At 44.5% G+C, this 72,089-nt stretch overlaps 1 protein-coding gene and 1 long non-coding RNA gene across 6 annotated transcripts; one reads left to right on the top strand and one right to left on the bottom strand.

Annotated features, from left to right (window-relative positions):
- Positions 1-31,106: 31,106 nt before the first annotated feature.
- LOC115907917 lies at positions 31,107-46,329 on the bottom strand. 5 transcript variants are annotated; one of them, XR_004061076.1, is made up of 7 exons: positions 44,923-46,329; positions 44,027-44,082; positions 43,429-43,556; positions 39,754-39,858; positions 38,865-39,029; positions 38,527-38,659; positions 31,107-31,322 (listed from the first exon to the last, which is right to left on the bottom strand). It is a non-coding gene; the product is annotated as an uncharacterized LOC115907917 (long non-coding RNA). The 5 variants fall into 5 exon arrangements; XR_004061075.1 differs by lacking the exon at positions 44,923-46,329 and adding an exon at positions 44,325-44,613; XR_004061077.1 differs by lacking the exon at positions 44,923-46,329 and having other exon boundaries at positions 38,865-39,070; positions 44,027-44,613.
- Positions 46,330-46,691: 362 nt separating this feature from the next.
- Positions 46,692-50,371, top strand: IRX5 (iroquois homeobox 5). The gene is given in 5 exon segments (XM_030955940.1): positions 46,692-47,075; positions 48,308-48,713; positions 48,945-49,129; positions 49,132-49,369; positions 49,372-50,371. Coding segments are annotated over 5 exon segments (1,416 nt in total). The 5' UTR covers positions 46,692-46,826; the 3' UTR covers positions 49,710-50,371.
- The last annotated feature ends 21,718 nt before the right edge of the window (positions 50,372-72,089 follow it).

Below are 72,089 nucleotides of genomic sequence, written 5' to 3'. Positions count from 1 at the left end.
CTCTGATATTCCTTAATGAAAACTACCTTGTATTGCATACACAGCACATAAAACAAGGAAGCAGGTAGTTTTTACATCTTTTGCTAAACAAAGAAATCCACCGGAACCCAAGTTCTATTTGGGAAAATAAAAAGAAAAAAGAAAAGAGTCCGTGTTAATCAGTACAACATTAAACAAGTTTTAAGTATGGTCCCAACCTCAACACTTCTCACCCATCACTACATCAGTATAAACCTTGCTCATTACTGACAGCAACCTTAAAGAATGTTTATTTCTTAAATAATAACAATAAAAAGCAAATTAAAATGTAGCAGCCATTGACCAGCTGACAAAGAAAAATGCTGCAATCTATCAAAGGGGAAAAAATATATGAAAAAGGAAAGGGGATATTAGGGCTGCAGAAAACAGATACGAGGAAGTTGCCTCTGCCAACAGAGTTTAGTAGAGCTTGTGGGTTTTTTCCAGATATACTTATTTTTGATATAGCTGGGGATAAATCTGTCTTTAGGATCCAGAATTAGAGTACTGTTGGAGTTACTCTTATCTATGAAAAAGCAGCAAAGCAACTTAAAAAGTGACACTCTTCAATGCTTACTTAATATTCCACTTTTCTTTCTAATTGAGTGGGGAAAAGTACCTTCAGCTTTAATACTTCTTTCTATGGCTTTTCATCCACCACATTCCTAATATTTGAAGCACATTCTACAATCCTGTGAGAGGTTGCTGACTTTAGCCAAAAAGGATAACATCTGTTACAAACTGAGTGATGGAGAAGGAGGTGTCAACTTTCCTGCAGGTGGAACATAAAGGCAGTGTCACCAGCTGACCACAGAAGAAGAGAAGGATTTGAAAGTGACAGAGATCCACACAACCAGAGGCCTGAGAGGAAACTCTCTGGGAAAACTGCTTTGAGTTTAGTGGAATATGGAGCATCATGCTGTATGGTCATTCAGACCATGATCTCAGAAGGCTGAGTGAGGGTATTTTATGCAGAGTGCCATTGAAAGTCAATGCACAGTATGTAAAATTAAACAAGAGTAATCCTTTGCAGAACTGGGGCCATGTTTAGTTAACCTCTTGCAGAAAAAAAGAGAAATCTTAAGGTTATTTTCTAAGATTCTATTAAGTCCTGCTGTATTTTAATAGAAATGAGGATTTTGTTTCATTTTTGCTGCTCAATATTTACACAGTTGAAAAGAAAACAAAATATTAATCCAGTCTAATCTTTTTAGGATCAAAATCCCAAACAACACGTGTGAGAAATGCTGAGGAAGAGATAAGCAAGAGGGAAGGTCTCTTATATACAGCTTTGCATGGTGTCAAATCCATTTTAAGAGTCTAATGAGAGCTTTAGAGATTAAAAAAAAGACAAAAATATATTTTTTGCATGTAGAACACTTTGAAGAACAAGTTGCCTTCAAATTTCTGTCACTGACGACAAGTCAAGGACAGCATTAGGGAATCATGATCATAGAGATGCCAGAAAAATTAGTCAGAATGGATCATGCTGCCAGATCGATCTGCTTCCCCAAACCAAGAGCGTGGTCTGGACAGCAGAGAAAAGGAAAAACACAAACCACATTTTAGGACTAGGAACCAGCAAAAAAAGAGAGTTGTTTTTATTAAAAAAAAAAAAGTAAAGAAAGAAAATGCTAGCCTAAAAATAAATACCAAAGTTTTAAAAAATAAATAAGAAATGTGCATTTCACCTCAAGTGGCTGTACTGGAGCCTCAGAGCCAAGACCTCCATCTACAGCACCTCTACTTTGGCCACAAAGTACAAGTCTGATTCCCATCTTCTGAGGACATAATTGTTGCTTTTCTCTAAGAAAATAATCCTTTCAGGATGCAGAGTCCATTTTCTCTACATCACTGAACAACCTTTTGAAAACAAAGAAGTTGGTCAACAAACTGTCGGACCCTAAAGTTCCAACTATTTTATTTTTTCAACTTTTATTCAACTACAAACAATAATGAAAACTCCAAAAGAAGTCGAATGACAAAGACAGCAGCATTCCAGCCATCTATGGAAATCTTTGACAGACAGACATGAGCTGAAAGAGTCCAATGAGGTCTCTAGGGAAAAAACTAATTGTGTGTAGGTAAAGGGAGACTTTGGTAGAAAAAAAACATCCTTTTCCATTTTGACCATCCATTGTGTTATGTCAGTTCAGTAAATGATGCTCAGGGTGGAAAGATATCTAGGAAGAATACTGTGCATTAATATTTTTCAAAATGCAGAGAAAGAAATGTTACCAGGAAGCCATGAAAAGCAGTATCAAGAAGAAGGAATGTGTAAAAATTGATAAGTGAAAGGAAATATTAATTAAGCTACTTCAGACAACAGAATGGAAGTGTCCTGAAGCCCCAAGTTCACACAAAGGAACTGGAAATGATCAAGACAGCAAGGGAATCTGGGCTAGGACAGCCACAGCTGAAGCGGTTCTGTGTCTCAGCCTGTCCCTGTACCATCAGCAATTCCACTTCAAACCAAGGCTTTTGGGACAGTAGATGAGGCCAAATTCATCCCCACCCTTGCCTTTTTCTAAGGCAAAGCAGCTTCAGAAGCAGCTTAAAGCAGGTTCAGCCCAAATCTCCCTTGTCACAGGGGAAATGATGCACAATTTTAAGTCAGGCATCCCAAAGAGTGGCAGGAAAATGGATAGCTGCCTTTGTCCCTGCTACCACGCTCCTTGTCATACACTCTTCCTGAGAAAGGAGCTTTCAGCAGCTTCCTGACAACGGGTTCTGAAAAGAAATGTGTGATCTAAAGCAAACCAAATGGGTGCTGTTCTTGGCAGAAAGGGATCAAATCCCACGTCAGTCAGAGCACAGCAAACTCTCTTCCACTCTGTCAGCTACAATTTGCCCATTTCCTTCCAGCCAACTGTCCTCAAAAAGTAAACATCACTACACAGAAAGCAATTCAAGCTGCATCGCCAAGTCAGATTTAGCTTATTCCCAAGTCACCTCTCCCAGATTCACTGGACTAGATCACTGCATGCAGGGTAATGTGGTAGAAGAGAGCACACACAAACACCACACAGAAGATAATTGCACCCACACTGCAATCAACAAAATTATATATGGCAAGTTTTTAACTTAAGAAATTAGTTCTCTTTTTCTTCTGACACAATGAGTTAGACACTGTCTCTAAATTTCCTTCTAAAATAATTAACTTTGCAAATTACTTTTCTCAAGTTATCCGAACATGGCTAATTATGCGGATTTCAGAAACACATACACATAGAATGGCCTCGTAGATTGTATGGCATTGGTTTTCTACAAACTTCCCTCTTGACTGGAAGATAGAAGAGGAAAAGTCATGAGAGCTACTAAAAACTCTCAGCGAGAGGGAACCAAGACCTGACAAAGACACAAGGATGTCTTCTCTTGGACAAGAGTGGACACAGCCAATTCGTGAGACATTCCTTGAACAATTAAGTAGAATTTATACTTTAATTCCTTGATACCTCTATGACAGCACAGTGAGTGTGTACAGACATAGTTCTGGTTGCAAGTTTTGACATTTTCCCTGTTTAAGTGTTTCCTTACAGGGAGCAGGGCAGGAGCCTTGCAGATTCTGACCCTTGTGTGTCACAGAGCATCCCTACAGAGTCCAGCTAACACCAGTATGAATGGTCCAGGGCAGAGAAGTGCACACAGTCCTAGCTTGCACTCCTGGGAGCAGAGTTCTCACAGGTTCACAAGCACAGCCAAAGCAGCAGCATTCTCAACTTTAGGAGAAAATGCAGGGGATGCTCATTTATTTGTGTAGCACTCATCCCAACATCCCGTATTGCCTTTGTTTTCTCATTTTTACCTGTGACACCACAGCTCTAATCAATGCCACAGAAATATGTCTAAATCATGGCTAGCCTGTGGTAAATTGTCATGGTAAGAACCCACATCAGAGACCACCAAGCTGCTTCTGTGCATCAGCTGAAGCAGGAGGGTCCAGTTCCTGTAACATCCAAACACTCACAGAACTACAAAGCTCAGACATTGCTTTACTGGCAAACAGAAGATGCTCCATCCACTGGATATGGTCTTCCCAGAATCATGGGGTTATCCAAAGAGAGTTACTTCAGCTTATTAAATCAACATTAAAAAACCCTTTCTAGGAAAAGCCCTAAACAACTCTGGTAGTTAATGATGGGTGAAACATTATTTATTTGCCATGAGTCAGAACACGCATAATTAACACACTCACACACAAGCCTCAAATAACACACATGATTAAAATGGTCTGTCTTATGAGCAACATCATCATCCAAGTTTATCTATCACTTTACATGCAAACTGACTTATGGGCAGTAAGAACATATTGTCTGAGAGATAAACATATTGCATAGAACATGGCCCACTTCAATCCCCAATCCCTCCAAAAAATGAGCATTGTCAGTCCATTTCAAGTGGCCACATTAATGCTTATATTTATAAAATATCTAAAGCACAGTGCCAGTGCCCAAGGAGAACTCTGTTTAATCAGTCTTATTTCATGCATCACTGTTACAATTCAGCTAGAAATACATCTTTATGCAACATAAATACATGTATGGTTATTATCTGGATAAATATTAGATACTGAGATGGTTTTTGTGGGCTCTCCACTTGCTCAGGACCTTTGTCCTGTGCCAGTACTTGGTCCATTCTCAGTAGATAAATGGACATGAATCAGAGGAGACATCAGTCTCCTTCCACCTGTCCATTTCACTGGAAAAGTTCACAAAGTCTGCAATCAATTCCTATGTTCAAATTATCACCAACACGGACAAGATGCTGAAAATTTGTTTGGAGTGGCCAATCTAACTGCTCTCTTTTCCTCTGTCATTCCCAAATCCCTGCTCAAATGACTCACTATTTTTGCCATGATTCCCATTTGGCAATGGATAGTCAACAGGAGTGCTCCATTATTTTTTTGAAATTTGCACTTGTTATAGCCTGATAATGTCTCACTGGTATTTGAAAAAATGTTCTTTTCCCTGATACCAAATATACTCAGCTGTCTGTGAGCAAAGATTGTAAGGTATCTGAGTAGATCAGCTATTTTACTTCTCCCTGCTACATTAAGGGAAAAAAAAAAAGAGGCAACTACAACATATTAAACACTAAAGCAGACTGCAAGGAGTAAGTTCAAAAGTGAAATGTTCCCAAAATCCAGTAGGTATCTGTAACAGCAGGTTTCACTTAAAGTGGCTATCACTTTACTAGTTTTAACAAACTTCAAAGTAAGTGTCCTAATGCTACTCATTTTGTGTGTCTGTTTTACATCAGTCACAATTCTGTATCATGGTTTCACTTCTGCCTGATGCTTATAATGAATTTTTGTAACTGGAAAGCACATTTAGTGTATGGATTAAATTAAGAATGGTTTTACAAAGCAGCATGATAGCAGACATTTATGTTATTAACTCACTTTTTTACATATCTGCTGATATGTTGTTGGGGCATGTTAAAATATGGTATGGTAATCCATACCACATCCATCAGCAAGATAAATATACTTAACTGAAATAAAATCAGAGAATCAGAAATCAGTTTCACAAGGCTCTGTTTCATGTCACTGAAATATGGGAACATTTTTCAAATAGAACTATTAATTTTTAATTCATTATACCACTTCAATTCAATGCAAAATGGCTAATTTTAATAAACCAAAGTGTCAGTGCTGATGGTGAAATCTTATACAGATGGAAAGCTATTCTCCCAGGAATGCAGCCTGGGAGTGATACCTTGCATACCAAAAAGGTATTCCCCAAAATGGAATTTTTATGCTATTTGCCAGCACATGGAGTGTGCTGGATGATTTCACAGCCCTTGGTCTTTCCCACCCTGAGCTGTGGCAGACCCTGCAGGGCAGTTTAGGGGAGTTAAAGTCTCAATGGACCCAGGAGCACTGGGCACCACACTTTCTACATTCCTTTAGAAGAAATCAATCCCAAAAGAAATGTTGTGGCTCTACTTTCTGTAAGTAACAGCAAATGAAGAAGGAGCTCCTGACTCTCATTTATTATGCCTCAGCCTTCTTCCAAAACCAACTCTGTTGTGTGCCTCCAGTGACCCTACTGCTTTGGGATAGGGAATGGCCAGCACAACAAGTGCAGACTGGAGTTCATTAGGCTCATTGGAGATGAGTGGGTTGGCACATCTGGCCCACAAGACACTTGAAGTTCAGACACAGCCCTGAAGAAGTGATAACAGCACAGTGAGCAAGGGGAAAAGGTGGTCCATGTGCTCTGTTAAAGGAGCAAAATGTCATCTTATTTTTTCAGTCATGCTCCTTCAGGTGCTAGTGTCCCTCAGTGCATGCACACCCAGGGGCAGGGGAGAGCTGTGGAGGTACATTTTACCCCATTTCCTATGCCTTCAATTCAGCCTGGATAGGATATTCACATTGCTGTCATTAAAAATTTTCTCATTTCATCCCAAAACTGAGATGTCCCATGTTGTTTCCAAGGCTAAGGTCACTCTAAGCAGTTGTTCATAAAACTTTTAACCTGGAGAAGTTTTTTTCCCAATCACGTCCCAAAAAGCAGACTCATTAAGAGATTCTGTAATTAAGTCTATTTTTACACCTTTCATTTTACTAGAAATACTTGATTCTGTCTGGGACAGTTACCCTGTTTCTGAGTCCTCTAGGACATGCACACAGTGTACACAGAGCTGCTGGTCACCAAAGAGCAGCAGTCCTCATGTGTTGAAGGGAAGGCAAAAATCTTCTTACAGATCCCAGGAGCAAATGGCCATATCAGATGCATTTCTAAGGCAAAATTAAGCTATTCCTTAAGGCTGTAATAAAAACCAGCCATTGGAGCTTATTTTAGGAGCATTTCATTGATCCAGCAGTATGAAAAAGAAAGGCTGAACTCCATTAGCAGGAAGAACTTTATCAGGCACACATGTATTTATGCTTCGGGACTGAAACTCGTATTCCCCTCTCCTCCCTCACTACACAGGTCTTGTCCCTGGAAGCAGAGAGAAGTCTTGGAAAGGCTGAGCCCTCTGTCCAAACACACACATATTATCATATCTATTATCTGCCTTTTATCATAGCAGTCAGGTCTCTAAAGATTTGTGTGGACTTATTTTCATGAAGGACTCACAGTGCCAGGCAGAATGCACCGAGGGAGCAGAACCTGACCCCAGGCCAGTCCTTCTCCCTCCTTTGTGCCCAACTAAGTGGCGGTGGTGGGGGTGAAAATAGAAAATACACTTCATCTTTGCAGGACAAGTGGAACAAGGGGCTTTTATCTTTGATTTCAGATGCTAACAAAACCTTCCAGGCAGCTGTTGCTGCTGTTTGCCTTCATCCAGCCTTAGAGCTGAGGCTGCTGCTGATGGCCCAACACCAGAACTCAGATAGCCAGGGTGTGAACGTGCAGAATGCACAACAGCAGGAATCGTCCATGTTTTCCTGTGCCCTCCTCCAGGTACATGCAAGTGTGGTATTTAAAACTCTCAGACATCAGCAGTTTTGCATATCCAGACGTCATAGCTGCCTCCATCCAGGAGGAATTATGATTTATTGTAATTTTGAGATTATATAACAGTTTAGTCATTTTAGAGTACAAACAACTACTTTAATAAGCTCACAGATAAGTTATTAGTGTGGTGGAGAACTCCTTTGAAACAGTAATTTAATTACTCCCTCCCTTGGAGGATCTACAACATCTAGCACACATAAAAGGAGCCATCTCACGTACTAACTTGTCCAACAGTTATGAAGATGTAGGGAGACATGAAAAGAAGATGCTGAAATATGTATAACCACAGAGTTCAACAATAAGAAGAGTCAAAATGATAAGATATCAAGGATCTTTGCAGTCTTTAAATACTGCTAGAGGCCACATAAAAAAACCCACGAAAATTATTTTCAACTGTCTGTATCAGCAGTTGAGTTCTGTTTAATCTGTTTTTTGGAGCCAGAATTCTCTGTCTCAGATGCACACAGCTCCACACACCCTGATCCTAACGTGCAGCTATCAGCACACACAAAGAGCAAAAGCAGTACTAGGTGAGGATTTTGGCAACTCCCACAAGGTACAGAGGCTGGACAATAACAGCCAAGATACCCAAACATTGCAGAGAAAAGAAAGGAAGGCTCCCCCAAGGGAGGTACAGCAAATATTTTCATGGCATTTTTATATTTCAAGTTTATGGTGATGAAATGGAGAGTTTATTCAATTCATTTGGGTTCTGGGCCTTAATTGTCCCAGAGGCAAGAGCTCCATTTAGCAGTACCTTGCAACCTTAGGTACTTGCAAAATTATTTCAAAGAAATTATTGACAAATATTTTGTCAACTTTTCTGAATGCAATATTCAAATCAAACCCTCTGCAGAAACAATATATAAACAAAGAAACCTACTAAGAGGAGAAAACACCTTAACACTTAAAAAATAATTAAATGAAGCCATAAATCTTAGATCTTTTTCAAACAACGAAGCATATTGCAAATATTTTATGGTCCAGATGAATTTTACTAGAATTTTTATGAATTTACAGTTTTCAAAAGCCTGCAAAAATGAAAGACTGGTGAAAGCTGAGCATTTGATACACATTTAAGTTCCTCTTTTTTTTTTAAACACAAGTAGGATAGTTCACTGACTGTGTAATAGTTCCTCCCAAGGTAATTTGCTATGATGCTAAAAATGTTCCCATAATACTAGAGCCAAGATTTTATTTTATGATAAAACTAAAAAGCGTATAAATTATGGGTTGCAAAATAACCAAGGATAACACTAATTTATGTAAATGTGTACTGTACAATACAAAGAAATATTCATTTTTGAGCAGCATATAATAAGATTAAAAAATCCTGCTGATTAAACAAATAGCCTTTTTAATGCATTTGGGGTTAGATGGAGAACGTTTCCAACATGAAATAGAATTCTGCTAAATTCAAAACACGAATAAAAGAAAATTAAAGAATTAATTAGAAACAACAAGCTGTATTTCTGATCATGGCCAAGAATACAAACCAGGTAAGACAAAAGAGAATTTTACATGAAGTATTGTCTATCACCCACCTCATCTGCCTGTGTGATCAGAACCTCTGGCATGCTGCTGCTGCTGTCACCTTTTCATCTTCTTGCCAAGCTGCTTCTGTTCCTCCATGATGCAGGAGATGCAAAGATGCAGAGTCTAGCACTTGAGCAGCACCCTCCTCATCCTCTGGAGCATCAGTGCTGGCTGAAGGCTCAGTGCCTGCTCCAAAGGCTGACAGGGCCCCTTTGTTGGCACCCTGCACACCTGAGAGCTTACCTGAGCCTCCTCAGGGGGCTGGTGTCTCACCATGACAAACTTTGTTCCCTGCTGGACAAAGAAAAGACAAGACATGAAGGCCCTTTCAATAGGACACTGACTCCTTTAGCTTTGCCATGAACTGTATTTGATACATGAGGGATCCTAAGCATGTGTGATATAGAGAGACTGCAACATTTTGAAGCCTGTGTAGCATCTTTCTCAGGGAAGGATTCTGCAAAACAAGAATTATTACAGCAACATTCTTCTGTTTCACAGAGAAATCCCTCACGCACACAAAAAGAGACCTGCACACATTCTGCATCAAATAAACAAGCAAGTCTCAGCAAGAGGAAGAGGTTTTTTTGAATGCACTCACTGCTACCACAACACTCAGGCTACACTCCCTAGTCAGAGCACTGTGAGGTTTTCTTGCAAACACCAAACACCTGGTGCAGGCTGCTGCTCCCAGCAGCCCTCTGAGCCCTGGAACCCATCAGAGAGCTGAGTACAACCCGCCAGGAGGGATGCCAGAGTGGCATTGGCACCACAGTAAAACTCCTCTTATTAGCAATGTGTTTATATACAAAATACAACACATTACACATCCAAGTAATTTAAGCTTGGGGCAGTGTCGTTGAACCCCTTCCTTTCCCCCATATGTGATATTCCAGCTCCCACTAAATTCCAAGTTTCAGCATTGTGAGGATTCTCACCTAGAGCATGCTGCACACATCTCTTCAGCCTGCAAGCATTTATTGCTGGACATGTGAGAATACACAACCCCTCCTTTTAAAAGCTATCCGCAGACATATGCTATGCAACATAGCATTATAAAGAGAAATTATTTCATCTACAGCTTCTATTCTAATTGTTTTTACGCTTTGGTCTCTGACTAAACATAACTTGACATTACTTCCCCCCACAAAAAAAAAAAAAAATTGGCAGAGTATCACTTTCCAAATGACACATGACATAATTTACTACAAAAGGGAAATGTTCTGTGACTAAAATGACATAATGTTGATTTCCATGCAAAGCATGGTCTCAAGGATTTACAGATAAGACAAAAATGACCACATGTAAGTCTAGAGTTTCACTTAATAAATCTGTGTAGCAGATTTACAGCAGCCATTTACACCCCAGTGAAGCCATGATGATCCCTGCTCACTCAGACACCAAAATTGATATCTGCATTTGGGGACAGTCCAGGTCTTTGGAAACCACAGTATGGCCTCAAATGCACAAAACTCATCCTGGAGGAGCACCACCACAATATAAGAGGTAACCTTCCATAACAATGAATTCACAAGGTATATATGTTCAGTCCTTTATATGTGCTGCCCAGCATCAAGGTTACTGGGCAGAGAGCAGCTGTGTTGATTAAAATCTGAACATCGGATACCACTGAGTTACTACTACATATTTTCATGGTACAGCTTGCAATTACATCATATCTTGACCCACAAATGGAGCAGGAACTCAGATACTCCATTCAATATTTCCTGAGAATGCTGCAGATGCCCAAACACTTCCCACAGTTTCAGAAAACCAACAGACAAATTGCAGGACCAGCTCAACTTCTCAGAAACAGGTCCAGCTCAGTTCCTGCCCTTACATCTCCATGAACAATCCCATTTGCTGTCAGTTGTGTTAAATGGGCAACTTTCTTACTAGTCAAGCAGAAAAGATGGGGTGGGGAGGGGTAATCCTGCACACCCAGTGTGACACGGCACCGGAGGAGCGAGCATTAAATTAGAGTGAGAGGTTATAAGTCTGACAGAAATCTGATCTGTATTCCCTAATTATGGAGGCTCACTTCCACAAAACTGACACAAATGTTAAGCCAAATTAAATGTTGTCTAATTAACTATCATACACAAGCCTTCAGAGCGGGATGTCTTCATGTTATTTAGCGGAGTAACCGGAACACGAGCACTCGCGGATTATCAGCCCAGGCAGAGCTGCCACCCCAGCTAACTGTTACAAGGTGAAGCCATTCCAGTCCCACACATCCCTTCCATGAGTCCTGCTTGTAATGTTTACAGGAAAAGGCACATCAGTAAACAGGGCTGCCCTGGGAGGCGGGGGAGCTGCGATTCAGTGGCACCGGTGTCCCCAGCCAGGTGCCACAAGCTGTTATGTAGGCCTGGCTGATGGGCTGAGGGCAGATAAAGAGGAAAAAAACCACCAGTGCTGGTAATTCATGAAAAACTACACACTGCCATGACAGCTACAAGTGCCAAGCGACAGCTGTCAAGGTAAATGGAGTTTGGGAAGCCTTTCTTAAAGGATCATCTACATGTACATATTATTTTGGGGGGAGGGAAGAATTCAGCGTGAAGGTTTTCATATCTATTTCCTCCATTGGGACCCAGGTGAAAAAACTAATTTATGATGCTCTTGATTTCAGCATAATCATTCTGGTTTTTGACTGGAAAAGATAGAAAAGCATTTACTTCCTTCCCTTCAGACCTTGTATGGTGCTAAGCCCTTCCTGTGTCATCAATACCAGGAAGAGTCTTGAGCACGGTGAGGCTGGAGGAGCCTTGGGTGTGGGAAGGGAGAGAAGTGAAGGCAAACCATGCTATGACAGGGTATTGGAGAGCAGTAAGAGATGGCCTTCACAAGGGCTGCATTATCTGCAAGAGAGACATCACCCAGATTAGTCTCAGAACTAATCCATAGTCTAGAACTGGGAGGAGCTGAGCAAGACAAAGCAGCATCTCAGCATGGGTCAGGCTGCCTTGGCACAAGGGCTTTCCCAGCAGAGCAGAGCAGGGAAGGGCTGGGCTGCCCGGGCTCTGCGTGGGTAGCAGGGCTCAGCCAACATGGATCTGATTGATTTGAAGGGGTTTTGTTCCTACCACAGGAGGAAACAGCTGCAGCAGCCCGAGCAAATCAGCCACCATTTCCCATACAAATCACTTCTTATCCTGTCTTAGCTTCCTGAAAACATGATTTTGTTTGTTTAGGAGCAGCCACATTAAAATGCAATAGCCAAAGCACTGGAAAATTGATTTGTGAAAATGTTAGAAGATCTACATCCAGCCATGGTTTAATGGCTAACACTGACCATGCACAATACAAACACACAGAGCTCTACTGTTTACATGTTCTCAGAGCATGGTAGGAAAGTCTCCTCACAAAAAAAGAGGGAAAATTGGGCAAGGAAAGTGTGAACAAAGCCTGCTATTAACATAATTCTCCCTAATTGTTTTACAACTGTTAAATTGACAGCATAAAAGGCTCTACTATTATTACCAGCTGTAGTCTATCTCTCTCTATCCACCCTAAGCTTCCAAACACTCTAGTTACTCAAAACAAATGGAGCCAAACATTCAAGCTTAAATCAAACCAAAAGGAGGATCTTGGAAGTTTAACACCCACTCACACCCAAGAACAAATAAAACCTTGCAAGGACCTATCCTTTCTTGCTGTCTCCAGTAACAAATCCATCTAAGCTGATGAAATTTTGTATTGAGCATCTTCTTGAACTGCTATTCACACCATTCCCAGGGCCTCACCCATAACAGATAGCTGCCAGTGTTTCCATGTCACTGTTTCCAGGAGATGTGTGTTGGGAGCTCATTCTCATTCCTGACTAACCATCCTGTACCCTGACAAGAAACAACAGCACCTCACTTTAAAACCAAGCACCTGGCCTTGCCCTTGGCTTCTGCCCTGCACAGATCCTCGCCTGCAGCTGCTCTGCTCCCCCAGCAAGGCAGCCAGGGGGGCAGATCCTCACACTTGCCCCAGGACAGGGGGTGCTGTCCAAGTTCCACTGCTGCCACATGACTTCTTCACAGGAAAAAAATGACACCATATTAAAGGCATTAATGTTGAAGGAAAAGTGGTTGAACGAAAGGTACTAATAGAAGGGAGTCCACCAACTAAATACAGCATCACAGAATGTGCTGAGTGGGAAGGGTCCCACAAGGACCATTGAGTCCAACTCCAGCCCTGCACAGGACCATCCCCAAGAGTCACACCACGAGCCTGAGAGCTCTGTGCAAACTTCTCTTGAACTCTGTCAGGCTGGTGCTGTGACCACTTCCCTGGGGACCCTGTTCAGTGCTGACTGGCCTCTGGGAAAAGAACCTTTTTCTAAGACCCAACCTAATTACAAGAGGTGAAGCCTGGCTCCCTTTGCAATCCAAATGACTAAGGAGCCCTGTCTGAATGGGATGATGCTGACAGCTCAAGGGTGAGACTGTGGCCTGGGGAGCAGCTGAAAGGGGTTTTCATTCTCTTATACCTCCCAAAATAGTTATTTCCCAGTTGTTGGACAAACCAGGATAAAGAAGAATTGGTGCAGGTCTGGACATTTCTGTTTATGGTTTCTATTACTCAACACACCATGCTTACCAAAAATAAATAAACTATAACCCCTTTTGCTTTTAAACAGATATTCTAAACCCCAGTGCCTGACTGTGCACAGTGGAGTGAGACAGGAATAAGGAGAAGACACTTATTTGGGGAAGGGGAAAAAAACAGTGGAAAAACAGGGTAATAATGAAATCAGGATTCCATTTTTCCCATCAAGATGCAGTTTGCCTCCACTCTTACAGGTCTGACCCTTCCAAGATCAACACAAGAACGCAAGCTTCTTACACCTGAGTATCAGCATACATGACCTGACTTGTCAAACAAAAGAAACATTAAAAAAATTAAAGCATTTTCTCAAGGGAATCAAACACACCCTGTTTCCCCTTTCACCACAGCCCTGTGTTGAACTTCAGAGCCTTGCCACAGGCACCTCTCCTTCCCTCCTGTCTCACACACCTCCTCTGTCGCAGCGCAGGTGAGCTCTGCCCTCCTTTCCTGCCCCTCCCTGCAGTGTCCCACAGCTGGGAGCCCATCCCACACCCACAGCCTCCCTCCCTGACAGAAGTGGGTCTGAGCACCTTCCTCTGGTGTGGCTTTGCCAACCATGCCCATCACTTAAACCCTGTTAAAGCAGGGAGAGCACACAGACTCTCCCATTGTCCTCCTCCCCATGCTTGAGATCCTACACCTACATTGGATTGGATTTGCTCAGGACAAGGACAAATAATGCACAACTAAAGGCACAGCCCAGGGCCCAAATTGCTCTGGAGGGCAGAGCACTGGCAACTCTCAAAATCCTTCTGAAGGATAGGATTCCATCAAATACCTTTCATTTTATGACTGAAAACACCATTTGCAGCTCAGTGAGCAGCTTCCTGACATGTGGGGTTCCCTGGATGTTCTTCATTTTCCTTCTCAAGAAATTTTCTGTGCTTTCTAGTTTTCCCTAGATATCCAGAATCCTGGTCTGGACCCAATCAGATCCAGACCAGCCCTCCCACATCCCCAGAGTGCCTAGAGCATTCTGGAAACACAGTGCTCACTATGTTGCTTCCTGACAAAAAAAAATGAAATAGGTGTTTTTCTGCCTAGCAAACAAATGTGGTTGATCTTCAGGTTATAGTTGGGAATGATGAGAATAATGTTCTTTTAATGAAGGTTCCTTCCCCACTTGTAGGTAATATCTTGTGAATTGTAACCCAGTTTAAAATTATCCTTTATGTTTGGATTAGAGCATCAGTGCAAAATTAGTAACAAAGTACTCAGAAGATATTGCAAATTATTCAAATTGTGGTGTAAGAAACTCAGAGAAGAATGTATCCTGATGATTTTTTAAAAGTGCTTTTAAACAAAAAGAAATCCTTTAGAAATATAGAACTGAGTTTCTTTACCAATGAGCATCACAAAAGGCAGGTGACCAATTTCCATGTAATTGACTACAGAGACACAACAGCCTGCTGAAATGCTGAGAGAACTTCACCAACTTACAGCTTGCATGGAAACGTGCTTGTGAAAATCTAGCAAAGGTAGAATAGCACTACAACAAAAGTGTGATAAAGCCTATTGTTTTAACGGGGAAAAGGGATGTTTCAAAGCTTTTCTGCAGTGACAAACTGCTAAGATCAGCAGCCACAAGCATTCACTGTGTAGGAGATGGAGGGGAGCTCGCTGCAGCCAGGCAGCCACCAGCAGTCCTTGTGTGCCAACTGGAGGCTGAAATTGTCCCTCTTGAAGCAAGCAGCAAATAAACCATGTGTCCCTTTTATCTACTTGTTCATAGCATCATTGTCTTAGATTTTGAGTTGAAGACAGAAGCACCGCTGTGAGATTTCCATACCCATGGGATTGCATTGCAATGGAAGCCCAAGGCCAAGTTCAAGGAAGGCTGTGCATCACCTCCTGTAAGAACATCCTCCCCAGCTTCAGCAATTGTGCCAGGACAGCAAAATCTGTACCCTGAGAGTATATTTTCCTGGTAGCCATGTAATCACCTTCCTTTTGACCCCTTCCCACTCTCCCTCCTCCACCTTTTCCCTTTCCAGCCAATCTAAGGTTTCTCAGTGTTGTTCTGTGTAATTTTTCCTCGTCTGAATGCTGCAAACACAAGAGTCCCAAATTATCATATTTTTCAGGACAGTTTTTTTATTTTAAAGAATCATACCTCAGTGTTTAGAAATTAATATTTTCAAGGTATAGATAACATTTATTTTTACAGTTCTCTCTGGCTCAAGCACTGAATTTCTACACAGAATAATCTGCGTATTTCACCCTTGCACAAGTAATGTTCCTCTCCTTTTCCACCCCAAAAGAAATGCAATAGCAACCTCAACCACCCAAAGAAGTTTGTAACATTTCCATTACAAACTTATTTCAACCTACAATTACCAAATTACTTAATTATCATAATTAGATACGAAGCTTTACTGTAAATTAAGATTAAACTGAGTTGTTGAAATAAATGCTAATATATTTAATTGTGGTAATTATTTTGGCTTCATTGCTATTCCTCAACAGCAAGTCTTCCAAGTAAGTTTGACTGAGTGATGTCTTTCCATGGAGCTACCCAAGCTCACCATGCAGCAAACAGCAGCAGCTCAGTGCCTGAAGCAGAGGGCACTTTTCCCTGCATACCTTGACTTCCAGTGAACAGATATTGATTTCCACTGGAAGCTAACAGCTCTTCATTTTTACTCTCAAGGTTTCAAATTAATCTGATAATGGTTGAAACCTATTCTCTTCCAAGGCATTACTGGTAGACACGAGGAGTTCCTCCCAGAAACATGGACTGAAGCCAAGAGCTTGGAAGTGAGCAGGTCTGCCATACTTTGTGTGGCTGATGAGGAGAAGTCACAGCCCTAACAAAGCAAAAAGCAGCAAGGGACTGTTATCAAATGCACTTCTACCTCTGCCCTGTCTTGTCCAAATCTGCATCAGGCTGCCTGTTTCAGCACTTGTCTTTGAACTGAAGCACAATTCTAATTGTAGACAATAAAGGATATTGCAAGGCTCACAGGAAGAGGTAACAAACTGCCTGTCCCTCACAACCTGTGGCAACACTTGAGGCCAGATCTCTGCTGCTGCAGCCACACTGTGTACTAGCCAGATCCATGCTGTTAGCTTGTTTAGTATATACTAAAGGCAGGTACAGTAAATTTGATTTGCAACCCGTCTCGTCTCATTTACGTGATGAAGGCAGTGCAATAAAATACTTCTGACATATTACACTGGCCTATGACATGATGCCAATGGAAAATGACATGTCCCACCATGCTGAATATGATAACATTTATCTGAATATCTATGATGCTTTTTTTTTAAATCTCTGAACAATACTAAATTTAGCAAGAAAACATAAGATAAAGCATGGATTGAAAAAAATACTTTTCTCACCATCTCACTTGACTCTTCAAAATTAGCACAGGGCTCAGCAGATAGGGTCAAGCCACTTTCAGAAGGCATTGAGAAGCCTTTAGAGATATTTTTAAAGTAAACATACAAAATTCATCATAAAATAGGAACATTTCAATATTTATTTTCAATATTCTTTGGGATTTTCCCTTATGCAAGTCCTTGAATAGCACAGAGAAGATTTAGGCTCATGCTAAAAATGAACTCATCAGCCACAGTCTTTATCCCAGGGCTGGGGAGCCAAGGCCTGACCCCAGAATCTGCACATGAATCAACATTAAGCCCTCGTGGGCACGCAGCAGTTCCCTCTAAAGGCCTGAGAACACTTTATAAGCACTAATGAATTAAGTGTCCAGCACTTGTGCAAGATAGGGAAACACCATCCTTCTTGTAGGGACTGTGGGCAGAAGGAGGTTAAGTGATTTGTACAGGGTCACCAAATAAATCTGTGTAAGGCACAGCAGAACTCATGTATTCTGTCTCCAAGCCACCAGCCTTGGGGTAAGGCCATCCCTCATCTCCACCCCAGGGCTGGTGCTTGAGTCACCAGGTGTGGGAGACAGAACCTCTCACACATACATCTCCCATCTCCCCCTAATTACTGGTACTTTAGAAATATTCACATTTTTATTTCCTTCTTCCATGACAAAGTTTTACTAGGCTTGGAAAGGTCAAAGTAATTACATGTAAATGTGTCATATGTGTTATAACACCCTGCAGAAACCAGTCAGGACTCTTGAAGGCCAAAGAGATGAGGAGGCTGTAGGGGACTGGAAGAGGGTCCATCAGAGCCTTTCCAACCTGGCTGTCACCTGCAGACAATTCCCTTGGAGACACACAGGGTTTCAGGCTGCTGAGAGCATTCTGAGAAACCAGCAAACCCCTGCTCTGAAAAATATTTTGTTTTTCTCACCAGCTTCAGTAATGAGATTAAATTAAAGAAAATTTTAAATTGAATACCCAGGGCAAGAAACCAACTTCCTGGTACTCTGATGAATTAAGCAACGTAATCTCCCAGAGGAAGTGGCAGAGCCCAGATTGCTCAGAGCCAGACAGGGCCAAACAATCAGTTCCCTTGTCCTGAGACAGACAATTTCTCACCTGCAAATGGGCACTTTTCCAGCAGACAAGCTCAGCCTTTAACAAGATAGGATTTTTTCCCTTTTGTACACTCACAAAGATGAAAAGGCACAGCCAGTGGAAGGGAGACAGAGCAGCCAAGAAGGATCCTGTGAGCTTTCCCAGCACACCCACCCCAGCCCCTACCCAGAGCAGGTGGGCTCACACACAGGAGATGGGACAAATTGGTCAGTAACAGAACTGACTAAAGAAGTACAAGAAATCCACATAACCTCAAGTGAAAAAGATCATCTGTTAACTGCTTCTGTGACTGCATGCACACAGCCAAGTGAGATTATTCTACACAACTTTTATTTACTATTCTTGCCATATTTAATTAAAAATGCTTTCATTCATCCAGTTTCATTAAATTATCCATTACCTCAGAAAGGCCAGTTTAGACTTACATTTCAGTTTGAAAGCTCAGAAATCTACTTGTGATCTGCTAGAGCAAGCAAACCAGCAGGAAAAGTTTCAAAACAGAAGGAATAAAACACCAGTGCTGCTTATTCTCACTGCTGGCAAATCCAATATATTTGAAACACATGCAGAAATTCAGAACTACTCACAAAGTGGGTTTGAGCTGATGCTGGTGAATATCAAATGAATGGTTTTGCAATATGTAAAAGACATACTGGGAGCCTGGTATGATCTGCCAAGAGCAGCCTTGGTAAGCTGATCTCCAGAATGTCAGTGACCCAGCTGCAGCACTAAACCCCACCAGGCACTGTGGGTCCTGTTACACCCAGCTGAAAGGTTGGGCCTTCAGATGTTTGGTCTTGTACAGGGTTTTAGAAACCTGAAAGAATTTTTCAGATGTTTTTTCCAACAAAAGTTTTCACTGGAAAGGAAAAGAAGGCAAAGCAATTGACATGATGCTACGCAGTTGTTTGTTTGTATTTAAAAATAGTTCCTGTGCTTTATTTTCCTCCGCCTTTTAATCATCAAGTTTTGTCACACCCCTTATTCCCAAGCCACAAGGACCAAAGCAAGCCTTTTCTGGAGAAGCTTGGATTGCCTGCACTCCCATGGGCAAGCTCCTGCAGAGATAAGGCTTTTTTGGGGACTGTAAGGAGAGGAAACAGTGCAAAAAGACCAGCTGTGAGACTTAGAATGAGTTTCTGCCATGTTGCTCTTGGTCATATTCCACAGATTACCTATTCAATCATTATTTTACATTAAAAAAAAGATACAAAATCACTATTAAATGACAGATAAGTTCAGAAACTAAAGCTAAGAATTGTCGAGCATCCTGTGCTGTTGGTGTCCAGCCCAACTGACAGGTCCTCCCTTGTGCTGCCAGAAGAATATCACCTTTTCTGGCTAAATAACACCAACTACACAAAGCCAAATAAAATGTGGGACCAGAACCTGTGGCTACAAATAACTTCAGTCAGTCTGGGAAGGGCAACCATCAGGTTTGGCAACACAGGCTGTCCAAAACCAGCAGGTTGCAGCAGCACTCTTAGTAGCACTGGGGACACCTAAGTGCAGCAAATTCTCAAGGGAGGTGGTTCTTCCCTTCTACATGGTCTCATGAGAGCCCACCTGAAGCACTGTGCCCAGCCTTGGGACCCACAGCATAAGGACATGGACTTGTTGGAGTGAGTCCAGATGGGGGCCACGGGGATGACCAGAGCACACCCGTGAGAGAGCTGTGGCTGCTCAGACTGGAGCAGAGACAGATCTGGGGAAGCCTTATAGCACCTCCCAGTACCTAAAGGGGCTCCAAGAGAGGTGGAGAGGGACTTCAAGGGCATGGAGTAATGGGACAAGAAGGAATGGCTTCAAACTGACAGAGGGCAGGGTTAAATTAGATATGATTAGAGGAAAAATGTACATAGAGATGTTTAGATGAGATGTTAGGAAAAATTATCATGAGGGTGGTGAGGCCCTGGCACAGGGTGCCCAGAGAAGCTGTGGCTGCCCATCCCTGGAAGTGTTCCAGGCCAGGCTGGATGGGTCTTTGAGCAACCTGATCTAGTGGAAGGTGTCCCTGCCCATGGCAGAACAGGATGGTCTCTGAGATCTCTTCCACCCCAAACCATTCCAGGATTACTCCTGAGCTGCTCAAAGCTGAACACTTAGCTGGATGATCAGCCCAAATGGTCACATTGTCTCCTTTCCCCCATGGGCACCTAAACCACTGCCAAATCCAGCAGACAGAGCTCTGAGGTTCCTCACATTATTTCTCACCTTCCTGACAACAGGCTACACCCATGGTGTGTCTGCACAAAGGCCAGGGGCAAGGAGGTGCAGCTCCTCTTGCAGCACTGTCCTGCCTCAGCCATTCCCCCCTGGTGGCACCTGCACCATGCCCAGCATGGGGCAGATCTGCCTGACCACGGGCTGTGCCTGAGGCACAGGGTCCTGCAGCGTCAGGGTCACAAATGCAGCTCAACTGAAGGTACTTTGTCAAAATTCAGACTTTTCTCCTCCAGAGCGCTCAGTACATGCACCCAGCTGCTCCAGCTTCTCTTCACCATGGAGCTCACTGCAGGGTTTATACCTATCCAAACCACAGGTTAACAAAACCTTACACCTCCTTCCTTTGCCCCACCCCAAAAGAAACCGACCTCAGAGAGTGATTCTGCGTGGCTTCAGCAGGTAACCCGGATGCAAAAGCCCAGCCAAGCCCTCCTTGCTGTTTGCCAAATTTCATCCATTTCACTGCCTTAATCGAGGCTGGTTACACAATTTCAGCTTTTTCAAAGTTCAGCAACAAATGTGTAATGTTTCTGTCTATCAAGAATGCTAAGTTCCTTTGCTGTATTGTGTCTGATGGGTCAAACCCCCACTAAATCAAGCTCATCGTAAAGCAATACTAGCACACATAAATTTGAGCCTTTTAGTGCAGGCCTTTCATCAAGTCATAATGCTGTCCATGCAGCAAAATCTAGACACTTTGGAAAGCCTAATTGTAAGTTCAGGCTATGAAATGCTCATTTTCCTATTTAAACCTCTTTTTATCACCACTTCTTGTTGCCCTATGCTGTATATTGATTATATACATTATACAGCAAGAAGGTAATTGTGTGAAAAGAGCTGTGTGTCATTTGAGAAAAAAGGAAATAAATAAGTCTATTTGGCAAGACTGAGACACACCGGGTGAGTACATGTCACTCTTCCTACAAAAACACACAGTGATTGCAGGCTCTGCTGTAACCTAAATTGTAACAATTACAAAAGTAATTGTTAAATTACAAAAAGACATCAAACTCTCAGACCTCCCGGGGACCCTGTGCATTTGGCCATCCTCAGCAGTAAAATGAAAGGTGGGTGTCCCCTTTGTCACTATATCATGAAAACCAGACCAGGTGGCTAATCCTCCTCAGGGAACTTGAACCTTGGCAAAGCATCTACCAGAGGCTGAACAGATGCTCAGGCACTCATTAACCAATTCATTTCACCGTCACGCACACAAATGGGAGTGTAACACTGAGAGCCTCACAACTCTGCTTCCACCCCCACCAGTGAGACCCAAAACCTGCCCCTTGCTCATTTAGCATGGCCCAGGTCAGTGACAGGAGTTTAACTTTTCCAGCCATCTGGGAACACGCTGGTCAGCAGCACAACGCAGCAGGAGCCCAATTTCAGAGCTTTTGGAGCAGTTGGATGTAAGTTTTGGGATTATTTCAGGGACTCGCTGCTGTATTTATAACAAAACAGCAGCAAAGCCCTCGGATCCCAGCCTGCAAGCCCTGTTAGATGAGCTGCCACTGCCACAGCCCTGGCAGGGGCACTGCTGCAAGCAGGACAGCTGCAGCTCCCACCCCAGCAGCACTGGCAGCTCAACGGTTTTAGCAGGAGACCCACCAGCAGCCTCAGGACTGGGTCCTAAAGATTGCACAAAGCTCGAGGATGACTTGAAGCATCACATTAGGGCGGCAGGGTAGCTTTAATACCTCTAGCAACTACCTGAGGATGGGATTGTTAAAAAGAAAAGGAGCAACAGAAAAAAAACAACCAAACAAAAACACTCAAACAACAGCAACAAGAAACCTTCCCACCACCACCCCCAAAAAAAAAAACAACAAAAGACACACAATGAAAGCCTCAGGAGAGAATCAGAGATCTAAAATACTGCAGGGGTGTATTATAAAAATATAAATTTCGATAATATAAATACAACAGGGGATATGAGCAACAAGTCACAAAAAGCAAAGCAGATTTTTTTTTCCAAGAGTAGTTTTACAAGTTTAAGCCATTAAATAAGAGGCAATATCTAAAAGGGACAGAGAAAAGAAGTTAACACTGCCTCAAAATACAGTTATAAACAGAAACAGAGAAAAACTCTTATCCAGGTACTTCATGTTAGACAATAACTGAAGGAAAAGCATCAGTATCAGCAGAAGCAACAATTTAAGGAGAAACAAGGAGCAGGGCTCCTGTACACAGCTGTACTTTACTTTCAGCTCATTTGCTTTCTCCTAGCATAGCATCAACAGAGCTGCTCCATTACCTTGGTAAAACCAACAAGCCACTGGAGAGTCATTCAGTCAGGGCTGCAGGAACAATTCTGTGCCCAGATATTTTTGCAGGTAAATCTCATTTTTTACACTAGGTTCACTTGTTTAAACAACAGAAACATCCATCAGTTCAATGCTGGATGTTTGGTCAGTTAGGTGTTTTGAAAAAACTTGGCTATGACCAACACCACACTTACCACTGCCAACACCACTGCAGCTGCTTTAAAGGTGTTAGCCTGAGTTCATACTAAAAACCATTCTTTGAACACTTTTGTTTCCTGAAAAAATTATCTTAATTGGTGAAATGTAATGAAATGTGCTAAAGCTAAACCCTTCCTTAGGCATCAGGGGCTGTCAGAACAGCCAAGGCTGGACTGGAAGGAGGTCCCAAGGAAACGTTTTGTTTTGTCTCTGCCTGTCTATGATCTGCCTCCCTGCCAGAGAGCTCAGAGCACAGTCATACCCAGCAGGCAGCAGCCAAGGCTATGGAGAGGCTTAGAAGTAATTTTAATGGCCTTTGGCAGAGGAAGCCTTCTCAAAAGTTTGTATTTTTAGTCTATTTTTTAAGGTAGAAGTTGGTGATGGAGTAGCTTGTAACAGGCCTCTGAAGAGGCAATGCTGGTGGGCTTTGGAGCCAAATAGGGAATTTTATCCTCAAAGGATGAGAAACCAGCAAAAGTCTGAGACTGCCTTTGTGTGTTTTACAGCACTGGGCACAGGGGGTACAGAGACTGGAAGAAGAGATTCCAAAGAACAAAAATAAAGCAGAAGGGAGAAACGCCTTTCCAGCTGCCAATCTCCAGGCAACTGAAGCCCACAGCCCCCCTCCCTCCCCATCCTCAGGGAGAGACAGAGCAACTGCTGCAGGACTTACAGGAACTGATCCTGCCAATGACAGACACGACCCAAGCCTCAAAAACCTTAGGAAAGAGCAGCTCTGTAGACACACATTTAAAATAAATAAATAAATACCTCATCCCAGGCCAGAATAGAGACTTAGACCCCAGATCTCTGACAAGACAGGCAGCAGTGGTGCTACTGTCATGTCAGTGCAGCTGTTGGCTCATCCACAGGCGAGGCTCAGCACAGCTCTCAGATGCCAGGACAAAGCTCAGTCCAGGTGCAGCTCGTCCTGCTGCGAGTCAGGGCTGCTGGCAAGACCCAGCTCTATTCCCAGGCCTCCTAATTGCATCAAAGGCAAGGAGAGTGGGAAAATGCCACCATTTCATTTCTGAAAGTAAGAGCTGATGAGGATTATTTACACACAGCAGTAATTCACAATTACATCAAACCCTTGGGTACCTTAATTCTGTGCATCACACAAATTACTGAGCACGAAGGGTTTCTAATTGCAAGTCTCTGGGAAAAAGCTCAGGGAGCTGGATCAAAGTAGGTGGGATGGAAGCACCCAGGGAAGCTCAGAGACACTCCACAAGGTTTCAGTGTACCCAAAAAATGCTCCTTCCTACACTCTGAGCCCAAAATTCATGAACCTGCTAGACAAAAGCTGGTTTTCTCAGGATTTTTCACTTGCTCAGGAAACAAAACTGAAGCTCCTGATTCTCTACGGAGTGACTTACAGCAGAAGAAAGTGCTTGCAAAGCAGGAGAGCAGCAGCTGGGGCATTGCTGCTGCTGCTGGAAGTGGCACTGAGCAGTCCCTGCTTGCTTCTCCCAAGAAACAGGCTGTCCTGGGCCAGTGCCATCCACACAGCACGACCTTGCTGCATGTTCAGCTCCAGCACGAGCTCTATCCTGCAAGCAGGTGCCAACTGGAACAAAAACACCTTCAAAAACAAGTAGTCCTTTCCTCTGCTCAATTGTCCTATTTCTGAGAAACAAATCAGTGCTTTAAGAAGGCCAAAGCATGCTGTGCCCAAGTACAGCTTTTTTTTCTTATTTAGGAGATACACAAGCGCCTTCAAGCTTTCCTCCTTCCCCTGCCATTCCAGGGGGGAAAGGCCCAGCAAAACAGAAGAGAAACGAAGTCAAACGTGCTTTATTACTTATTAGTTGGTAACATAATACTTGTGACAAGCTGAACAGTTGTAGCAGGCGGCCGTGGAAGTCACTACAGTGTTTAGAACAAAAACAGGAATGAGAGACAGCTCTGAAAGGGCGATTTTAAGTACAGCTCAGCCATCCTACCGTGCCCAAACCAAGCCCTGTTATTCAGTCAATTTAGTGAATGAATCCCTCAGGGTCTCCAGCCATCTACCACTACAGCTCATTAGAGCCCAATATCCGACTTTTCATGTTGTATCACTGAAAGCACTTACGCTTAACATGTAATTAAACTTAAAACAAACAAGGGCTGGTTCCCCCCCTCAGCTGCCCTGGGACGTGCCCCAGCCCTGCCCCACGGCCAAAGGCACCCGCACCTTTGCTGGGTTATTTGGGAAAACACCCCCTGCTTCCCACCCCACAGGCTGACATTTGCCCCACCGCTCATCCTGTGAGCAATTAGAAATCTAAATACTGGGTGTAATGCCTGGCTGTTGGGATTTAGCCTCTTACAAACGAGTAATGCAGTAAGACTTGCTGTCCAACGAGGTGTCTTATTGAAATATCCCAGGCTGGTTTGCTTGTCACAGCTGTCGTTTCAGCCATTTGCACTTACACTGTATTGCTTTCATTACAAAAATAGAAATTTGTGTCCTAAGTGCTGTTACATTACTAATGCTAAATATTTAATTCCCCGGGGTTCTAATTATGGTTGAGCACTGGCAACACTGATTCTACTTTTTAATAACAACTGTAAAAGCAGTTTGAGCATTTTTCAATTAATTAAATACATAGTGTACGAGTAACCTCTTGTCATTTTGCCCTCCAGGACCTGAGCTAATTTGCGTGGAATAAAATGTTTTGAAAATTAACTGATATACTGGTCTGATCATTGTTGTTCTATTAAATTATAGTCTGCCAAATGAGTGGTGTATAATAGTTACATACTGTACCATTCCCTGATTTATGATGGCGTGGGGTTTTTTGGAAAAAACTTCTCCAGCACATTTCTAGAGAGCACACTGGAGAGGCCTAATTAGCAGGCAGGAGATGGTCTATGCACCACGGGCATCAGTAGACTTACAGTGCAGGGAGACTTCAGCAATGAAAAACAAAGCCTCTCTCCATTCTCCAGACCTCATTTTCACCTTCTTTCATAGCTGAAATCAAAAGTGTTAATTAAATGACTTTCTACTGCATAAACTCCCATGGATTAGTTAGTAGTTTACACTTTAACACATGGGAATTGACTCTCAGTATTAAAACACACAAGTAGCTTAGAAGTGTTTGTCTTCAACTTGCAGAACCCAATGTGAAAAGACTTGTCCATAAAGTGAGTTTTTTGGACTACAAAGATACTTAAAAACACCTAGCCTGATCATGCAAACAACCAGGCATAAAACTAACTTCTCCTGCATACCTAACACAATGCTAAAATTATAAAGTGTATTTTCCATTTACGCAGTCCTAGAAGTTTAGAACTGACACACAACAGCACCTTATGTATCCTGGTAAGGGAAACTAACCTGTCCAAGTCCCACATTAAAGATGGGGACTCAACTGGGAACAACTTAGCAAAAAACCCTGAAATTTTGAAAATGTCTTTTCCACATGTTTATTCATAGCTGATGAAGAATGCTCTTTCAGCATGGATTTTAATAGTGTATTTTATTTTACAGTGTGCAACAATGGTAAATTGAACATATTGCTTGAAAAATGCTTAAGGTTTAAACATTACAAAATATACAGGCAAAAGTTTGCTAGTTTTAGCCGAATAATTCAATAGTAATGACAACATTCTACTCTGAAATCATGTGAAATACAGATGATAGATAAACAAGTCTATTTTTTCAAACCTTACAAAAGTATCACATGTGGAACATTGCACTCATATTAGTCAAAATGAAACCCAGCCTCAGTTTATGCTGAGTAAGATTCCTTGCTTGCTACCACAGCACTCACACAGTAAGAACTGCAATCCAAACTAAGCAGGGATGTATTCCAGTTTAAAAAAGTAAATTAATTTTAAACCCCCACAATATACTGCAGATTACTTTTTGTACCAAGCAAATTGAGATTCTCAGTCAGCATTCAAACACTTTCCCCCCCCCCCCAAATAAATACTAAATAGAATATACAATCACTGTCAAAGGAAAGTGCCCAGGTCAAGCATTTGTTTGTAGGTGTACAAGCATATACATAAAACATACACACAGACAAAACACGAAGAACACAAGCAATGTATTGCAATAACAGCTTTCTTCTTAAAGACAGATTTATATAACAGCATAAAACTTGGAAGTTATCTTTACTACTATTAAAAGCTCCCCAGTATCTCTAGATGTCTGCCTCCAATAAATCCTGGAAACATTCTGCTCACATACTGAGTTTTAAGGAATGTGCAGCATATGTCAGCTTCAATAAAATCAGTACAGTTCTTTAATTACTCCAGTCACCCAGCAGCTACTTTAACAAAGTATTTCTCTAAACATGTAAAAATGTAAAATACCCAAAAAACCAGTCATCTATGTACAATAACCACTCAGCATCTAACCATAATGGATATACTGAAGGACAAAAACGCGAGCTGTGCCAAGCCCGTATTTCTCAGTGACTGACTGTAAAGCACTTTGAGTCAGCGCTAAGCTTTTAAAACTTTAACCCTATCAATTGTAAACAAAGAAATAAAGATCTTGTCACAACATACATTGCAGTTGAGACAGCCACAAGGCACAGAGCATCACCATACAATTTCAGAAGGCTTTAAGCATTCCCTCAAATAGAGAAACACCTTACCACATCAGAAGGCTTCAGGCATGTGCCCATACAGAGCAACAACCACACCACTTCAGAAGGCTGCAAACTTCTGTCCTTGTTGTTCTTTAGCCCAACCTTTTATACCCTCATGTACACCTATTTAAACACATGAGCTAATTATACCTGGCATTTTGGACTTTGGTGGTAATGTATTGATTGCCATAGAGCAAAACATATCCCTGTTGGCCAAAACCAAAGGTGCACAAGATTCAGAAATCTACATGGAGACAACCTCTCCCCTTCTCCAAACACTTCTGCCCAAAAGTCTTTTCAAGGTAGAGGACAGCAAACACCATCTCCCCAGGCTGTAGGGCACTTGGAAAAGTATGACTTGCACACATTTGGTGACAGCATGGCAACAAAAAGCCTATTAAACAGAAAAAAGGCAGATAACTGGATACAATCAACTTGCAATCATTTCCTTGTAATGTGTTAGTGAATGGATGCCAGCTAACTAATCTTAATAGAGAGCAAACCTAATTTATCCACAGCAGGATGTTGTCAGATTATTTTCAGCCTAATAATTATTTCTCGCAGAAAGGCAACATTGCACTTTGTAGTAGTAGACACTCTGTAGAAGACACTGGCCCTGGAAAAGATGTTCATGTGCTGTTTGGTTAATATGGGTGGGGCAAGGATGGATGAACCAGAAAAACCCACCTCAGCCAATGAAACACCACACAGGAGCAAGCAGTCAGGTGAAAGAGGATCTTTGAAAAAGGCATGGCACTAGGAGACAGGAACATTCCCAACGCCCCTCCCAATCCTTTTTTGAAGATAAGCTTAATTACCTTTGAGTAACTTTTCAGTGGAAGCTGCTTTTCTATGAAGGTATTTGGTACACTGAGACTTCTCACTCACTCCCAAGCCAGTAGGATGTCTAAGATGACCCAGTCTGACCCTAGGTGTTGCAAAAGCTACAGAAGCCTGTGAGGAATTCCTCTACCACCCCCAGCCATTTGTTCAAGCATATACTTCTATAAAAATATTTCATCCTCATTCAAAAGACAGAAAATCTAATATTCCCTTTCTAATAATTTCGAATGATTCATTGGTCTTATTAAAAGTTTGCTCCTTAGTTTGTCATAAACTGATTTTTATCTCTGTGTATTGTCAACACATATTGCTGTAAAAATGTTGGGTTATGTCTGAAGTATGCAAACAGTCATATAAAATCAAGTGTTCCATTACAGATGTAAAGATTATTGTCAGGAATGCACCTTTTATTCAATCAAGTTAGAACTGAAATTAAAGGAGTTAGAAAGTAACCATATAGTACCAGTTAAGAAGGTAAACTATGTTTTCTCCAACATATTTGTGGAGAACTTATATAGAAGTCATGTGTTTATAATAATAAACACACAATTATGATTGGGATTCCTGATAGATTCAGACCAAATTCAGCAATCACCAAAGAGCCAGGAAGTCTACTTGAAACCAACCTCTTATTTGGAATATTTATAAGAAAATCTGCCTTCCCTGAAGTTTAACTTTGTTGTCTTTTTAGCACTACTTAAACAGTAGGGCAGTTTAACTATAGTATTTGATGGTTTTAAGTGCTTGGATGTAAAATTTTACTCATCAGCTTAACATCCATGACAGTGCTCTATGTAAGATGTTATTTTGCAGTACTGGTTTACCTGTGTATTACCATTTAGGCAGGTAAATAGACTCCTAGGCAATCACAAGCATTTAATTAAACATTTCAATCTCAGTACTTTAATAATCCATTTTAAGATAAAAAGAGCCATATGGATTATGGGCTGTCTCAGAGAGCTGGGGAGGTAATTTGCACTTAGTCCACGGCCAGGGGAGACATGTGACATCACTCCTGAACCCAGCACTGAGAGCTCAGCCATGGCTCAACCCTGGGCTGCTGCAACAGGGCACAGCTCTCACACCTGGAGCCACACCTGCCCCTTCCTCACACACCTGGCACTTTATTTTCCTCCCTTCCATCTGTACAGTATGGCCACTGCATATTCCTCATCCTTTACCTTAAGAACAAATAAAAAACAACGGACAACACACAACCCGAGCTGAAGGCTCAGTCCTTTCTGTGACTGTGCTCTTTTCACCTGGCAGTGCCCCAGGAGGAGACACAAGCAGTGCTGCTGCTCTCAGCTTTCTCTTGTTCTTTGTATGCCCAGGCTGGCTCTAGGAAGGCACCTACACTCCACAGCCTTTGAACAAGAAGGGTCAGTGTGGAAGGAGCTGTTCAGTGCACTGCTTTCACTCACTGTGTCTTTGAGTACTAAAGACTATCCATACCATTCTAATTTTGGCACAGGGAATAGCAAGAGCTTGGATGCCTCACCAGACTCCAGCATCTACTGATTCAACGCTGTAGAGAAGCAAGAGCAGCCACTCCTGCTGGAGCTGTTTTTCCTTCTCCACTCAAGGCAGCTGATGTGTCGAAAGCAGTTCTCCTGAGGCATGTGTTGGCTGAGGCAGCCTCTTTGATGAGTAAAGTAAAAAGTGTGTTCTCTAGATAATGCAAACACTTGTACCATTCCCACACCTTGACCAGATACATTTTCCTGAAATAGGTGTCTGGCATGTACACACACACACACACACACACACACACCACTTCTCTCCCCTCATGCTGGCACACACAAGGAGTAAGTCAAAGAGCACAGGTTTATTCTCCATTATCCAGGGTGTCCCTGGAATGTGAATATTATGCATGACAGCTCTGCACAGCTTTCTAACACGTCCAATTTTTACCACATCCAAGAGATGTAACTGCACCTGCTGAAAAGGCGACACAGCAGGGCCAGCCCTCAGCAACTCTTGTCAACACAGCACCCTTCCCAGACATGACGTCTGCACAGCTGGTCTGTGCATGCCCTGTCCTTTCATCAGACTGACCCAGGGCACTGATAACTAATATTTGATAACAGGATTCACTTTGGCTGTGCTCAGGAAAACAGCTCAGTCTGCCTCCCTAGCAGGGAGAGAATGAGCAAGCAAGCGTGCATGAAGCCTCCTTCTTTAACCAGCACAGCTGCTGACAAAGGAGCCTGTATCTCTCGCCTTCTCTAAAGTTAATCCCAGCAGTTTAAAGCAGACTTGTGAAAAAAGCATGAATCTGAAGTTACTCTGAAATGCTACTCCAAGGACACATTAGTTCCACTAGAGTCAAAGTATACGCCAGACGCAATAGGTCGAGTTCTAGTCAGAGATTGCACAGAAAGTAGGAGCTAATAATTCTTAATTTGGCATAACATGACATTCCAAACAGCTTCTCTCTCTCCTTCCAGTAATTGTATCTTGGCAGTACACATATTAAAAAATCATTGCACAAAGGACATGTGCTGTTGGGAAAAAAATCCCCAAAACCAAAACACCTTTCTTTGTGTTGTGCCATTCCAAAAAAATGAAGACACTTTCACTGAAAGGGAAAATATGCTGATCAAAACAGAAAGGGGACAAAACCTCATTAATTCCTTATTTGTTTAAGAATTACTAAACAGAAACATTTTTGCAGGAGGCTAGGGCAACAATAATTTAGACATTAATAAATTGAGCATTGTAACAATAACTATTCCATGGAATAAAAGAATTCTGGCAAGAAACTTTTCACATGGCATTCAACAGATATTAAAATAAATGAATGGAGTATGAAACTTAAATTACTTCAAAAACAAAGACTTTCCAGCATTTTACCATAATGACAACATTCAGTAGTAAGATACAATAGCACTGTGTAGCCTAAAAATTGTCATTTTATTTTACAAAAAATTACTTCCAAAAGCATCTTGTCATGACAATTGAGTTTTGAGGAAAAAAACAACCTGTCATTTGATAAATAGAAGAAATTAACTGTCATTAAAGCCACTTAAGCACTCCTCCTTCCTGTTATCCTTCTCATCTTGGCAGTAACTGATAAGGTTTCAGGGAGGCTCAGTCATTGATGGCAGGATCTAGAAAAGAAACAATTTTACATACAGTTATTCTCATTCCCAGGTTCCAGTTATTGTATTTCACTAACCTGCACTCAATTGGCTTCCTTCTGCCCCTGGCATGGGCACAGTGGACCATGTACTTCATACAAATCACTGCTCCCTGTTACACCTCACACCATGAAAATACCGAGGTGGCTGCAATCCTGCGGTGTTAATATCACATACAAAGGTAACAGTAACAAAGTCCTGGTAACAGAGCCCTGTTATCCACCAACTGTGAATTGCTAATAGCAGCCAGTGCTTTAGCCAATAGGGACCAGACATTACTCATTATCATGCAGTTCATTACGTATGGGACATGGTTGAACTGGAGCCTGTAACTTCTGGAAAATGCACCACTCATCCACAGGAACATACCAACAAAATAAATGAAGGACCAGATGCAATGGTTACAGGAGAATTAGCGAAGAGGCAAACTACAACTGCACATTTCCTTCCCCTGTTCCCTCCCAAAAAAACATTTTTTCTGACCAAGCAAGCAGCTTCAAGAGGAAAGGAGGACATGGATTGGGCAAATAAAAAAGCTCTGAGCCTTGCATTTCCAGACTAAGTCCCGTGCAACCCCAGGAGGTTGTGTGAATGGCAACCCCATTTCCAACATACAGAGTAATTAATTGTATTCCCACATTAAGCTACCATGGCACACCTCCACCTTGGCAGATTTCTAGCTGGCTTTAATCCTTTCCACCCTCCACATGCCAGGTTCCTCACACCAACTGGCCCTCAGTGACAGCTGAGTTTTCAATGCCATACAGTACCTTGATGCAAATGGGTTTTGCCCTTTTTTCCACCTTTTGCTAGACTACACTGCCACTTAGTCACTGCACTGACATAACAACTCCACCTTCTCTGCTGCAGTGCAGCTGTACATCCACTGATGTGACAATGGAAGTGAGGGCTTCATCCCTACAGGAACAGAGCTGCCTTTCAGTTTGCAACTTGCATCATTTTCATGCTGAGGACAGAGCATATGGTCCTTCGAAGGGACATCAAAATAAATATGACAGGTCAGTGCAATCATCATACTGAATGAATTCAAATGATGCCGTATCTAAAATGAAATGTGTGCACACAATAAAGATTCAAATGACAAAAAAATTCCCCTACCCTTTATCCTTCTCTGAATTATTTATGAATTCTGCAACTCCAGCTGTTGCCACCAGCCCAAGGACACTACTTCATTTTGGGAATGACACTTCATATTAAAAGATAAGTTAACAAAAGAAAACAAGAAAAGAAAAAAGGGCACAACAGCCTTTTAAAGACTACAGAAAAGCACAATACATCTTTTCCCAGCTCTTGCGAAGGAAAATAATCAACAATCAATTCTGTTTATGTTTCTCAACTTGTTTCCATAATTCCAGACACAGATTTCAACACTCATGCATTAAGTCAGCCATGCCTTTTTAGCCATTGCAGTTAAGCAAGACTCTCAAATCATCTTGGATCCCTCACATATTTTTATAGGGTTATCTCAGTCTTACAGTTCACCATAAACCATATGCCAACACACCAAAGACTGTGATACTATCTGCATTACTGACAGCTTTTGATGCATAAAATGGTCATTCCAAGAGAATAAAATATTTGCATATGTGGAATTGTTTTTGGGAAAGCAATAATTTGTCCACAAATTTAAACAAAAAGAAGCAACACCTTCAAAGTGCAGTTTAGGGCACAAAGAATTGGTTTCAAGTAATCATGACATTGAGATGAGCAAATTCTACATAGTGCTGTCTGCCTACTTGCAGACTGCTCTGATTTGGATTCCATCACACATTAATTCTTAGATTTCAAATAAGTAATTTGGCAATGGGAAGGAGGTAGCATGGAGAAGGCTTAGCTAGTAAGCACAATTTCCATTACTTACATCAGCACGCTCTCATCTCCCACTTTAAACGAAACTTGTTTTAGTTGGCTCGTCTGTAGAGCAGATAGATAACACAGAGGCTGAATAGACAGGAGAAGAATTTATAAATCCACTATTGGTTTTGGTTGCTACTTTATTCATAATGGAATCAAGATCTGAATTGTTACACAAAACCACCACTACAAGAACATACTGATGCATTGTGTTCACTGTGATAACTGAAATGGTCAAAATCTGCAAGTTGCTCAGTGCTGAGGGACATACAGCCCCTAAACAGGAGCCCTTCATGACTGACCAATAGCCTCATCTCTGCCACAAATGATATTATTCTGTTCTCTACCCATGATCTTAATTTCACAGTGTTTTCTACGTTTACCTTTACCTAACTGAACAGCAATTGGGCTTATGCTCTGTTCCTGGGAGAACCCAAATGCCACAAGAACTTTAACCAATTAATTACTTAGGATTTTTTTTGTCTGAGGTTTTTATTTTCTCCTCCATAGTCCACCTGAAAGTGGACTAAAAATCGTCACAGTTATAACACAGAAAGATGTATGAATAAACTGCAGAGCTTCCAAGGCACCATCATCAGACATCACCAGTATCACCACAAATTAAAATAAAAAGCCAAAAATGCACCATTTGCCTTTAGTGCCAAGCACACGGTTCAGGCCTGAGCTGGAATGTCAGATATTCAATAAATAAACTCATCTTTGGGAAAGGCAGCAAAGCCAGAGTTGTTGCCTTCTCACAAGTGAAAAATGCCAATGGCTTGCAAGCAGAGATCTGCTGTTACTCAGTTTGGTACCATGAGCTCATGCAGTGTTATCCAGGAAAAGGAGATGTTGTTAAAACAAACATTTATTTGCCCTTCAGTCTACAGCAGAGCTGGCACCCAGCCCTGAACAGTCTCCCTCTTCCTCGCTACTGTGGGAAAGCTACTGAGCAAGAATCCTCCCCTTCCATCTCCTGCTGTTGGCCAAAGAAACAAAAAGGTACAGAAACAAAGAACAGGCAGAGAACCTGAGGTGTGTAAAATGTCACTGAGCAGGAAGTTAAGGTTCAACACTGGAACATTTGTAGATCTCTTGTGACATTTATAAGAGCCCCAAATTCTTCTGTTGTCACAGCTATGTATTTCAGTTTATTAATAATGATTAATATTCTCCAATATTTTGGAAATATGCACAAATCCTCTCAAAACTACAATTATTTAGTTGTAACCCACTCAAACGTACATCACACTTTTTTTTCTGAAAACTAGCAAATTAAAAACAGGAACATATCTCACATTCCAGGGTTGCCATTTAACTCTCAATGCCACAGGTTCTCAAGTGCCTGCTGAAATAGTTTCTAGCTGTGCTAAAGGAATGACATTTGGAAAAAAATCACCTGTGTGCTGATAGGAAAACATCCTTCTGAAGATTTTCACAAGCTAGTTGGATGCAATTGAAGTTAGTCCTCAGAAAATAAGAAAAGTCGTCTACATGCCCAAACATGCTCACTAAATGCTTCTGGCTATGACATTATTTCATAATTGACACATTACACACAAACAGCCCAAGAAAATATCTTTTTGTCTATGTCTGGATTACATGGCTATTTATACCCAGTGCTTCTGCAGAGCCTTCCCCATGTTGCACGATGCTCTTGAATACAAATGACCAATTGATCCTTTCACATGATAGGGTGGGTTTTTTTTAGTGCTCAATACTTCTAATGTTTGAAAAAATTGTACCTCAACATGGTCTTTAATCCTTACCCTGAACAATTTGAGTATATTCATATTAATCTATTGGATGCTTTTCCACACCACACCTATGGCACTGCATAAATTACTGTAATTTAAATGAATTACTGCTTGAGAATTCTCATGTGGTAAGAAACATGCAGAATTATAGGTTATGGAAAGAAAAATGTGCATTATGGTAACTAAGTTTTATACTACAGTATATCTAGGTGCTCATAAACCAGCCACTCTAAACTGTTGAAGGACAAGAATATTAGACTGATCACACAGAACACACATCAGGATGTCAAGAAGTCAATAATAGGAAATTAAATCTACAGTTTATTTAGATATATTCCCATGCCCATATTGAGATTCCACATTAAAAATGCCATTAGGCTAGCTGAAGAATATTACTGCAGAAGATATTTACACCTATAGTAATTCTATCTCTGCCCTGGGTAACTTGCATTTTCTTGTGTTTAATCTACTGAAACATATTGAAGAAAAAACAACTTGGAGAAAAAAAAAGGAAAAAATAAACAGAAAAAACCCCCTAAAGTTCTTTTGTTACATTACTCCACATACTACCAATGTTTAAGGATGACTTGTTTAAGACTGCACATTTCAACTACCTAACACTAAAGAATGAAAAGCTTCTTGCTACAAGCTAAAAAGAAAGTCTTTACCATGCTCCTTGAAGAGCTCATTTTCACATTACTCAGGCTTCATTATGCTGAATCAATATTCGTTTAGTCACTGGGTTATTGACATATTTTAAAATAAAAGTATACCCTTCAGCTACTGCACTCATTACGGGTAATTTGTCTTGTCAGGGAGCAGGGAATATTATCCCAGTCTTTCAGGGGCTGACAGCCCATGGAAATACCTCCCCTTGGTTACAACTGTAAATAATTTTAAGGTAAAATATTGAAAAATCAATGACTGTTTCCTGCAATCTGTCACAAACAAATCAATCATAATCTGCACAGCCAGAGAGTATGATTTGAAGGAGATGAGAGCAGATGTAATTCTTGGCTGGAATCTCTCATTTCAAAATCACCTCACATAATGGTGTCATCATTTAAACACTTAGCAGTCACTGCAACTGCCACTCATAACATCTAGTTGGACAAAACCACAAGGAAGAGGAGGAGAAATGCTCCTGCTGTTATGTAAACAAACATTTTATTTCAATGGTTGCAACATTAGCAAATTTCACAGATATAACAACAAAGCTTGCCCCTCCACAAACGTCCAAGGTGCTTTTCCTTCTCAGTGGAAGTCTGCCTATAAATGAGCCTCTCAAAATGCAAAGCATTTTAAATTTTAAAACCAAACTCTGCTTCATCAAAGGTGAGAAATAATATCTGATACTAATACTACCTCTAAAAATATTTTATTCACTCCAAATTGCTCATAACAGAATTATGCATCAAATTCTTAAGAGATTAAGAAAGGAGAATTATCTGAGGTACCTTTGTCTTTTTAAGAGCAATAAGGATTTCAATGCTTCTTTGTCCTCTACATATTACATTTCACATCTAATTGTCATTAAGCACACACTGACTCAACTTTAAGGTAGGAACCACTGCAAAGTATATGCGAAAGAAAGTCATAACCTACATAAATTAATTGCTAATATATTTTCAACTTGCATTCAAAGATTAAATGTTGTATATGGAATTACATCTGCATAAAGGATCAATTTATACATAAAGAATTAACTACTGCACTCAGAATGCTATAAACTGACCTTTGTAAATGTAAATAAATTGTGTAAAACTAATCTATTTTTACAGAGTAACATTAATACTTAGACTAAAATTATTTCCTCATTTGTCCCCCCACCTCACTACATTTTCACCCCAATACTACAGTGTTTAAAAGAATTCTCTGCAGATAAAACAGGATAAAACTGTTGTGCAACTGCAACCACAGGCCTAAGACTGCATTTTTTGCACAAACAAAATTTAGAAATGCTCATGGAGTGTTTCCCTCTGGAGTCTATAATTTGAGCTCTTAATCTTTAATGTGCAGAGCCCGTTATCACATACTCATTTTAATCACATTAACCTAAGCAACTCCTAATTCTGAATATTTATCTTACAACTGTGAGACTAAGAAAAAAATGCGACCAAAAAGATGAAATTATTTCCTCTTTTCTTGAAAAAATCCCTTAATACTGTTTTTAAAAATCAAAGAATAGGGCATATTGTACATCTAAGTAAACCTCTCCAAGGTTTGCCTTCCTTTAAAGCAGGCTTTAAGTCTCTTTATCTTCTACTTGGAAAACATACATCTCTAACTCTTTATTGATATACATCAAAACCACTATTGTTTGTAGCAGTTGGACAAATTCCCTTTCTCAGCAAAATAAATAATTAAAAAAAAAAAAAGAAACTGAAGTCTTAAAGAAGCAGTTAGTGCCTTAGAGGTTAACTAAGTGTAAATATCAGCCATGAAGAAAATCAGCTTATTGTGGGGAAAGGCCACTCCACAGCAAAAGGAAGCGGGAGGAGGCAGTGGGTGAGCAATTGCTAAAAACCAGAGTAGCTCCTAGAAATGAGCTGCAGTTCCCCACTCTTTCCCTGGATGAGATCTATAATGAAGCTATCCAATAGACAGCCCCAGGCTCCTCAGCCCCCTCACATGTCCTCCCTGGCCCAGGGACAGTGACAGAGGGAAGCCCCGCTCCCCAGGCTGAGCCATTGTGCGAGGGGGAAGCGCGGCGTGCACAGAACATGCCGGCAGCTTCCCCCAGTGCCATTCCCCTGAGCCAGCTTCTCATTTCTTGTGACAATCACCTAATTAGGTGGGTCAAGAATTGCAGAAGATAGAAGAGATTCATTCTTCCTTACATGCCAGCTCTCCTATTTGTAAAAAGGAAGGCAATGGCTCTTCTACTCCATTGTAAGGCACTTAATAAATGTTAATAATAATTAAGTCAGTCACATCTCCCAGACAACACTGTCAGATCTTTTTTTGCAGTATTTCAGAACTATTTGGCTCAGGAGGGAGCTCCCACAAGCTCCAGACAGAAAAGGACTCACAAATTCCATCCTTCAATGCAAGAGGTCACAGAGGGCTGTGCCACAGCAGACATTTCACAAGCCCTGAGGAGCAAGAGCAGCACATGCTGCTGCACTACAGATGTTAATAGGTCAGCACTGAGAGTGCAATTTCCTGCTGGACAAAGCATTAAGATGCTCTAACAGCTAGTAGGACTCTGAAGTCTTTCTGGTTAAGAAGTTGAACTAGATTCAATTTCTTGAATGAAAGATGGTTTAGGTTTTTGGTTTTTTTTATATCTCAATCAAGAAACAAAAGCACTACTGGTTATGCAAAGAGCTGAAAAAAGGAAGAGACTGGATTTGAAGAAGCTACTAGCATTTCCTCTAGTACCCACCTTCTCCATTTACTGCTCTCGCTTATAATGTTCATTTAAGTCACTGGCATATGTTCATTTATTTTGTGCAGCTCCACATGATCACTAAACAATATAGCAATGCCATACTACATCATGCAACATTACTGACATGATACTATTAGCAATACTCTACCTAATGAAGTTTATAAAGTCTTCATGTTTGGGCATTACAGAAAGATGAAGAATCCTGCTTTGAAATAGCTCCTGCCTTCCAATTCTGTCCTTCCCTTCCTTCAGCATTGCTGAGACCATCTCACTGAGCTCATCTGGAGAAAACAAAAATAGAAAGAAAACAACATACTTATTACATGCAGTGTGCAATTTTCTCAACAGAAATGGAATAAAGTTGATGTATCTGGAAACATCAATTCTGCATTTTGTAAGTGACTAAACCCAGCACCACAAAGGGAAGTGCCCCAGCTCTAATGCTTTGCTTAATGAATCATATCATACTCATAGCAGATTACTTACCATTAACTCTGAACAGCACTTAATATGGTTAAAAATACTGCAAGCCCAGCTGCATTCTGGCTTTGTACTGGGTCTCTTCCCATATTCAGGCAGGTACAGGATAGGATGGAATGCTGGGTTCATTTTCCCCGCTGTGCATCTCACTGCTTCTCTCTTGGGTGCAATCTAGAAAGGCAAAAAAAAAGGGGATATATGGAGAATGGGGGCTGGAACAAAAATACAGTATTTGTCACTAATTCAAACAGCATGTTTCTCTGACAAACAAGGATTACCAACTGAACAATGCAAGGGTTTCTTCACCCATTGATCCTGTAGGTTTGTTAAATCCCACAGACACTATGTTAATGCCACATCCCAACTGGATGGTGTTCAATCCTGCATGTTCCAAGAGGTGCACCACAAACAGGTGCCTATGGAAATCAAAAATCTGAGGAATGGGGCAGTTTAATGGCATTTTGCTAATGAAACAGAGACAGCATTAATCACTTGCTCAAAAGCACAACACTCTAACAATTATATGAGAATGGACATCAATTTGCATCAGAACATTTCTGAGACAAGCAGAGTTCCTATTAGGTAAACTGAGGCCAAGGTTACATGAACAAATCTAGGTCACAGGATGTGCCAGGAATCCAAGGAGAAAACAAACCCAGGTCTAGCCCCTTGCCTGCTATTAAGTTTTCCAATCCCTTCTCAGCTAGCCTAAAAGTCTCTCTACCCTACTGCAGCCTCCTCCCAAAGAATGGATGACCTGGATGACCTCAGCTGAAGTTTTACTTAGGGACACAGCAGCACAGTGTAAATTACAGGGAATATCAGCTGAACTTTAACTGAAGCAATACATTAAATACTGAAATAAACTTAAGAAAAAACATAAAGGAAAAAAAACCTTTAAAATTACTTTTGAAACTTAGGCTCTACAGAGCTGTCCTCTTCCCAAGAGACATTCGTGAAACCTAATGCCCACAGGAGCCAGGAGACAGCAAGGTCCTTCCTAGATAAAAGCCAGAAAGTCAGCACCAACAAAGCAATTCTCATACTGCCAATATCATAAAGAAGTCATAGGCACCTTTTTATAATGACAGAGTATTCTTAATAAAAGCTTCAAGCAGGTTTTACAGCTGCATATTATCCAATGAAACCAGTAATAAACAGCACTGTAGAATTATTTAGTGCAACTCCAATACGCCCAGAGTCTCAACCTGGGTTTTATTTATCACACAGGCTAAAATGTTTGTTCTTGGCTTTACAGTAGCAGCCAAGCCTGTAGCTATCTTTTATCCCAGCACACTGCCATCTGGATATTGATACTTTGCTATGGGATATGAAAGAAGAGCACAGTTACTTAATACAGCTTAATTGAAAACACAGGACCTACATATTATACCATGCATTATTTTACACAAAATTAAATCTGAAGGGCATGAAAATTTCTGTAGATGTCAGCAGAAAATATATCAGAGGTAAATGCTGTGTTTGTCATCTGTGCTAGAAATGCTACAAAATACTGTGAAAAATATGTGCTTACAAGAAGAAAAAGCTCGTTTTTGCTTTGTTGGGAAAAAAAGAAATTGCTCAGAAAGGTGCAACTCCTTAAAGAAGAGCATGAGAGTAACCAGTCACATGTTTATTAGTATAGTAAACTCTGTTATGGTGATCCATATTCACCTTGAAAGGTGAATATAGTTTGTTTTTCTCCTCAAGCAACGATTTAATAATAAAAAAAGAAAAAAAAAAGCCGGTTCTATTAATACATTCACTTTAATCTGCCAAAACCAGCTTTAAGAATCATCTACATCTGCACCACTCACATTAAGAATACAGACTAACAAAATCCCAGAAATTATGAACTGTTAAAAAGAATTCCTTGGGTGTAAGGCCAGAAAGGCTACCTGGCTTTATGTTTCTCCTCAGAGAGGTACTGCTGAGCTCTTGCAAACACCAGTCATAAGGACTGCAAATATATGTAAGTAAAGTAGATAAAGCACAAAATCTTTGGAACATGACATCGCTATTAAGACACTCATCTCTAACACCCACACTGAAGGCCAGATTCCAGCTGCAGGAGCTCCCACCACACTGCAGGACCTGCAGGCAAAAGGGAATTTGCCACCATGAGTGAAGCTATGGGCTCATGCAGATCCCATAAAACAGCACAGGGAGCCACAGCCATCCTTCCCACTGAGCTGCTTCTCATTTGCTATAGGAGCCAACTAACAGTAGATGTGGCGAGTTTTAAGTGAAAAACTTGTTCTAGACATGAAAGAAAGCAGTTTTCCATTTTTCACTCAGAGTCTATTTTCTACATATGTCCATGGAACTGTAAGTAAAATAAACCCTAAAGACATTCTTAACTTAGTCCATACTATGCCAACAAATTCAAGCAAATAATGGCATTTAAGTTAATTGCAGGAAACTTCAAGGAAACTGAAATGCAGTTTCAGGTTCTCCCATGATACTGTCAAGATCTTTGGAGCTACATGCTCAGTACAATAACTGGGTGCTTGAAAGACTTGTCAGCTGCACTTCTGTATTTTATTCCACACACTAAAAAGGCTGCTGAAGCAATTTAAAAAAAAATAAGACTAGAACTCATAATCAGGCTTCTTTTAGCAGACAAGAAGTGATTTAAAATAGAAAGGCTTGGAGAGAAAAGCAAAACTACCTAATACCCAAATGCTAGGCACAGAAGAGTAATTCTAGGTGTTCACGAGTTTACACCTCACTCTCAGACCACAAACACAGAGAGTGTGAACAAGGAGCATCTCGGGCAGAGGAAGTGCAGGAAGAAACAACAGAGCACTGAGGGTGCCTTGCTCAGAGCGCTCCTCCTTTACCCAGCAGTCTGAGAGCCACAAAACACCAGCACTTCCACTGCACTGCCTGACCTGGAACTCCCAGCACAGCACCTGAGGGAAGCAGCAGCAGTGTCTGAGGAAAAGGCCCCTGAGTTTTATAGCAAATATTTTACATGCATTTTTTCTAGCTCTTGCCCAGTTAATAATGTATTGATTTAACATAGAAAGACACAGGCCCCTCCCTCCTCTTTGCACACTAATTAGTTTTACTTCTATGGTAGTGCAAAGATGAGAAAGAAAATTTTCTCTTCATGCCTAATTAAAAGAATTAATATTCACGTGTGTTTATTTTTCTCTTGTAAGTTGTTAATACTTTAAAATATACTGTATAAAACATCTCTTATCAGATGTTTCCAGCAGCAATTTCCCCTACCATATGAGTCTCACAGATTTTTTTAATAGGACAGCGTTAACTGAAACAGGGTATCTTGTAGAGGAATTACTATTTAATTTTTTTTTCTTTAAGAGGACTCTCTTTAGCATCACATACATAATTGTTGGGTAATACTGTCCCAAAATGAACTGGAAAAACAAATTCAGTGTCTAAGGTCAGGTATTCTGATAAAGAAATATCAAAAAGGTTTTGAGAAAACAGCCTCCTTCTCATCTACCCCTGTAACAAGAAAAAAAAAAGGAAAAAAAAGTTGAAATGATCTCCTAATGCATCTCCCTTCATAATTCATGCCGAAAGATGACATTTTCTCAGGATCTTAATTAAGATAATGATGAACACCTGTGTCGGCATTCTTTGGCAAGACAGCATTATCCATCATAATCTTTTAAGTACTCTCAAAAAAACCCAACAAAATCGTATGACGGAACCAATCTGTTGCCTCTCCTTGCACTAAGTTTTACATCTCAGACACACAGAAGAACGATTAGATCTTTAAGGACTGCAATAAAAACAGGATCGTTAGATTTTAAAGTTTCAACAGAAAGGAGCTATTAAATTAATTAAATTAAGGTATATCATATCCAAGATAGCCAAGTTCAACTCCATTCACTATAAGCCACCTGGAACCAAACCACTTACAGTTAGAGCCTACCAAGAGCTGTACTTTTAAACTGTAGTTTGCTGTTACTTTAAGGATCATTCTGCCTCTTTCCATTTGTTTCTCCCAGAAAGAAAATATTCTCAGCTGATCCCTACTGTACATTCATGCCCTGATTTATTAAGCCATTTTATGCTGTACCCCATTTGCACAATCTAAATGAAATAATGCAAAAGAAATCAGTGTAGAAAAAACAAATATGCAAATCCAAATGTTGCTATATTTTGGGTCATGTTTTGTGCAGTCATCTCAAATCCAAGTTCCTCTCATACCAAAAACCCTACTGGAGTCCAACTACTAAACTAACCCATGACTCTCTTAACAGCTTTGCAGGACCAACCGATCAGACTGAAGGCAATAAAAATAGGGATTTTAATTATTTATTTATAGAAGCTGAATCTAAATTCACATGCCTAAATTTAAATAATGTGAACAGTGCACAGCCAGACTGTAAATCTTTCCCACTGTTAAATAAGATTTTAAGAGCAAGCGTTTTTTCTATTGCATTAACAATTTATCTTCCAAAAAATTTTGAGAAAATATAAACAGTCCAGAGTTTTAATATCAACCTGCACTGTTATAGTTTCATTGGCAGCTGCAAAATACACAAACTCCTAATGCCAAGAACTCATCCATACCTTCAAATGCACGTACCTTCAGCAAAAATGCAGAGAAGCAGTAAATGTATCCTCAAGCCCCAAGTTTGTTAACAGCACTGATGAACAACATAAGAGTCTTGAAACAAACTTCTTTTTTCCCTTCCATTAAGTGGTTGAAAAGTCCTGCAAAGCAGATTAGTCTTAGGCTTTCACATTTTAATATGCTGCTATCAGAGGAAAAAGTTGCTGTGACTAGTCATTCAGTAAAGCTATCAATGTGCAAATAAAGCAGAAAATAGAGACATCCTTAAGAAATGAGTCTCAAATTTGATATAAAGTGAAGGTGACAACCACAGCAATAGAACTATAAACTAAATGTTTCAATATCTTGAATAATTATCTACAGTTCTTTTAAAACTGCAAAGAATATAATAGTGGCATAATGTAGTGAGAATGTCAGTTTGATAGGCACTTACAATCCTGACGGCATAAGAGTCCTATCACTACCGTTTATTAATCAGCTCTGGTATTATGTTTGCAAGGCATGAAAGTATGCATGAACTCACCACAGTTTCCAAAATGTATGCCTACAGAAGAAAGATTAGTGGAACATCAGAAATAAAGAGGGTAATTTTACATGACGTTAACCTTACCTCCTCTTCAAAAAAGTCAGATGCCATGGGAAGATGGTTAAAACTTCTGCTTCTTCCTACAAAGAAAGGAGGACGGAAAAGCAGTTAGTTATTCTACTCACATATAAAATGAATGTTAAATGTATAAAACTTGACCAGATGATATCTCACTCCCCGAACAAGGGGGATTGTCAGAGGATTATGACAGAAGAGCTTTCGAGTGGAGAAAGAAATGCAGTGCTCCAGAGCGATCGCTATAATGAAGCCGGGGACAAATACCGGTGACACCGTGCAGTCGAAAACTGATGAAAGTGCACACCTGTGTGGATTGAGCATGTAAGGGAGCGTGCGAGCCAGGGACGGACCCGTCCCGTTTACCGGAGCAGAACCACATGGAGTTTAAAGAGACGAAATTCGGCACATCGCACATTTAAAAATTAAATTAAAAAAAAAAAAAAAAAAAAAAAAAAAAAAAAAAAACCGGGGGGCGAGGGAAATTCAAGAGGATAGACGCGGGAACGGCCAGACCGAGCGCGGCTCGGCAGCAGCCGAGGAGGAGCCGAGCCCGGTGCGGCCCCGCCAGTCCCGCCCGGCGGCGCCGGGGCCGAACCGCGCGGCCCGTCAGGGGCGCCCCGCGGCGGGGCAGCGCCGGCACCGAGCGCCAGAGCGAACCCGGGCCCCGCTCCCTCCCCTCGGGCCGGACCGGGATCAGCACAGCCGGGCTGCTCTGGGCCGGGATAAGCACAGCCGGACCGGGCCGGGCTCAGCGCAGCCTGGCTGCTCCGGGCCGGGCTGAGCCGAGCTGCTCCGGCCCGGGGGCGGCAGCCGCGGCCCGCAGCGCCTCCGCGCGCCGTCCTGTCAGCGCCGCCTCCGGACTCCGCCGCAACCGCGCCCGTGCTGCCGCCGCCCCTCCACACCCCGCGCTGAGGGACAGCTCCGCGGGCCCGTGGAAGAAGCGGAGCGCCCGCCGCCGGCGGGGGAACAGCCAGTCATGCGCTGGGACGGCCGGGGGCGGGCCTGGCGGGGCCGCGGCCTGATGGGTACTGTAGTGCAGGGCAGGGTACGCGGCTGACTCTGCTGTACGGCGGGCAGCGCCCGCCCCGCCGGCCTCGGTCCTGCAGCGTCCCCCCGAAGGTAGCGGGGACAGTGCACCCTTCCCGCCCAGCCCCGGCCCTGCAGCGCGGCCGCTCGGCGAGTCCAGCCTGCGCCCGGCTGGGGGCTGTGGATGCTGCCGCCGGGACGGAGCTCCGGAGAAGGAGGGAGGGAGAGAAGGAGGGAGGGAGGGACGGAGAAAGCGGGGCGGCGTCGGTGTCGCCTCCACGGCGACACGGGGAGCTCCTGCCCCGGCCTGCCCGGTTTAAAACACAGCCCTGCTCCTCGCGTCTCCGCGTACGTCCCGCAGGGGAGCGCGGCGAGAGCATTAGGGTCGGGAAATGCAAAAGTTACAAAATAAAATAAATTCTGAAAATATAAATCTTATGCTATCGCTCCTTTCCTTCGACCGAGAAAGGCACGGCGGATCCCGATGGCCAGGGGTCCGCGGCCGCTGGAGCAGCTCCTTTCCTCAACTGCAAGGGAAAAAATATGTGAGGAGGGAATAAATCGGGATATGTTTCTATTGAGAAATATATCTGGTGGAATCACAGGAGATTACATCTTCTGATCGGCAGGGATTTATCCCGGTTCATATGGTTTTAATCTGCTTTCGCCTCGACCCTTCATTGAGCCGAGGGCGGGGGGAGGATACCCGGTGTGTTCCTTAGATCCGCGGGCAAACCCTCGCTCTGAGCAGTGTCTGCGGACCCATCTCAGCCCCCTCTGCTCCCCTCCGGATCGCCCTTCTCCTGCGGCCGGCGCTGGGAAAGACTAAATCCGAGCCCTCCGCGAAGCTGATCCCCTCTCCTGTCCGGACCCCGCCGCCGCTCCGCCCGCACAGCCGCCGCAACAGGTCCGGTGCCGGGGTGGCCCCTGCCCGCGGGAGGGACCGGCCGAGCATCCCAGGGACAGGGCTGCGGCTCTTCCCGGACGAAAACCTCCTTTTTTGTTAAAAAAAATCAAAACTAACAGCACCAGCACTCCGCCGTATATCCCACCTCCAATGATTTAACGGAGGGAGGGGCAGGGGCAGAGAGCACGAGGAGGGGTGGCTGTGAAGAGGGGGAGCCGGGCGGCTAATAAATCTTATTAAAGATCTATTTTTTTTTCATATACTGATTGGCTTGCATTCCGGCGCAACGCGGCTCCGCACGGTATTTAGCACATGCAGAAAGTTGGAGCTGATCTTAAATGGCTCGGAGGTGACTGCAATCCAGGAGCCGGCGCACTTGAGCCTCTGAGCGCTGGGGAGGGCCAGGGAAGCGCGGAGCCCTCCCGCTGGTTGGGCCCGGCCGCGGCAGCCCAGCGGTGTCCTGCCAGTCCTTCCACTGACAACACCCCGCGAAGGAGGAGCCTCGCCGGGCCGTGCTGAAGGCGTCAGGAGCTGCAATTTCCAACTTAGCATCTTGGCAGGACCCTTCGGAAAGCGAGAGCGAGGAGGAAGGGGGGAAAAAAAAGGCCCCCAGTGCAAGGGGGAGAGAGAGAGAAAGAGAGGAGGGGGGGAGGGAAAGAGGGGAAAGCAAGGGAGGGAGAAAAAGGAGGAAGCGGTACCCGGCTGCAGGCGAAAGCGGAGCAGCAGCCCCGGCGCAGAGCAAGGTGCCGCCTCTGCCCAGCTGGCGAGGGCGGAGAGGCGCCCGCGAAGCCCCGGCCGCAGCCGCCCCAGCCCGGCAGCGCGGCGGCTCCCTCCCGGCGCCTTGGGCTCCCGGGTATATGTGCGCGCCTGGCCATGTCGTATCCTCAGGGTTACTTGTACCAGCCGTCAGCGTCCTTGGCTCTCTATTCCTGCCCGGCGTACAGCACCAGCGTGATCTCCGGACCCAGGACCGATGAACTTGGGAGATCTTCTTCGGGCTCCGCTTTTTCCCCTTATGCCGGATCTACCGCCTTTACCGCCCCTTCCCCGGGTTACAACTCCCACCTCCAGTACGGCACCGACCCGGCCGCCGCCGCCGCCGCCGCCTTCACTTCCTACGTGGTAAGAGCAGCCGCGGGCAGCCGACACCGCGCCGGGCACGACGGCATCCCGTGGGCGCCTATCCCACCCTCCTGGGCCTGTTTTTGTTCCCATTTTATTTTTGAGATCTGGGGGACAAAAGGGAGCGCGGCTCCCCGCCTCGCCGCCCAACTTTCCCGCATCGCCGCCGTGCCCTGCCTCACACTGTTGCTGGCGGCAGCGGCGGGCAGGGCCGGGCGCGGGGGGAGCCGCCGGCACGGCCCGGGTGAGCAGGACCATGGCAGGCAGGGACTGGTTTCATTCCCAAAAAAAAAAAAAAAAAATCAAATATATAAAAAACACCGACCATAGTTCTGCAACAATTAGCTTGTTGTGATTGAAAGGGAATGAATTCAGGACGGGTAGGCGATGGGAGAAATCCGGGTGATAAATCCAGGCAACTTTCCCCTGCCCGGCGATAATTAGGCTGAAATATTGCAGAGCTCTAATCCCATGGCCGCGAGCTGCTCCGCGGGGCTGCGCGGGGAAGGGAAGGGAAGGGGAAGGGGAAGGTAGGACACTGCGCCGCCGTGCGCGCCCGCGGGGCACCGCGGGGCCAGTGCGAGTGCGGGACATCCACACCGCACAGCTGCGGCCACAGCCAACGCCCCTCAGTTCCCCCCAAAAACCGGCGACTTTGGCTCAGCTTCTCCTCTCTGTTTAGGGCAGAGTTTTACAGTTCCTTCTTTCCTTTTTCCATATCCTTTTCTTTTACCTTTTTATTTTTGCCATTCTTTCCCCCCTTTTTTGTTTCTCTTTTATCTTCTTTCCTTCTCTCTTCTCCCTTTTATTTTTTCCTCCTCCCGTCCCTGGGCAGGGAGGAGCGGCCCAGCCCGCCCGGCCGCCTGGGCCCTGCAGGTTGTCTGCCGCGATCGCAGCGCGGGGGGGAAGGCTCCGGTCCCCCTGCCGCTGTCCGCCCCCACGCCGCGCTGCCCACTTGCTTTTCCGCTCCTGCATTTGGGGGAGAACCGCTGGATTGCTGCAAGCAGCCGGTGGTCTCCTGGGTTCGGAGACTACGGGCCCCGGAGAGCCCCCAGGGCCCTTCCTCCCGGGAAAGAACCGAGGGACAAGCCGGGCAGGGCCCGGCGCCGGGGGAGAGGCGGCGGGGCGCGGGCAGGGGCTGCGGGCAGGCCCTGGTGTGGCCTTTGCCCTGTCATTGCCGCCCCGCGGCCGCTGACCTCGCCCCGCCGGGCCGCTGTCCCCTCTCTCCCCAGGGCTCACCCTACGACCACACGCCGGGCATGGCCGGTTCCCTGGGGTACCACCCGTACGCGGCGCCGCTCGGCTCCTACCCCTACGGGGACCCCGCGTACCGCAAGAACGCGACGCGGGACGCCACGGCCACCCTCAAGGCCTGGCTCAACGAGCACCGGAAAAATCCCTACCCCACCAAGGGCGAGAAGATCATGCTGGCCATCATCACCAAAATGACCCTCACCCAGGTCTCCACCTGGTTCGCCAACGCGCGGCGGCGGCTCAAGAAGGAGAACAAAATGACCTGGACCCCACGAAACCGCAGCGAGGACGAGGAGGAAGAGGAGAACATCGACCTGGAGAAAAACGACGAGGACGAGCCCCAGAAACTGGAGGAGAAGGGGGACCCCGGGACTCCGGACACAGGTAGGACAGCGGACCCGGCCGCGCCCTCGGGGCTGCCCCGGCGCGGTGCGGCGGTGGCGGGGCGGCCTGTTCCCCGAACATGTAGCCGGGGCGGGGGGAGCCGGGGGCAGCGGAGCGGGCCTGGCCACGGCGGGGACCGAAAGGTGGGCGGCGAAGTGGGTGGGCGGGTTTGGGGGCGCAGGGCGAGACCGAGAGCTGCCCCCCCACCCCTGTCCTTTCTCCCCCTCCCAGGAGCGGCGGATCCCAAGGCAGCGCCGGGCTGCGAGCGCCTCCAGGAGTCCCCCGGCCCCCGGGAGGCCGAGAGCGGCCTCAGCGACTCGGATTGCAAAGAGCTAGCGGAGGAGCGGCTCGACGGGCCGCCCGTCCCCCACAAGGCGCCCGGCGCTTCCCCGCTGGGACCGTGTCCGGCGGGCCGCGGGCCGCCGCCGGCGGGCGGCGAGGACCCCCGCCGTACCGCCCGCCCTCGGCCGCCGCCGGGCCGCCGCACGCCGCCGACCTGCACCCGCTGCTGCCCGCCGCCACCGGCGCCTCTGTCATCCACTCGCCGCAGCAGGCGGCCCTCGCCAAGCCCAAGCTCTGGTCGCTGGCCGAGATCGCCACCTCGGCGGACAAGGCGAAGGAGGCCGGCGGCGAGGCGGCGCCCCCGGCCCCGCCGTGCTGGGCGGCAGCGGCCCGTCCCGTTCGCCGCCGCGGCCGCGCTCGCCCGCCGCGCAGTGCCCCTTCCCCAACGGGGCGGTCCTGCCCCGGCCGCTCTACTACACGGCGCCCTTCTACCCCGGCTACACGAACTACGGCTCCTTCGGGGCCCTGCACGGGCACCCCGCCGGCGGCCCCGCCGCCGCCGCCCCCGGCGCCCACTTCAATGGATTAAATCAGACTGTCCTCAGCAGAGCCGAGAGCCTGGCTAAAGACACTAAAATGATCAGGAGCCAGTCCCAAGTAGACCTTTGCAAAGACTCACCTTACGAACTGAAGAAAGGTATGTCCAACATTTAATATCGGCTTCTCCTCCCTAACCCCTCCTGGGACTGTGGTTTTGTTCCTTTTTTTTTTTTTTTCCCTTTTTTAATTTATTTGAGAGAAATAATAAATTGCTTTGGCAGTTATTTTTCCAGTACCAAAAGAAAAACAAAACAAACAGAAAAAGACCAGCTCCCCCCTCCCTCCCAGCCCCTCTTCAAAAGTTTATAGAGTCTATTTGAAATGGCTGGTGGAAACCGCCCAGAAATGTCTTAAGCAAGTGAAAAGCAAACGAGTGACACGCTCTCTCTCACACACACAAAGAAGAAAGATTTGTATTAAATCTTATTCTGTATATTTAATGTAGCTTTTTTGTATTTAAATTGATAATACAGTATCTTTGAAGTAAATTATGAAATCAAGACAACTGTACAGGCATTAATGTTGTTTTCGTAATATAAATATATACATTTCTGTGTCTTTTTCCGAATTGTTTCATAGTTTTAAAATATATATATACAAGTTTAATTTAATTTTTTATGCCTATTGTTTTTTTTTTCCTTGGGTGCGAGTTAAACTATAATGCAAAAACGAGACAAAAAAAGGAAGTAGGTTATACGTATTAGATTTAAAAAACCCAAACCTGCAGCCGCCTTTGTAAAATGCAAATATTTAATTAAAAGAGATTTTTAACAGAATCAAAACCACTCTCTTTTTGCAACGGGCAGATATGTGCATAGCTGCGGAAAAATAAAAGCATGTCTTAAAAGAGACGCGGTGCTCCATTTAGGACCTCTCAGTAGTACCTGAAGCCTTTTTGGAAGTGGCAGGAAATTTTTAAAAGGTCGGGGGTTCTGCAGGCGAGAGCCGCCCGTGGGGCCGGGAGAGGCGAGCGGCGGCGGCAGCGGGACGGGGCCGGGTGCGGGAGGGACGCTGTTCCCAGAGGTGAAGGCTTAAATCAGGCCACGCACAAAAGCACTTGTTAGAAACACCAAATCGAAGCGCAGTCCCATCTTTTAACCTAATTACTTCCAATCAGTGTCGTGTTTTATGCAAAGCAATCAGCTGGTGAACTTTGCTAATGAGTTCGATTTTCTGCCAGATTTAGCCCGCGTCGCTGCAGCGGCGGTGCTGCGGCGGCAGCCGGGGCCGCCGGCTGCCCGGGCGAAGGCGCTCGGTGCGGCGGGGGCGGCCGCGGCCCCTTTCCCTTTCCCTTTGCCTTGCTCCGCTGCCCGGGCCCGGCGCGCAGCCCCGCGGTGCCCGGCCCGCGGTCTGGGGCGGTGCCGGCGGGGCCCGCGGGGCGCGCAGCCCCGCGCAGGGCCGGCCGCGGGCGCGGTGCTCCCGGCGCTGGCAGGTAGGTGTCACACTCGGCCCGGCTTTGGCTCCCGCCGCCCGCTCGGCCGTGCGGGAGTCCCGCGGGGCCGCGCTCCGCTCCGCGCTAAGGCCGCAGAGCCCCGGCCGGTGTGGGACAGGGGCCGCGATCCCGGGGCAATGCCGCCACAAGTCCCTTGGGTGCGGGGACGGAGAGCGCCCCGAGCCCCCTCCGCGCCGTTCTGCCGCTCCACAGCCCGAAGCAGGGAGAGGCGGTCCCCGAGCGGATTAGGGGCTCCCCAGCGCGGAACCCCCAACCAAAAGTCAGCTCCTGCTCGTGGGGCTGCCCGAGCAGCCCGGGTCCCCTGCACAGAAATAACGGCGAGGACTGCTCCAGCACTGCGGGAACGGGTCTCTCCTTGTTCAGTGTGCATTTTGGGGTGTCAGCTGTACGCTGACATCAACACTGCTGATGTGATGGGAGTATGACTGGGACCTCTGGGGCTGGTGCCGAGACACCCCTCCGTTTGCTTGGATTTTTTTTCTTTACGAGCCAGATAATTATTTTGTAATCTCCTCAACTTTGTCAGAGCCATTTATTAGCTGTAACAGGTTTATTCATGCATATTTACATTTTACGGGAATTTAAATAGTAGTTTGTATTTTGAGTTTTAAAGATGTTCGCTTGGTTATACGATTTTTTGTAGATAATTTGGTTTAAAATCAAAATTGTTTCAACTGAACGTGCAAAGAATCAAACACTCTTGGGATAATAGTATGTTATTTTGTCATTCTATTAATGATAAATGATTTTTTTAAAAAACGCTCGAATTCCTCCGTTGGATATTTCATTTCCAGTCAGTGAGACCTGCAGGAAGGCGTATTTTTCGCGCAGCAGTGAGCTTTACTGGACTCACCTGCCTTGTTTAAAACGGGATAAAGTTCTGGCGGCGAGGGGCAGGGTAGCGCTGGCCCGGGTAGGCTCAGCCCCGATGTGCGGGCTGGAGGCAAAGCGCCGCGGGCCGCCTCTCGCCCGGGCTGTGCCTGCCCCGTCCCCCGGCGGAGATCGCCTCCGGCGCAACTCGGGGAAACTCCCTGGCGCCCTGTGCTAGAGGGAGCGACACAGCCCCTCAGGACCGCGCTCCCGAGACAACAGGTTCCGCAGAGGAACGGCTAACCTCAAAATAAATAGGTTTCAATTATTCATCTAGCTATGGATTTTTTTTAAATTGTCGTGCTACCTTTCCACAGCTGATCTTCCGATCTCTGAAAAAGCTATTTTGCAAAGCAGCTTAGGAGCTTCGCTCGTTCAAAAGCCTTATTCCTTATACTCAGGGCTATTCTGAATAGGTCTATTAGCGATCTCAATACGGTTTTCGTTTGATGTATAAATTCCTAAGGGAATTAACCGTTTCCTTTAGGTTGCAGCCTGTCGCCTATTTTAAACCATAACTATTATTGTAGCCCAAACGATTTCATACAACAATTTTATTCATCACCCTTTTCCCTTGCCACAGGAGATATACTGTATAGCCATTCTTTAACATAAGCACGAATTTACCAGTTTCTTTCCCGTAACAGAGTAGGGGGGAGGCGGCAGCGTTCGTCTTCTTTGCCTCTGGCATGTTAATTTGTTGTTAAAAAAAAAAAAAAAAGACATGAGGCTATCTTAAAATAAAAATAACGCCTGCTGCCAGTTAGAGCTGCCGTAGGTTACTCGGGAGCAGCCCTCGGAGCAGTCGGGAGCGACTCTCCCGCTGGGAGCGGAGCCCTGCCGGGCCGCGGGCTGCCCCGCGGAGCTTTGGGGAGCGAGGGCTTCGCTGCCGCTCCGAAGCGCTTTTTGGGCAGGTGAGGGGGAAGAGAGGGCATGGGGGTGGGCTCCTCCAGCCTGGGCTTTCATCAGCTCGCCTGGCAGCAGGTGCTTGCCCAGGGGTGCAGGTGGGAACGGCCCAGGCTCCGCTCCCGGAAGAAAGCGCTGGCCCCTTTCCGTGCCCGCTCCCTCCCCTTTCCGTCCCGGGCCGCACGGCACGGCCCTTGCTGGGGCGGGGGCGCCGCGACCCCTACGCCGCCCGCCTGGACGGCGCGGGTGGAGCGGCGCAGGTGGCAGCGGGGCCGCGCTCTCCCGCAGGTGACAGGGTGACAGTCCAACATCCCCTCAAAACCCCCCAGCGGGGCCGATAAGCGTGTTGGCGTGGCTGGCCCGGCAGGGCCCACGCGTGGGGCCGCAGGAACAGCTCAGTCCCCAGGTCCCGTCCGCGGACCGAGGATCCGGGACCCCAGAGGAGACAAGCGGGGGCTCCCGGCTGCAAGCGGCAGCTCGCCGGGCAGGGAGCGCAGGTCGCCTCGGGGAGCCGGGACGACGTTCCCCTCCTCTCCCGTCGCAGCCAAGCGCCCTGACCCCGGGGAAGGATGAGGCTTCCCCGGAGAAAGCCGGGCAAGTGTCCCGAGGTCAGCCGTGCCCGTTCCGATGGGCCTACGGACACCTCAGAGCGCCCGGGATGACGGGACCGACCCCAGGTGGACTGCGAGCCCAGGGCTGCAGCCACTGGTCCCATCCGTCCCCTCCACGGCAAAATTCTCCCAGTCCTGGAAGCAAAGAGGCAGAGCTGGAGGTGCGGTCCAGCACGGCCCCCGTGCTCCGGCAGGGAGCCCCCTGTACCTCCAGCCCCGATTCTCAATCGCGGGGACGGAGGGCGAGAGAGGCGGGGAGCCTGGCGCAGCCCTGCTGCTTCCTCCTTCACGCTTAAAAACAAAACAAATCCTAATTTAGACCCTCAACACCCCGGACCGTGTTTACATCCCCCCCGCTGCTCTCCCCGCGAGTGTTGCCTTTCCAATTGTCACGATTAACCTACGGGGCTCCCGCTCGGCGCGGAGCCTCCGCGGCGGCCGGGACGGCGCGGTCGCGTCTAATTGGCTTATTGGACCTCCCCCCGCACATCTCCCCCGCCCCGGCAAGAGGTTCTGAACAGCATCTTCTCTTGCCGTGCCTAGGAAGTACGTGAAAGCCCCTCCGCCAAGAAAACACGGGAAATCACACGGTCAGCAAGTTTAAGGGAGACGAATAAAAAATATCACAGGGGTCTGCCGAAGGGAAAAGTACAAGAACTTCGACGCAAAACTGAGACGAGTTTAGGAAAAAACAAAAATAAAAACGAAAGAAAACAAAGGAAAATTCGTCCCCACGGCCCGGTCCGGCCAGCGCCCAGCGCCGGTGCGCAACGGCGGGTATTCCTCAGCCGGGGTGCGGTGCGCCCGGCCCCGCAGAGTTCCGCCCGCCCCAGCAGCAGCAGCCTGGCTCGGGGCAGGCTAGGAGCCGCACGGAGTGCCGGGGAGCCCGCCCGCTCCCCCCACCATCCCCCTCTCGCTCCCCTCTTTCTGTGACCTGCCACGATTATTAGTAAGGACATCTGTGGCTGGCAAGGGAACAAGTGTTACCAAAACCAGAACCGGCTGTTTTTCCAAATGAGCAATATGTTAATTCCTCATCCCCCCTCTGGTTTCTTTAAAACCTGGCACAAATACATCAATGGCGGAGAATAAGGAGCCTTTGCAGAGAACAAGTGGCAGTTTTGAATTTACCTTTTGTGTGCGCCTCAGATGCAATCTTGAGGCATTTTTTCCCTTCTCTCCCACAAAAAAAGAGTGTTAATCTGCCCTATCTTGGGACCCAAAAGGATTGGAGTGGAGTAGATATTCACTGGAATCACATAGGGGAATAAGGGTCTTGCTTTATTGAATCATCAAATCCCAGGAATGAAGCTCTTAATTAATTATGGGTGCTAAAAATTCAGGCCAGCTGTTTCTTTTTACTTGGCTCTGACAGAGAAAGACAAAGTCTACATCGAGATCTTCTAAGGCGCATTCAGCATAAATCAGCGCCCTCGGCGGCGCTCCCGGCCGCGGCGCGACCCGGCGGTGACAGATGGCGCATTGTCCCCGCATTCCTCCACCGCGCCTCCGCGGGCGCGGAAGCGGCCGCCCGGCGGCGCGGCCCGACTCAAACCGGGGACCTTTCTCTGCCAGGGAAAGGGCTCGCCCGGGACCGGGAGGGACGAACGGGCCGCGCCTGGCCGAGGTGCCGGCCCTGCCCGACGGGGCGGCCGCGGCAGAGGCTCCTGCGCAGGCTCTGCCTTTTCCTGCCCGAGAGCGCTCCGCAGGCGCCTCCTCCGCCCCCGGCAGTCCCAAAGCGCCGTTCCCAGTCCCTGCCCTGCTCCGAGGCTGCGGCTGGAGCCCCGGCACCTAAGGCCTCCTGGGGCTTCCCTCGCTGCACCCAGCACCCTCGGCGATACCTCCGTGGGACCACCTAACGCTGGAGCGAGGCACACGGGGCCCCCCAACATGGGCGCTTCTGCTTTTCTCCCGAAGGCAGAAGCGTTTCCCTGCGCGGCCGCGGAGTCCCCCGGGAGGGCTGCGCCGGGCCCCGCAAGGGGCAGGAGGCAGCGGGGGTCGCAAAGGCGCGGAGAGCCGCGCAGGAGGTGCGGCCGCGGCCCGCCGGGTCACCTGCATCCTGCTCCCCGCCACCTGCCTCCTCTTTTGCGGGGCGGCCGCGTTCGCTAAATACCCGCTACTCAACGGCAGCAACCCGCGCTATTTCCATGGCCACTTTGCGGGCGAGGGGCGCCCGTGGCGGGCGGGGCTGCCCGAGCCCCTCTCGCCTCCTGCCGCACTTTTGTGTCAGGGAAATCTCTGCGGGTTCACCTCGGCGGGGCCGAACTCGGGAGGCTGGTGCGGGGCTGCTCAGCGACTCCCCGGGGTCGTACCCCGCCGGGCGCTTCCAGCCTCCTCAGCCGAGGATCCCTTCACCTCCAACTACCAGAAAATAAATGTCCTCCGCACGGCGTTACTCATCTGTTATAATTAGAGCATGTGCGAACTCGCAGCGTGCCGGGAGCCCGGCTCGGGTTGATGCAGGCACTTGTGCAATAACCACCTCTTTCTGCCGTGGCGCGGGCAGCCCGGCAAGGGCCGGCTGGGGCCGCATCCTGCCCCGAGCCCGTCCTGGCTCGGCTCGGCCCTGCGTCCGCGACGGGAAGGGAGCGGCATCTTCTGATACCTCTTTTCCCCCGAAATTGGCTCTTATTTGCCTAAAGCTAACCACAGACCTCTCCCCGTTCATGGCTGATGGATGCAAATGTAAATGTGCACTTATTTAATTGGATCAGGTCCCAAGATAAAAGAGATAAACGGCTCCCAGTTTGCCAAGTTATTTTCAGAGGCATGCAGTGATGTGTGGAGGGAAAGTTAATGAAGAGGAGAAGAGACACACTGTACTTAAAATACCTCAGGTCTAGACTCGGGGAGAGGGAAGCATCGAACTCCGCCGCGGCGGACCGGCGGGGGGCTCCGCGCAGCCCCGCGCAGCCCGGCTCGGCGGGGCCGCAGGTACCGCACGTAGCTCCTCGCCCGAGCCGCGGCGGGCGGGGGGAGGCTGCGCCCTGCGTGGCAATTAATGCTCTTCCCCTCTTCCCTCCACCAAAATTGTTCTCCGTTCCTGCCGTCTCCCCTTGTTCCTCCCCGTGTTCTACATCCGTATGCATGAGACATTAACAGACGGTTATTGATACAAACATAGTTTTTGTTGCTAAAGGCCTTCCAAAACAAATTCTCCGGCTGAATGCCAATGTATGCATGTTGGCTGGTGACAGCTGATTAGTGAAATGATTTACGGCCAAGTTAAAAAAAATGATACTGTCAAAGGCAGCAATTTGGAAAAAAGATAAGACAGTACAGCCTCAAGGCTTCCCACTGTAAAGCCACCCAACAAATCTAAACCTACACTACAAATACCTGAAACACTCAAGGAATCAATTGGTCGCAGATTAAATACAGTCTGTATTCTGACTCGCCCTGGTAATCTGTAACTCTCCACAGGAGCAGCCCCTCGATTTATGCCTCCAGCCTCACCTGCGGCAGGGCTGGCTCCTGCCCGAGCTGCCCTGCCGGCCTCCCAGCATCCCTGCAATCGGAGACTTAGGCCTCCTTTTTGTTTCAAGACTTTTTCTCTCATTAATTGATTAAAAAAATCCCCCTTCCCTCATTTCTCTGTAGCTCTTCTTCATAAAGAAAGCTTTTGCTCTGCAATAAAGTAAGAGACTTTGATCCCAGATCATCCTCTTAGGCCTTCCAGCTGAAATCAGCGGAGAAACTATGTGGAGTTATTGTTCGCACTTGCTGCACTTCTGATTCAGAAAGGGCTGATTTATTAGCTTGTCAAGGGAAGCATTGTTCAGGAAGGCAATCAAAAAGCACTTACCTAGCTAAACTAAAATTACTGCCTTTTCAGTGGCTAATTTGTATAACTCCCATGGAGGAACTTGGGTAGTGTTTGATGAGGCATAAAATGATGATTAATGAATTTATTGGCCTGCTGCTCATCAAATAGGAGTAGTATATCTTTCCTCTATTGGGCGTTGGGTCTAATGCTACATGTCTGTGTAAAGCAAGTCCAATATGATCTCCTTTTTAGCCCCCTTTTAACCCCCATGACCTGAAGAATATCACCGTGTAACAGAGGCAACATCAGGGGACTGCAAAGACAAAGAGCCCGTTTGATAAAACGCTAAATGAGAAACGCGAGGAAAGTTGCTGCAGGGACAGATCTGCTCAGTTTTCAGCTTTCAATCACTTTGACTACTGAAGTGGGAAGAATGTAGAAACTAGATAAGGTGTGAGAAGCGAAAAGAAAATGATAAACCAATTTTAACTTTCATAAAGGATCCAGCCAAACAACTTCATTGCTACTTGAAAGAAAGAGTGAGTGCGGGAAGTGCTGGGATTCCCGAGCAATCAGCTGTGCATGAAAACACAGGGAAGATGCCCCCAAACTGGCCATATCCAGGGCCAGCATGCAACCTGGTTGGTACTCTAATCAGATTTGGTGCAACCATTTTGAGCTCATACATTTTATGTCCTTTTTCCTCCACTGAAACAGCTTTCTCCTCTGCTCGGTGTTTAATGCTCAAATTACTGTTTTGGGGCTAAGGGCTTCTGAGAGAAATTGCTTACTTTCTCCCTTTTAAAACCCCTAAATATTAGGGCCCTAATACTAAATTACTTGTGATTCAGTGCCCACCTGGATACACATGTGACTTACAGGGTATCTTATGCTCTACACACTGCTGATTTGAACAGGTTGAGACCCCCAGAAGATCAGAAATGTTGCTGACATTTTCAAAAACTTGTTAAAATAAGTTTGCCTGAGTTTGGAGTCAGAGATCTTCCCAGGAATGAATCAATTTAGCTCTTCGCTTCCATGCACAGTTCCCTGTTCCTGCAGCTCTGAAGCTTGTCGAGAGATCTGCAGCTTGCACGTCTCCCAGTGAAGATGCACATGCCTTATCTGGAGCCTGTTGCCAAAAAGGCAGCATGTCTCATTACCTTTTGAGGTTTCTCAGAAGTACCCTCAGGCCTGTGTGTCAGCAGCCCACTGTGCTGAAGACTGAGAAGGTGCAAGAACATTTTGCAGAACTGCTGATGTGATCAACACTTGCTAGATGATGTGATGTTTCAAGGTCCCATAAGGCTCAGAGGAGCAGGAAATGGCAATGTGGAGGTACCTGGCAATCCCAGCAGCCTGTCTTCCCTCTCTGCACCTTCCCTTTGTGCCTCTGCATGCAGAGCCAGAGCACAGCCTGCTCTGCACTCCTTCAGAGGCGAGTCAAGAACTGAAAGCACCCTGTAGATGATCCTTCCTTTTGCGCTCTTGTGTTACAATGCAGTCTCTTCTGTATTTTTTTCTTTCCATGACCTGTTCTGTTATGGGCTGTATTAGATTATGTTTCTGGAAAGCTGCTTGGGAATTGAGTAATTCAAGTCTAGATCTCAGTCCAGGAAGGCAGGAAAATTGCTCTCCTTAATTTTAAGGGACTTTAGGTCATATTTTCTGAGAAATTCTTAAATTTGGCTGTTCCATATTAGATAAGAACTGTGATTTCAAACATTCTTGTTTGCAAAATAATATGTAACATACCAAGAATTGTTCATTTTTCAGGTCTGTTTAGAAATAGTTTCTGGAATGGTAAAAGGAATATACTCCTGACCAATCTTTAGTTCATCAAAACAAAACTTTCCTGAGACAACACACTGGCTTCCTTGACAAAATGAAAGAGGCACCCACCTTATGTTAACGAGATCAGAAAACATTTATTTTAATTCTACCAATTGGTATTTGTCTGAGACACTTTTAGCTGAAATGATCCTCTGGAAAATAATGTTTATAAACATCCTTGAACAAATAGCACTCTCCTGACACAAGCCTACCATCAATGTACCTCTCAACAAGTTTTATCTACAAGTCCTTGACTTGTGACTGCTTTTACAAAGGCTCTCTGTTCTTAGCAATTTAAGGTCACTTTAAGTACTTGTGTCATGAACACACAGCACAGCCGTAAAATATATGTATTAAATGCCAGCTGCATTTATATAGGGGTTTATTTTCCTCCACCTGGCTCCCCAAAGCAACATGATCTTACACATTGATGAAAAAAGACGTAGTTATATTTGCATAATTACAGCAATATTGTAAGTCTTTAGTGCAATAGACCTAAGAGGCTGATTTATGATTAAATATGTATGGCTAAAAGTTACCATGCTGGGTAGTGTGCATAGCATTAGACAATGACAGTTTTGGGACATAATTGCTTTAATGTGGGCAATTAAGACTAAGTGCATGTGATTTTAGTGTCTGCCCTACATTCCTCTGAATGATTACAATGATCAATACACATGATTTGTAAGTCGCTTCCTATTGATCGAATGGTAAAATGTTTGACCTTCCTTTGAGGAAGTAATTTGCTAAATTATGACACCACGTAAAGTCTTTCTTGGTTCAGAGGTGAGGGGTAATGGTGCTCACAATTAGAAAAAAATAAAATAATTTTCCCCCCTTTTCCTGAAAGTCAGTCTCTGTAATGTCTCCACTAATTTGCTGACTTCACCTGTGGAGTGAGGAGTCTGGCACATTCATCTTTGAAAATAGGGAAAAAAATGGAAAAATTGAATTGTGAACCCATTCCATCTTTGCAAGAAATCCTCTTCATGAACTTTATCTGTTTACTCTACGCCAAATCATGAGGAAGTTCTTGACTACAAGATCTCTGTTGTTTGGAAGCAGCTGGAGAAAAATGTGCAGGAGCAAAGTTGGGGAAGTGGAGCACATGGTGAGTGCCGTGAGCAGCTGGGACACGTGGCACGGCTCCCTGGGCTGCCTGCCAGGCCTAATTTAGCTTTGCATGCACAGGACCAAATAGCCTCCACTATATCACATTAGCAGGTACGAAAAGCAAACCAACAGTGTTCATGAAAACACATTAGCCAATGAACAGCAACTCAGTTACAGCTGAGGACCTTCCTTCCTTGCTAGCACTGCCACCCTAAATGCACACAGTTGCAAATTAGATCAAAATTAGTAGATACCAATGCAGTGAGATGTGTTTTGTTCCAGGGGTTCACAGAATCACAGATTCAACTAGGTTGGAACAGACCTTTGAGATCATGGAGTCCTATGACCTAAAACCACCTTGTCAGCCAGACCATGGCACTGAGTGCCACATCCAGTCTTTTATTAAACACCTCCAGGCACAGTGACTCCACCATTCCCTGGGCAGCCCATTCCAATGCTCAATCACTCATTTTATGAAGAACTTCTTCCTAATGTCCAGCCTAAACCTCCCCTGGAGCAGCTTAAGGCTGTGTCCTCTTGTCCTGTTGCTGGTTTCCTGGGAGAAGAGGCTGCCTCCCACCTGGCTGTACCCTCCTGTACAGAGTGATGAGGTCTCCCCTGAGCCCCCCCTTCCCCAGGATGAACATCCCCAGCTCCCGCAGCCACTCCTCATAGGACTTGTGTTCTAGGCCCTTCACCAGCCTTGCTGCCCTTCTCTGCATGTGTTTGAGCAGCTCAACATGCCTCCTGAACTGAGGGGCCTAGAACTGGACACAGCACTCAAGGGACAGCCTCACCAGTGCCAAGCACCAGGGAGGAATCACTGCCCTGATCCTGCTGGCCACACCATTCCTGACACAGGCCAGGAGCCATTGGCCTTCCTGGCCACATAGGCGCCCTGCTGGCTCCTGTTCAGTCTGCTGTCCAGTCTCCATACTCCATCTCAGAGACAAGCCTTCCCAATACAATCCACTCTTCCTGCACTAACACTCCAGCATCAACACACTGCCCTCACCATGGCCAGAATGCTCCAGCAGCCTGTGCAAAGTTGAAGTTGCCCATGCAGATCAGGCTTCAAACTTTAGTTCTTCTCCACCTTACTGAGAGCTGGGACATCCCCAGCCTCCCATGCTGTGCTCAGCCTCCCCCTTCCCCCAGCTCCTGCCTTCCCAGTCCAGCCTAGGTGAGGAAAGTAGCTGGAACACAGCTACAACATGCTCACTTCCACACTGCTGGCAAAGGCAGTGTAATGGACTAGAAGGACAGAGACACTTAAAAATGATGATGAAGATGAAAACATACCACAAATCATGTAGCTAGCAAGAAACATCCTATTTACTGGCTGTTGTGCCAAGCACACACGCCGTAACACAATGTCCCACTCTTAAATCCTTTCCGTAAGGAGAAGACAGCATCAAAGAGTTCATAAATTTCCTAAAACAGCAGTACTGAACAATGAATTAAACTACAAAGCAGTTGGAATTCCTGGTTAGAAAAAAGTTCAGTCAGACAAAGGGCTGACTTGTTGGAAAACTGAAGGTAAATCTGCTTGCCAGACCTAAGAGGACAGGCCCTCCTGGAGCTCACCAGCCACTGCTGAAGCATCCTTGGTGGAATTCCTTTTCCTTCTAACCACAGATGATGCTTGGACACCAGGTACAGACAGACTTTCTGGGATGAACAGGACTGCTCTGAAAGTCTGCCCTTCCCCACCCTTAACTCTACACCAGTCCTGTGCCAGGAGTGAAGTGTATGACCCCAAACATAATCATCTTGTATCTAGATTTTGAACATTTCTTTTGGGTTCCTTCCAGGGTCTTAATGACTTAGATGTTTCATTTTTAAGAAATCTTACAGACCAAGTTGTTAAGGCTACACAGTATACTATAGTCCTTCTATAGTATACTGCAATTAAAAAACCAAACATGAGACACAGCCATGGATAAAGACTAAATAGATAATTTTACACTCAAATTTCCATTTTCTTATTCATGGTATCATTCCCTTGGCAGTAATCCATTCCAAACAGCTTCCCATGCAACTCTCTAGCGTTTGGTCCCATTTCTGAATGGCCCAAGTTGAGCTAGCTGGTGATTATCACTGGATAAGAGGACAAGAGTATGGAAAATTGTTAGTGGCAGTACTAACCAAATGTTAAACATGAGAAGCCCCAGGCAGGGTAAGTTGGTGCTGAGAAAGTTATTTATGCTCCATTTTGGAAATTTTCCTAGCACAATGTACTCAGATAGACACGTTTCCATTACTTTTCATTTAAACTATTTCTTCTTTACTCATGAACACTTCTCTTGCTCTTCCATTGAAATATTTATGGAATAAGACAAAAACCCATGACCCTTACTCAGGAATGCTCATAGTCACATACTTAGCTTTAAACATAGAACCATTGAACGTGATGAGACTTCAACACACAATTAAACTGCACACTTCAGCCTGGTCTGGTTCCTCACACAGCACTTTATGTAGGAGATTCAGGTTCAAAAATCTGTTTTTTTTAAGGTGTGAAATGACATCAAATATATGATTAATCAAATGACTACATCCAAACCAGTTTTTGCCCAACTAAATTACTAGATAAGATGAGAAAAAGGGAAATATTAAAATGTGTCAACATAGGAATGGAAAAAGAGAAACTTTAAAAGCAAAACTAGTAGCAGGATTTGTGGTATTCTGCAAGTTCAAAATGCAACTGACACGTTTCTTTGTTGCTGTTAATTTTGTTTTGCCTTCATATTAACTGCATCTCTTTGATGAATATTTTTAAAAATAAAATAATGGTTATCACTCAGACTGCTTTGAAGTACTTCTGAGTTGAATGACTGGTAGCATTTATTGATTTCATAGTGTGACACTAGAAGTTTTGATATGGGATTTTAAAAAACGATATTTGAAGTTAAAAGAAGACATCTTGATTAAAGCCAGAACAAATTGTTTGGCTGAGATTCAAACTCTGGCTCACATGCCTTTCCAAGTTTGTAGATTCACTTGCTCGCTAGGAAAAGCCCATATGCTTTCAATGGACGAGTTCAAAATTCATGCCATGGAAAGGCAGGAAACTGCTTCAAAGTTGGGAACCAACGGTCCAGCTTAAACCCTAAGGGAAAAATACACTCATAGACATTAGATATAAGAATAAGGTAGAAAGGTCTTGTGTTTAAGGGGTTCAGTTCTGAGACACAGACAGTGTGACCTTGAACTGAATCCCGTAGTCTTCTGTGCATCCGGTGCCCAGATGCAAACTGCTGATAACATCGTTCTCATCTTCTCCTGGGCAGGAAGCTGTGAGGATGAACAGCAGCTCTGTGGGGCTGTAAGTCATAGGGCTGGCTGGAGAGATGATCTGTTGGGTTATCACTTCAGGTCTCAGACTGCAATGGATGCTACAGATCTGGTGGGTGCAATCACTCCCTGCCAGCAGCCTGGGTAATTCTGGTTCCAAAGGTACCTCAGACTCCACCACACAGGGCACTGAGTTTCTGTGCTGGCCACTTCTACTGAGATACCTGATGTGCTTCTCCAGCTGAGGGGGGAACATTTAACCAAGGACTGGCCATGCCTGAGGGCTGCTCAGTACTTCAGCATGAGCAGAGCCCTGCAGCTGTCTCCTCCTACATTGGGTATTGTCCTGTGTGGCTTAAAGAACAAGAGTGGAACTAGTTCTTCAGAATGGACCAAAAGCACTAAACCTTTACAGAGATCATCTGCTCAAAAGCCACTTGGGTCCTTAGTCTTTAAATAACTGACCTAAAGCACCTGCTCATCAAGCAGTTTCTGCATCTTGGGAGATGATCATCACTTTTTTTCTTGACCTTCTTCCATTGCTGTTTTCACGAGGGATGAGACTGACTTTTAAAGGAAAAATTTGCCAGTGCCATTTGGGAAGGTTATGAAGAAAAAAAAGAAAGTTGTCAGGTTTAGCAGTGGAAACTGCAGTAAGTCACCAGCAGGCTACTGACCGAGTTGTTAAACTCAGGGGGAAAAGAACTGTTAGGTGAGCTGGTTAATATCAAGGCTCACCACTGACTTCTGCATACTACAGACCATGTCAAAAGCTTTCCAGTAATCAGTAGAGCTTAAGAAAAGTCTCTGATTAACTTTTCTTTCATCTTTCTCTTTTCCATCTGGTGTTAAAGATCAAACCTTCAGTTCCTCTACTCTTTTAAGCTTTGCCTGTTTGACAGAAAACCTCTCATCCATCTTAAATCTAGTGTGGGCTAGAATGTCTTTCAGCAGTGGCTGGAGGGTAGATATATTATCAGATAGTAACCATATTGCTCCCTCTGCTTTTACTTTAGCTCTGTATTTGTTATTATAGGATATATCTGGGGTTTGTGAGTGTTCAGCCTCTATCCCTCTACTGCAGGGATAGTGCTGCTAATGCTTTGCAAATCACTGCACTATTTATTTCCAGTTTAGGAATGTCCTATCTGTGCTTTGCATAACTTCTTCCAATTTTACCAGCAGCCCAGAGTACTTGCCTCCTAGGACTTGCAGCATCTGCACTCTTAAAGACACTGTGATTTGAGCATGATGGTGACTTTGGGAATGCTGGGGCTCTAACTGTTTCAAACTGCAGCACTGCTGATTGTCAGCTGGGTAAAAGCAGCATCTTCCTCTTCCCCATAGACTCCAGGAGGATGGGGATGCTCAGCCACCCCCTGGAAATCATTGCCTTCTTGGTGGGATATGGATAAAGACTTATGGAACTGATGGGATTGACTTACACCTGCCATGGCATCTTCCATGGCACTCTTAGAGGTATTTCTTAGCAGCAGAAGAAAAGCAGCTCTAAGTGTTTGCTATGTGACTTACCAAAAGAGAAAAAGAGGTCACACCTCCCCAGCACATTGGGGCCACCAGTTAATGTTATAGAGTTCTTGGATAATGGTAAATATAGATAATTACAAGATAATTACATTTCTCATTATTTCAAAATGAGGCATCTTTTCAGGAAGAGAAATTCCATTTACTTCCTGGCTCTATCACCTAACATCACTTTTAAGCTATGACTTCATAGTCCATTTGAATTATCAGATCCAGTCAAAATATCATTTTCAGACTAGTTATTGTAGCAGAGAGTCATAAAATGTCTTAATGAATTCGCAGAGGGAGGCAAAACACTTGAAAGATGCTAAAAGATGTGGGGAAAAGAGGAAATCTGCCTCAGGCAATTTACAGTGGAATGGTGATGATCACTCTGTAAAACAGCAAGTCTGTGAAGGCCAAGTCGTTTTTAGAGGACAGTGCAGCCAGCAGTAGCCAATCTACAGACACTTGAAGTGCACAATACCAAGGCATCTATTCTGGTTAGCTTTACGCTGGTCCTGTGAACTGAATTAACATATTAGATGTAGCCCAGAACAGCATTATCTCCTGTGGTTTAAACAAAAGGAGCACATGCAGTTTGTGTGCCATCAGACCTCTCTATGATATCAACCACTGAGTAGAAACTGGTAATAATCAAGAATTTTTCTTCACTGGTGCTCAAATGAAACACTTTTTCTGTCATACCTATCATAAGATTTTTTTGTTAAAGATCTGTGCTCCATAGGCATGACACAGTATTGGGTCAAAAGCTTTTTCATGCAGCCTAGCCTCTCTCTCAAAGGTGCTGGCCTGCAACTCCATGCCTCCATAAATCAGAGTGATGTAAATATGCTCTGCAGACCAGTTTCAAATCTTAAATTTCCAAAAGAAGTAGTCAGACTGATCTTAAATCCTTCCTGTCTGTAAGGAAAGTTAAATGGGACCTTTGGAGGAAAAAAGGTAAGATGCTGTATGTTTGAAGGTCTTTCTGCCTTGCTCTTCTGAGCCTGGACTAAAGAACTGGGGTGCAACATCTTCCTGCTAGGAACAGGATAAGAAAGCACCTTTGGAAACAATTGGCTCTGTGTCTGAACCAAAGCAGCAGCTCTTGCCTGATGCTGATCAGTACTTAATATATCAGGAGATATGCAAAAGCTCATTATTGGGCAGATGTAAGCAGCTTGCTTTCATATCCTGCTCTCCAGCAGTTAGAGACTGATTTACATCCTAGAACACGTGGTTCAATATCCTTTTCACTATGTGTTGTATTATCTATAACATTAGGTATTTCTGATTTCAATATAAACATCTAAATCTGAATCCTAAATCTCAGTCTGAACAATTTGCTGTGGCAGACAGGCCCACAGTTAAATCATGTGTTGTGTAAAAAAGCATTTTCATTTTTCAGTGCTGAATTTCATACCTTTAACTATCAATTTAGGTGACACTGGAATTCACTTAAAACATTTCTTCCCAGTGTAATAGACCCTATATGTGAAGTTCATGCTCACATGGCAATCAATTGTATTTACAGTTATAAGCACAATTACTCTGCAGCACCATGCTACAGTTCCTGCAGCTCACCTTAATGTGGATGAAAGGCTTATTATTATTGAGGACTGAGAGGTGGGTTAAAAAACAATAAATGCAAACATTCTGGTTAAATGGGAGGAGACTGTGGAACATTAAACCAGCTTTGGAAAGGAGCAACTCCTTTCATTTTTTATTGGCTGATATCACTAAATTGGGGACATGAATCATCCATCACTACAATATTTCAGATTTAAAGCAGCACAATTTGATTGCAGGACAGTTCTACTGATAGAAAAGCCAAAGGTATATAGTTGTGGGATAGATTTTTAATTTTTAAAAATTTTTTTGTTCTATGTTACATGCAGATTACAGAAATGTTTCATGTTACAGTTTGCCAGACTGCATTTTATTTGCTGAAGGGAACTAACTGTGAAATTAAATGAGCTGTTCTGAAGTTGAGAGTGTGCACAGGCTCCTGGGTAAATGCTTGGAGAATACCCTACCTTCCCATACTAATTTTAATTCTCTAGATAATATTTGGATGGCAAAACATGTATTTTAAGTGTATATTTATCATCTCAGGAAATTTAAATGACAGCACATACCTCCTCTTTTGGTCATAGGGTAAGTACTCATTTTGATAAATCTAAATTTCCTGTAACTGGTTAGCAGAGTAGCCAACATATTTGTCTCACGAAAGTGTTTTCAAGATTAATGTGTAAATAGTTTGCACTTCTGTGATGTGTGCAGTCCACATAGTAATTACAACTTATTTCACACATTAAAGGTTAAAATACTCTTTCCCCCCCAATCATACAAAACTCAAATTCTTTGGTTGGGTTTTTTTTCATTCTTATTTTAAAATTTCTAAACTACAGTTTAAGTCTAGGTAAAATTCACTCCATTCCTGGCTCTCCAAAAGCATGGAAAGATGTCAAGCTTTCCAGAGCTGCTGTTGATAGCAGGAAAACCAACACAATCTGGACAGAATCATCATCATCATAAATAAAAGAGTAATGTTTTGATTTTGTGCTATAAATAATGAAATAAGCACCTGATTTTTATCCAAAAAAATTAAGAGGCATAATTAATTCAGGCATGCTTCAGGGTAATTCGAACATGCACTCTTTGTTCTCGTGTTTTATGTTCTATTTGCCTCAGTTGCTAGGATGTTCCTGCAGAATGATGCATCTTGAGATGGGCACTGCTGGCTGCTGTGGGTGGGACAGGGTAGCACTCTGTGAACTTCACTTCTCCTCCAGAACCTGATAATTCTGCCAAGCTTGGTGTGATCCCAGCCTCCCACACCAACCTGCTTTTATTAGGTGGAATGAATGAATGAATGAATGAATGAATGAATGAATGAATGAATGAATGAATGAATGAATGAATGAATGAATGAATGAATGAATGAGAGAGAGAGAGACTCCTGCATGCCTGGAGGGAGGGCAGGGGTGTGGGAGGCCTCATTATCCCCAGCCCAGGACAGGGATACAGCCCTTGGGGACACCTCAGCAGGAAGCAAATGCTGCCTACACTTCTCAGAGGATGAAGGAAAAGCACCTAGAGCTGAGGCTGAAGGATCAGAGGTATCTCCCTGACACCCTGAAGCTTTTGTAAAGGTCTGCCCTATGGAGAAGATGCTACAATACAGCCCAGAGGAGGATGAGTGGCCTGGGCTGAGAATGTTCCTCAATCACCTTCAGTCCTTTCTGAAATATAAATACTCCACTATCCTCCTGGAAGAAAGCAGTTCTGCTCCAAGGACTGTGTTTCCTAAAAGCTTCATATTCCCTCCACCATACAGCTGTCACCTTTAGGTCAGTAGGAGCAGGTGAGTCTCCAATTCCAGCCAACAAATTTCATTAATCTTTTCCTTTCCTTTTTGCCAAGTGAAGATTCATTATTTTATCAACTTCTGCTTGTTTGCCAGCATTCATGAAGCTGATGAAGTTGCTTACTGGCAACTGCAGACCAAATCCTGAGGAGCAGGAGGGATATGAAGCCTCCTACAGTCTCCACAGTTATGGGTCTTTTAGCTGATAAGTTAGGGTGGAAAAAAATATTTGTCACACATAGGCAGTTCTTTTCTGGCTCTTACAACTAATTATGCCAAGTCAGATTCACACAGGCAACAGCAAACTATAACAGTGGCTGATTTTAACTGTGTATCAAGGAAACTGCTCTTAATGTAATAATAGTCCCCACTTCCAAAGCCCACATGAAGCAAACTAAGTGCAGAGAACCTGCATAACTGATTATATTAGATGGTTTATCCAAGTCTCAAAGTGCATCAGGTAGGAAACAGACACAATTTGTGTGATAAAATTATCAGCAAAATTTAATCTCTCATTCCCACACATGCACAGCTGCATCCTAGAATTGGTCTGCACGAAAGCAAACAGAAGCAGCCAGGGATTTTGGGCAAAGCCTTGGACATCAGGTGTAGCTGTGTTGTTGTGTCCATGGGAGAAAACCCAAGTGCTCAGGAGGCACTCAGCCTTGCAGCTGCAAGAATAAACACTGAATATTGCAGTCAGAGCACTCCAGTCAGTCCATAGTGCCTGAATTTATTATCATTCAACACCATGAAATCAGTCACAGTCTACTCCTCACCACATACCTGGTACAGCATCCCCACAAGTCCTGTCACAGGAAGACCAAACCCCTCTGATTTAATGCTCAGAGTGCATGCAGAGCACTCTGCTGTTCTGAGCAAGTCTCTTTACCCTACCTTTGTCTCACCATCTCTAATTTTAGAGTAACTTTTGAGAGCCAGAAAAGCTGAAAGCAGTGCCTTGCACAGATGGCCACACTCAGACCTCTGTGGTAGCTTTGCCCTGCAGAGCACCTAAACTGATCAAGCAGGGCCTCATGCCTGTGGAGCTCACCTCTGTGCAGTGGGAATCAATGGCAAAGATGGCCTTATGTCAAAAAATGGATATATTTCTTCCCACGTCTCTATTCCTCTTTAACTTACTAAATCTATTTTCCATTCTGAGTTCAAGCCAATTGCAAGGAATTCTATCTTAAAGTTTAAGCATTCATTCCTGTGTCTGGAAAAGATGCTCTTTTCTATGACTGCTCCAGTTCAATCTCATCTCTCATTTATTCGGTCTAGTTTCCTCTTTAACCCATGTTTTGTCTGTCATCCCAGTTTCTCTCTGCATACAGAAAATAGCCTGACATGGAGGCTCTGCTCTTCAGGTATGCCCATGGAGGATGTGCTGTCCTCCTTGTGAGCATCCCTTTGCAGCTCTGGGGAAGTGGGCACAGTAAGAACACCCTCTGCCAACATCCTGGGAGCCAACCCCCCAAAAATGTGCCACCGACTCTCAGATTTGTCTCCTGGTCTTTGCCCTAAACTCAGTCACCCAGTTCAAGGCTAAAACTTTTCACTCAAAGAAATGAATCTACTACTTTAACCTAACTTTTCCTTGATTGGGTTGAAAGGTTAAGTGGCAACTGAGCAGGAGTTTAACCTAAGAGACTTATTATGTACTGAAAGGTACCTATTATATTTCATTTTAGATATCATGTAAAAGAGACTTTGCATTTGCTGAAGTCACCTCCTTCCTTCTCTGTGCTGTCAGCCAATATTTTGAGCAGTCCAGAAATGGTTTAGCCAAAACACAGTCTTTAAATTGCAAGACATATTTTTTATGCATACTCCACTTTCCGTTTTGAAATGACAATATAAACCTCTTTCATGTAGCTGAAACCCACCCTTTTGTCTCTATACTTAACTCACCCAAATTATACCTGAATGCTTGCAAAGAACTTTAGGAAGAATATTGGTCTATTCTAAGACCTGAAGGAAATAAATATTGTGAAATATGTTTTTCATTCCCTTTGTTCTGAAGTTTTATGACTAAGTGCTGTGCTGGTAACAGAGGTTTATCAGGAATGCCTGACTTGTCCAGATCTTGAACTCTAATAAAATAATTCAACAGAGCAAGAAAAGAAAAGGGGGGAAGGGGGTAGAAAAGGGGAAAAAATTAAGAAAGAGTAAGCCAACTACAATACATGAAAAGTCTAATTGTTACTTGTAACATACGGTCAGTGTTTCCATCACAGCTGTAATATAAAAAAAGCTGATGTTGAGCTGGTAACATCTGCTCTGTATCCCATGATTTCTGTATTCCTGTTCACACTAGCTAGAGCTCTGGCCTTAATTATTTAGGCTTGGATCCTACTGGTTTTGGTTTTTTTTTTTCTCTAAAGACAGATGCTCTTATTGAAAAATACATCTTGCAGAGTTGATTGACATGGACAAATAAGGTCCCTAAGACTGCTACTACAAAACATGGTCCTTGGTTCCTATTCTACAAAATACACAGAAAGAGGTAATTTGCAGTTGAAATCCAGTAGGGTATTTCTGATAATATGATAGTAAGTAATTAATTAGAATGGTTTGCAAAAAATGTAGAATGATGGAAGCCTAATGCAACCTGGAGCTTTATTTAAAGAACACCCTGTTAGTGACCAAGCACGTCAAAACCCTCCCTGCATGCTCCACTGGCAGGAATGTTCCCAAAGGACACAGTACTCACTTCTGAAATCTCAACATAAGAGAGGTAGAGGAATAATTTTAAAGCAGCTCAAAAAATAATACCTCAGGCAACTAGGCTGTACATAAATAAATATTTAGCATAAGCAGATTCAACTGAAGTAATAACAAAATTAACTAAATTCAAAAGTGAATTCCCAAGACCTTCTGTGTGGATAGAAAAATGCCATGCCTTGAAGACCTAATGCACCTCTCTCTTTTCCTCATTGATAGGAAGTAGCTAGCAATTAGGATGTGTTCACCAAGCCTGTCTGATTACAGGTACCCTACCTGAAAAGCTGCTCGCCCCATCCTCCATCTGCTCACCACTTCCCTCTGCTGCAAGTTGCTATCCCTTCTCATCTGCTTGCTCAGCTGCTCACATAATTGCTCCTCACCTCATTTCAGGCACAAGGAACCACATTAATAAGGATCTAGTACTGGCATTGTTAAAATCACCTGCCTTGCTCCAACTGAAAAAGGTCAAGGCAGAAGACAAAATGTTAGAGGAAACAAGAACTTGGGGAGGGGGTGAGGGAGCATGACCAGGACAGCAGCTAAAGACCATGTGTGCACACACTGATTAGAAACAAAGAGAGATATAGCTTTGGGTACGTAAACAAAGATCTCCCATTGTCCTTAGCAGAGCAGAAATGAAAAAGAGTGAATATATGGGTCACTGAACACTCATAAGTCTGTTTACATATGGTAATTTGGAAAATGTATCAAGCCTGGGTACCTATCTTGAAATGAAACAAAACAGTATCTTTGCCATCCCTCACTGACCTGTTTTTCTTACTTGATGAGCTGTTACTGGAACAATCAGTGCATCTTTCAGTGCATCCATTCTGCAAGTAATCCTGCATCCTCCTCTGAATTTCTAAATTGGTTGAACTGAATGCCAGCAGAACACCAGCCAAGAGTGCTACACATCATAAGGTCACTATATCATAAAAATAACATTCAATGGGGATATATTGTGAAATTTAAATTTACAGCTGGGCTGTGTTTTGGTTAACGTAACACTCTTAAATCT

The sequence above is a fragment of the Camarhynchus parvulus genome, chromosome 11 (genome assembly GCF_901933205.1).
Source record: "Camarhynchus parvulus chromosome 11, STF_HiC, whole genome shotgun sequence".
In the NCBI taxonomy this organism is placed as follows: Eukaryota; Metazoa; Chordata; class Aves; order Passeriformes; family Thraupidae; genus Camarhynchus; species Camarhynchus parvulus.
Note: the sequence above shows the minus strand (reverse complement) of the source record. Positions and strands in the feature narration are given on the sequence as shown.